The 71,132-nt window shown below is 44.8% G+C and overlaps 1 protein-coding gene across 2 annotated transcripts; it reads right to left on the reverse strand.

Annotated features, from left to right (window-relative positions):
* Positions 1–41,616: 41,616 nt before the first annotated feature.
* LOC121003756 (interleukin-17D-like) lies at positions 41,617–59,802 on the reverse strand. Of its 2 annotated transcripts, none has more exons than XM_040435644.1 (3): positions 58,836–59,802; positions 48,030–48,274; positions 41,617–43,082 (listed from the first exon to the last, which is right to left on the reverse strand). In XM_040435644.1, exons 1-3 carry the CDS (start codon positions 58,869–58,871, stop codon positions 42,866–42,868), a joined length of 498 nt encoding a protein of 165 aa, XP_040291578.1. In that variant the 5' UTR covers positions 58,872–59,802; the 3' UTR covers positions 41,617–42,865. The 2 variants fall into 2 exon arrangements, with proteins under 2 accessions (XP_040291578.1, XP_040291579.1); XM_040435645.1 differs by having other exon boundaries at positions 58,928–59,786.
* Between the last annotated feature and the right edge of the window lie 11,330 nt (positions 59,803–71,132).

Here is a 71,132-nt window from a genome sequence, read left to right on the forward strand (position 1 = left end):
CCAGAAAACATCCCAATCGGCACTGTCACTCTGGGATCGCTCCTCCTGTATACACACCCTCCCCAAACTCTCCCCCCTCCCCCCACAGTGGTTTTGGCACCAGAACACAAGCACAATAGCATACAAATACATGTGGCCCCTCTGTTATATATTTGTTTTAATGTCCTGATGAAGGGGGTTATTCACCCCTGAAATGCGTAGACAAATAAAAGCCATTTAAACTATACGCTTCATTTGAATGGTATCCTTGGCAGCGCCCGCAGAAGAGGTTCATCTGTTTTTATCTCATCCACGTCCATCTTTATATTTTCTGGTAGAGATAGAGGGTAAATTCACACACCTTTTTCCTGACACTGGACTAGGCCTCTCTTTGATTTTCTGAGCAGGGATGGAAGGATAATGACTTATTTTTTTACTACAAGCTGGAAATTCCCTTTCATCTTCCTGGGCATATGGAGGAAAGTAGGAGTCTGTTTCTTCACTTCGTACAGATTTGAACCTATGACTACTCTGATATATATCCTCTTCATGTACTCTGAGTCTGGCTTCTATAATCTTAACTTCTTTCTGCCTTTCCAGACTTTTCATCTGTTGGTGCTGTGCCTCCATTTCAGCTTCCATTTGATAGCGCTGTGCCTTGATGGCAGCTTCCATCTCAATTTCTTTTGACAGCAAGTTGTTCAGCTAATTCTTTTCTTTTGGCCGAAGTACTTGAGGACTCTGATATGTGGGTGGCACTTCTGCTAGCGAAAGAAGTCACACTTGAGATTGTGGTTCCACCTAAGGACCTAGTATAGTCTCCCCTAAAAAGATCATTTATTCTACTTCTTGCTTTAACTTCATCATAGTTTTCTGCAGATGATTGTTCTCTCATGAGCTTTACCAAATCTTTAGTGACCGCAGTACGTGTCCATGTTCCTTACAATATCCTGGGAAGGTGTCGTAGACGACCGCAGGTTGACATATGCTGCCATAAGCTCTGATTCAGATTCTTCTACCGTCTCTACCATATCACTCAAGTTCCCTTTTATACTTTCTTGTTTCAGCTTTCTACGAAGGTCTTTAATGTATAATTTCCACTTATCATACATTCTGGCGAACTTTTTTCCTTTCAGCGCTGCTTCTTGCTCCAAATTTTCCAGCATCTTTGGGGTCGGTTTTCTGACACGTGATGAAGGTCTTCGTTCATCTGCTTGAGCTGCATCAGACTCTTCTACCTCAGACAGGTTCCCTTGCTCTTCAACTTATACTCTATCTGTCACGGGGCGCCAAAGGCGCACTCGGTCTCCCATCAGCCGCAGACCTGCTGCTTAGCTTCGGGAGCGAGGATCTGTGTTTGGCCTCGTTCCCAGGGCGGCTTTGCTAGCTGGGAGGCTCCCTGCTCCTAGGTCTGCCTTGAGCGCAGAGCTGATCACTCGGTGCTCGACTTGTCTGTCTGTCGGTCATGTGACGCTGGCCACGTCACATGACCCTCAGACCCCACTATAAATACAGGCAGCCTGCTGGCCACAGGTTGCCTGTTAATTCTAGGTTCCTGGCTATTTGTTGGACTACTGAATACTACCTGATCCTGTTCCCTGACGATCCTTTGCCTGCTCCTCCTGTACTGCGCATCTCTCCTGGTATCCTGACCCCGGCTTCCACCTGACGATTCTTTGCGGACTCCTGTTGTACTTCGTTTCTCTCCTGGTATTTGACCTCGGCTTTTCCTGACTATTCTTTGCTCATTCCTTAGTACTGCGTAGCTCTCTAGGTATTGACCCGGTCCGTTCACGCTCCGTTATTTGTCTTGTCTGTCTTCCCAGCACGTATCCTAAGTTAGGGACTGCCGTCTAGTTTTCCCCTGTCATTAGGACTTGCGAGGCAAGTAGGCAGGGCCAGGGGTGAGGGTGGAGCGCAGTGGTCACTATCCTCTCCCTTGTGTGTAGTGTACGTGACCGTCACACTATCTATCTTTGCATCCTCTAACAGTGGCATGGTAATACTAGGCTCAGACATTTTACTTTCAATGTTATCACAATCAATACAAATAATAAGATGCCTTTCACTTTAAATGCAATACTGAAAAATGCAGAAATAAAGGACTTTCACTTTAAATGCAATACTGACAAAATGCAGAAACAAATGAATTTCACTTCAAATACTTTAGAGTCCATATACTACAAACTGTCCTTTGTTTTTACTTTAAAGTCTCTTATTTCTGAACACAAAAAATGTCTCTTTATGGCAAAGCCTATATGCAATGATAAGTAATAAAAGGAAAGCTCTGACCTTATTCTGAAGAGCAGGAACAAATGTCTGTTTTAAAGGAGACGTGTCTTTTCTTGATGATGCAATGCTCTGTTCTGACTTGCGATGCTCTGTTCTGACTTGCGATGCTCTGTGATGACTTGCGATGCTCTGTGATGACTTGCGATACTCTTTGATGACATACGATGCGTTGGTTTGGATACACTGCTGCAGGCTTTGGGCCTAGTGGCGGGAAACTAGCTGGCTGCAGTATGTGGCCTCTTCGTGGATAGCGGTGCGGGCACTCTAGCTCTGGACTTTTGCCTCCCACCATGCTTCTCTTTCTCTCTCTAGGGATCGCAGGGGGGTTGGCGCTCTTTCTCGGACTATTTTGCCTTTGCCGTTCTGCCACTTTAAGAGTCGGCGGCAGTTTGACTAATGCACACATTCTATGGCCTCTATGGTAGCTCCACTGAGGTGTCTTTCCTTGCTCACTCAGGGAACAGTTGTTGCGCGGCGGTATATGCCGCCGCTCCACTGCTCTAATGCGCTCTTTACTGTGCAAGTTAAGGAGCGCTATCGCTTCGCCCTCTGAGGGTAACAGTTCCACTATAGCAGGCACATCACTATGAAGTGCCTTTTGCGCTGTGGCATTATAAGAATTTTGATATCTCTGACTTTTTAGTCTAACCAGACTGTCTATTACTTTGTAATTCCTCTAGTGACGTTCTATGGAAACAGTAGTTTTAAAGAGCACACCAAATGCTTTAAATAACTTCTTTATTAACTTCAACTTTTCTTCATATAACACTGCAGCCTCTATAGCAGATAGTCCATGTACTAAACACGTGTTGCATAAAAATTCATAAAATGGCGGTATGCAAAAGATGGTGGTTCAACTGTTCAATCTTGTCATTCAACATAAATTGTGGTATATATTTCTCTCTTGAGTATCTGTACTCTCACTTTAAGTTATTTAAGCACTTTATGATCTCTCTGAGAGGTATATCTGAGGTCTAGCTAATAGTTCTACTGTCACGGATGGTGTTGCAGAAAACTGGAAGTTATAAATAAACATCCGACTGACTTGATCCCAAACTAAGGAACATATGGGTGAGCCCTATAAAACCCCTAGAGCTCTCCCTGACTGCTTTGCCCATGCAAAGATCTTTATGATAGATGATTGCATGCCCTCGTACCTAGACTGAGTGACACCTGAAAACCCTATAATAGTGAGGGGACACGACCCCTGGCTCCCTGCACTTAATACGGAGGGAGTCAGGGTCACCTAGAATCAAGCCAGCACGGAAACACAAATAAAGGAAAAGACTTATCTGAGGAACCAGCAGTTGCAGCCTCTTGCAGTGAACACAATCCAGGAAGTAGTATAAACCGCAAAGTGAGGCAGTATGGGAGGGAATATAAAGGGAGGCAATTAGTGTAAATAGATGACAGCTGGGAGAAGGAAAAGAGATGACAAAGTGAAACCAAAACAAAGAACATCATGCAAGAGGTACAGAAGAACGTCTGACACAGCTTCTCAGAGAGCTGGCGGTAACAGTACCCTTCCCTCTACGAGTGGACTCCGGACACTCAGAGCCCACCTTCTCAGGGTGGGACCTATAGAAAGCCCTGATAAGACGAGTGGCCTTAATGTCCGCCACTGGGACCCATATCCTCTCCTCAGGACCATAACCCTCCCAATGAACGAGGTAATGGAGAGAACCGCGGATAATGCGAGAATCCACAATCCTAGAGACCTGAAATTCTAGATTACCATCAACAACAATCGGAGGAGGAGGCAAAGAGGAGGGTACAGTGGGTTGGACATACGGTTTTAATAGGGACCTGTGAAAAACATTATAGATCTTCCAAGTCTGAGGAAGATCAAGACGGAAGGCAACGGGATTGATGACGGACAAGATCTTGTAAGGCCCAATAAACTTAGGACCCAACTTCCAGGAGGGAACCTTCAGTTTGATATTCTTTGTAGACAAGCACACCAGATCACCCACATTCAGATCCGGACCAGGCACACGTGTAACGGTCGCATACACACACACACAAGGGGGAGGGAAGTGACCACTGCGCTCCACCCTTACCCCGGGCCCTGCCTACTTGCCTCGCGAGTCCTAATGACAGGGGACAACTGGACGGCAATCCCTAGCTTGGAATAAGTGCAGGGAGGACAGACAGACAAACAACAGAACGTGAACGGACCGAGTCAATACCAGGAAAGCTACAAAGTACAAATGGAGCAAGCAGAGAATTGTCAGGAGAAGCCGGGGTCATAAATACCAGGAGAGTCTTGAAGTACCAAAGGAGTCAGCAGAGGATCGTCAGGAGGAGGCCGGGGTCAGAATACCAGGAGAGCAGCAAAGTACACAAGGAGCAGGCAGAGGATCGTCAGGAATTCAGCAGGAGGTAAGTACGCCAGGAAAGACAAAATCACAGGTGGAACCTAAATTAACAGGCAACCTGTGGCCAGTAGGCTGCCTGTATTTATAGTGGGGAGTGAGGGTCATGTGACGTGGCAAGCGTCACATGACCGACAGACCAACCAGTCGAGCACCGAGTGATCAGCTCGGCGCTCAAGGCAGACTTAGGAGCAGGGGGCCTCCCAGCTAGCAAAGCCGCCCTGGGAACGAGGCCAAACACAGATCCTGGCTCCAGAAGATAAGCAGCAGGTCTGCGGCTAATGGGAGACCGAGTGCACCTTCGGAACCCTGTTACAGTACCCCCCCTTTTACGAGGGTCCACCGGACCCAAGACTTCAGGCGATGGCTTTTCAGGGTGTTCTAAATGAAATTTTCAAACAAGTCTAGGAGCATGAACCTCCCTGGCAGGAACCCAAGATCTCTCTTCAGGTCCATACCCCTTCCAGTGAATCAGGTACTGCAAGGAATTACGCACCTTCCTGACATCCACTATTTTAGACACCACATACTCGACAGCATCATTAACAAGAACCGGCAGAGGCGAGGCTTTCGATGGTACTACCGGTTCAAAATATTTTTTAAGCAGAGATTTATGGAACACATTATGAATGTGGAATGACTCGGGCAGCTCCAACCTAAATGATACCGGGTTATTCACCTCCGTGATCTTATATGGTCCAATAAAACGAGGAGCAAACTTTTTAGAATCTACCTTAAGAGAGAGATTCTTGGAGGACAACCATACCTTATCCCCAATCTGAAAATTCACCCCCCTTGAACGTCTCCTATCGGCCTTGAGTTTCTGAGAACTTTGAGCCTTTTCTAAGTTCGATTGAACCCGGGCCCAAACTGTGCACAGTTCAGAGGAGAGCCTATCCGCCTCAGGGTTAGAGGAGGAGACGGATGACCCAGAATGAAAACGGGGATGGAAACCATGGTTACAAAAGAAAGGTGAAACCCCAGCAGAAGAATTGACACGGTTATTCAAAGCAAATTCAGCCAATGGAAGAAATTTCACCCATAATTGCTGGTCATCAGCAACATACAACCTCAAGAATTGTTCCACAGACTGATTAAGGCGTTCAGTCTGCCCATTATTCTCAGGGTGGTAGGCAGAGGAAAAAGACAATGAAATTTTACATTTTTGACAGAAGGCCCTCCAGAATTTGGACACAAACTGCACACCCCTGTCAGAAACAATATTTTCCGGGATACCATGAAATCGAACAATTTCTTTCACAAAAATAGACGCCAGGGTTTTGGCATTCGGGAGTTTAGACAGGGGAATGAAATGGACCATCTTGCTAAACCTATCGACCACTACCCAAACTACAGTCTTACCCTCCGCCGGCGGTAGGTCAGTTATAAAGTCCATCGAGATATGGGACCAGGGTCTACTGGGAATGGGTAGGGGTCGTAGGTTACCAGCAGGGCGAGTCCTAGGTGTCTTGGACCTGGCACAAACTTCACAGGCTGACACGTAGGACTTGACATCCCTAGTTAGAAACCAGATCCTTAGTGCCCTCAACACCCGGATGTCCACAAAAGGCAGAATCGTGACACTCACCCCAACAGCTGGAGACGAAATTGTACGGGAACAAACAACTTATCTGTTGGGGTGGATACTGGTGCCAGATGTTGTTCAGACCTAATGCGAGCCGAGATATCCTGGGTTAGAGCTGCTATGAAGATTTTTGCTGGTAGGATGGATTCAGGTGGTACCTTAGTAGGTTGAAAAGCATGAAAGCTCTGAGATAATGCGTCCGCCTTCACATTTTTACTTCCCGGCCTGAACGTAATGGAAAAATCAAAACGAGTAAAAAACAGAGCCCATCTGGCTTGATGGGGATTCAACCTCTTAGCAGACTCGATAAACATCAGGTTTTTATGGTCAGTGACAACGGTTACACAATGCCTTGCCCCTCCAGAAAATGCCTCCACTCCTCAAATGCCCATTTAATGGCCAGCAGCTCCCTATTCCCTATGTCGTAGTTTCTCTCCGTGGGAGAGAATTTCCTGGAGAAGAAGGCACATGGTCTCAGGTTAGTGAGGCTAGCAGGACCTTGTGAAAGGCCTGCTCCTGCGCCGTCCTCGGACACATCCACCTCCACAATAAAAGGTTTCTCCTGAACAGGCTGGATCAGAATGGGAGCGCTACTGAATGCCTTTTTTAATTTTTCAAATGAAGAAATGGCCTCAGTAGACCAATTCTCCAAATCCGCCCCTTTCTTAGTAAGGTCGGTCAACGGTTTAGCAATTACGTAAAAATTCATAATAAATTTACGATAGTAATTGGCGAAACCTAAGAACCGTTGTAAGGCCTTTAAGGATGAAGGTCTTACCCATTCCTTAATTGCTAGTACCTTACCAAGATCCATCTTGAAGGCGTGAGGAGTCAGAACATGCCCTAGAAACAGAATCTCCTGTACACCAAAGACACATTTCTCTTGCTTAGCGGATAGCTGATTCTCCTTCAACACCTCTAATACTTGTTTAACATGAGACACATGGGATTCGAAGTCAGGAGAGAATATCAAAATGTCGTCAAGATAGACAATAACAAATTTACCTAAGAACTCCCTTAGAATGTCATTCATGAAGTTTTGGAACACAGCTGAGTCCAAAAGGCATCACCTGATATTCAAAGTGTCCTACCGGAGTATTGAACGCCGTCTTCCATTCGTCTCCCTCCTTGATTCGGATTAGATTGTATGCCCCTTTCAGGTCAATTTTGGAAAACCAGATTGCCCCCAGAACCTGGTTAAATAAATCCGGAATCAATGGGAGGGAGCAGTGGCGTAGGGATCGCCATAGCAACCATAGCAGTGGCTATGGGGCCCTACGCCACTGGGGGCCTGTCCGGACCGCATTCAGTTTTTTTTATTTTTTATTAACACACACAGACAGCCAGGCAGTGGCGTAACTACCGGGGAAGCAGCTGCTTCGGGGCCCGACAGTTTATTTTCAAGTTAGTTAAATATCGATTCTTATCTTAATGTTCAGGGCCCCTTCACAGCAGCAGTCTTAAAGGGTTTCTATCACTTCGTATGACATATTTAGGTGTCAGACACTAGCGATCCGCTAGTGTCTGCTCTAACAAACCATCCTAATATGATAGGTTTTGGGGCAGCCGTTTTGCTAAAATAACTTATATCTATATGCTAATGAGCCTCTAGGTGCTATGGGGGCGTCATTAGCACCTAGAGGCTCCGTCTACCTTCATAAACTGTCGCCGCCCAGCGCGTCCCTTCAGCCCGCCCATGTCCTGCTGAATGCGATCCTCTCCGTGCGCGTCTCTGTTCTGCGCATGCGCAGTGAATGTCTGACCGCTTCCCTGCTCAGACATCTCCACTGCACCTGTTCCTCGGAGCACTATGATGTCATCGGCGCAGGCGCAGTGGAGATGTCTGAGCAGGGAAGCGGTCAGACATTCACTGCGCATGCGCAGAACAGAGACACGCACGGAGAGGATCGCATTCAGCAGGAGATGGGCGGGCTGGAGGGACGCGCTGGGCGGCGACAGTTTATGAAGGTAGACGGAGCCTCTAGGTGCTAATGACGCCCCCATAGCACCTAGAGGCTCATTAGCATATAGATATAAGTTGTTATTTTAGCAAAACGGCCGCCCCAAAACCTATCATATTAGGATGGTTTGTTAGAGCAGACACTAGCGGATCGGTAGTGTCTAACACCTAAATATGTGATACCAAGTGATAGAAACCCTTTAATGTTCAGGCCCCCTCGCTAATGTGATCTAATCTTACTGTATTCTAAAGTCTCCTGATGTGTCTGGGATTCGAACCCACAACCTCCAATGTATCAGTGGCAAAGCATTTACCCTCACAGCCATAAAGGAAGCATTGCAACTGATTGAAAAAATATGAGACTTCTACTGTTATAGCTGGCTAAGTGTACATCTATACACATGACAGCTGCCCCAACACACCCAGCACTGCTATATCTCTATATGACAGCTGTCCCAGCACACTCAGCTCTGCTATATCTCTATATATGAGCAGCTATAACAGTAGAAGTCTCATATTTTTTCAGTTAGCAGCAAGGCATCTCTTATGGTCTTGTGGTTAGATGCTTTGCCTCTGATACAGAAGGTTGTGGGTTCGAATCCCAGCAGAAACTTTTCTGAAATACAAGCACTGACTCCATATATGGACATACAGGGCGGGACACAGGAAGAGGCTGCATCGCATTGCTGACATGGAGGTAAGTAGAAGTGTTTATTTATTTTTTTTAATACCCGACTGTTACTGCCATGGGGGGAGCGGGGGGCACTTGATACTGGCACATGGGGGGAGGGGGGTTGGCACCTGATATTGGCACCAGGGGGGGGGGGGGGGTTTGGCACCTGATACTGGCACATGAGGGGGGGGAAGAGAGGCACCTGATACTGTGGCTGGCACTGTTTAAGGGAGGGGGATCTGTGGATGGCACTGTTTAGGGGAGGGGGATCTGTGGATGGTACTATTTAGGGGAGGGGGATCTGTGGATGGCACTATTTAGGGGAGGGGGATCTGTGGATGGCACAATTTAGGGGAGGGGAATCTGTGGATGGCACTATTTAGGGGAGTGGGATCTGTGGATGGCACTGTTTAGGGGAGAGGGATCTGTGGATGGCACTATTTAGGGGAGGGGGATCTGTGGATGGCACTATTTAGGGGAGAGGGATCTGTGGATGGCACTATTTAGGGGAGGGGGATCTGTGGATGGCACTGTTTAGGGGAGGGGGATCTGTGGATGGCACTATTTAGGGGAGGGGGATCTGTTGATGGCACTATTTAGGGGAGGGGAATCTGTGGATGGCACTATTTAGGGGAAGGGGATCTGTTGATGGCACTATTTAGGGGAGGGGATCTGTGGATGGCACTATTTAGGGGAGTGGGATCTGTTGATGCCACTATTTAGGGGAGGGGGATCTGTGGATGCCACTATTTAGGGGAGGGGGATCTGTGGATGCCACTATTTAGGGGAGGGGGATCTGTGGATGGCACTATTTAGGGGAGGGGGATCTGTGGATGGCACTATTTAGGGGAGGGGGATCTGTTGATGGCACTATTTAGGGGAGGGGGATCTGTGGATGGCACTATTTAGGGGAGGGGGATCTGTGGATGGCACTATTTAGGGGAGGGGGATCTGTGGATGGCACAGGGGGGGGGCCCATAAATTTTTTTTGCTATGGGGCCCATGCATTTCTAGCTACGCCCCTGGGAGGGAGTATCTATTCTGGACAGTGATTTTATTTAATCTCCGGTAATCGATACATGGCCTAAGACCACCATCTTTTTTCTTAACGAAGAAAAACCCCGCCCCCATAGGAGAGACAGAAGGTCTAATATGCCCTTTACCAAGGATCTCCTTAATATAATCTTCCATGGCCTTGCGTTCGGGCTTAGAAAGATTATAAATTCGCCCCTTAGGAAACTTGGCCCCCTCTACTAGCTCTATAGTACAATCATAAGGTCTATGGGGGGGTAGAACCTCCGGGGTTGGTGATGAGAATACATCCGAATATTCCCTAACAACAGTGGGTAAAGTATCAGACTTTACTGAGACCCCAGCCTGTACCACGGACAAGCACGAGTCACACTTAGGCCCCCATCTCACCAACTCCCCATTGGACCAATCTATAGTGGGGTTATGTAGTCGGAGCCAAGGCAACCCTAGTACCACCTCAGCGGGTAGGTTCTCCAGGACTAAAATGGAACATCTCTCTGAGTGGCACACACCCACAGTTAGAGTAATCTCTGAGTTACATGAGCTCACCGTACCACCAATAAGAGGAGTAGCATCAATAGCCATGACATGGATAGGAGTTGGTAAAGCAAACATTGGAATACCCAATCTTACAGCATACTCAGAGTCAATAAAGTTGGCCGCTGAGCCAGAATCAATAAAGGCCTTACCCGGCCATTTATCTACTCCCAGAGAAATCGTAATGGGTACCAAAAGCTTACATTTAGAAAAATCAGGGTGTACAAGGTCTTTAGGTTGCCTTGCCTTAGGAGATTTGGCAGAGAGGACCTTCTTAGGACACTGGTTGATCCAATGGTCAGGATCTCCACAGTAAAAGCATTCTCCATGTCTGCGGCGAAGATTCCCTCGGGTCATGCCAACCTGCATGGGTTCCTCGGTGGAGACCTCAGCATTGTCTCTGGGATAGGCTTCTGGCTGGACCACCATCTGGGAAGAGAACTGTTGTTCCTGTCGTCTCTCTCAAACCAGTCGGTCAAGTCGGACAACAAGGGTCATCATCTCCTCTAAGGTCTCTGGAAGTTGATAACTGACCAGAAGATCCTTTAAATTATCAGACAGACCTGACCTGAACTGACTCTTCAGGGCTGGTTCGTTCCCATCCTGAGGGGACACACCACCTTCTGAATTGGGTGCAATAATCCTCCGCAGGTAGATTGCCCTGAACCAGTGCCTTTAGAGCCGTCTCGGCTACTAGAGCCCTGTCTGGTTCATCATAGAGGGTACCCAGGGCCTGAAAGAACCCTTCCATAGAAGATAAACAACTGGCGCCAGCAGGTAAAGAGAACGCCCAGTCCTGGGGATCACCCTGTAGTCGGGAAATGATAATGCCCACGCGTTGACTCTCGGGGCCAGAGGACACGAGCGCAAACGGAAGTAAAGTTTGCAATTCTCCTTAAAAGAGAGAAACTTCTTCAGGTCTCCAGAAAAGTGTTCTGGGAGCTTAATCTGGGGCTCAAAATGCGGACTGGAGACCTGAGGAGTGGAAGAACCTTGCCCTAACTCAAAAGAACTGAGTTTTTCCCCTAACTCCTGCACCATCTGCGTCAGATTAGAGACATGGTCAGTCAGGGTCACCAGAGGATTCATTATACAGTGGTTATTGGGCCTGTTAATCTGTAACGGTCGTGTACACACACACACAGGGGGGAGGGAAGTGACCACTGCGCTCCACCCTTACCCCTGGCCCTGCCTACTTGCCTCGTGAGTCCTAATGACAGGGGACAACTGGACGGCAATCCCTAGCTTGGAATAAGTGCAGGGAGGACAGACAGACAAACAACAGAACGTGAACGGACCGAGTCAATACCAGGAAAGCTACAAAGTACAAATGGAGCAAGCAGAGAATTGTCAGGAGAAGCCGGGGTCATAAATACCAGGAGAGCCGTGAAGTACCAAAGGAGTCAGCAGAGGATCGTCAGGAGGAGGCCGGGGTCAGAATACCAGGAGAGCAGCAAAGTACACAAGGAGCAGGCAGAGGATCGTCAGGAATTCAGCAGGAGGTAAGTACGCCAGGAAAGACAAAATTACAGGTGGAACCTAAATTAACAGGCAACCTGTGGCCAGCAGGCTGCCTGTATTTATAGTGGGGAGTGAGGGTCATGTGACGTGGCCAGCGTCACATGACCGACAGACCAACCAGTCGAGCACCGAGTGATCAGCTCAGCGCTCAAGGCAGACTTAGGAGCAGGGGGCCTCCCAGCTAGCAAAGGTCAAACACAGATCCTTGCTCCAGAAGCTAAGCAGCAGGTCTGCGGCTAATGGGAGACCGAGTGCACCTTCGGAACCCCGTTACAACACGTCTCTTATCCGCCACACGCTTATATCTCTCACTCATCCTCTTCAGATTACCCTGAATCTTTTGCCAAATAAATGACAAAGACGAGGAAAATCTCTCCTCATCAGGTAAACCAGAAGACCTCTCTCCAGAGAATGTCCCAAACTGCGGATGAAACCCATATGCACCAAAAAATGGTGACTTATCCGAGGACTCCTAGCGACGGTTGTTTAAAGCAAACTCAGCAAGGGACAAAAATGAACACCAACCCTCCTGATTCTCTGCCACAAAACAGCACAGATATGTCTCCAGATTCTGCGTGCACCTATCAGAAACTATGTCTGAAGGAATGCCATGCAATTTGACAATGTGATCAACAAATGCTTGCGCCAGCGTTTTAGCATTGGGTAACCCAGGAAAGGGAATGAAATGCGCCATTTTGCTAAAACTACTACCAGAATCACAGTCTTCCCCAAGGAACGAGGCAGGTCCGTAATGAAGTCCATGGACAGATGCGTCCAAGGACGGGAAGGAATGGGTAACGGGAGGAGAGAACCCGATGGCCGTGAATGAGGGACCTTGGCACAAGCGCAGGTCTCGCAGGCTGCCACAAAACCCTCAACCGTCTTACGAAGAGCCGGCCACCAGAATCTCTGAGCAATGAGATCCACTGTGGCTCTACTTCCCGGATGCCCAGCAAGGACAGTATCGTGGTGCTCCTTAAAAACCTTGCGTCGTAATCCGAGAGGCACAAACAACCTCCCAGGAGGACAAAGATCAGGAGCCTCTGCCTGGGCTGCCTGAACCTCTGCCTCCAAATCAGGATAAAGAGCAGAGACGACCACCCCTTCAGCCAAAATGAGACCCGGGTCTTCAAAGTTCCCCCCTCCCGGAAAACAACGTGACAAGGCATCAGCCTTCACATTTTTAACCCCAGGGCGGAACGTGACAACAAAATTAAACCTAGAAAAGAATAAAGACCATCTGACCTGTCTCGGGTTCAGACGCTTGGCTGATTCCAAGTAGGCCAGATTCTTAAGGTCGGTAAACACGGTAATAGGGTGTCTGGCTCCCTCTAGCCAATGGCGCCATTCCTCAAAAGCTAATTTGATGGCCAACAACTCCCTATCTCCCACTTCGTAATTTCTCTCTGCAGAGGAGAGTTTCCTTGAGAAAAAAGCACACGGTCGCCATTTGGAAGGAGAGGGACCCTGAGACAAGACCGCACCCACACTCACCTTAGAAGCGTCCACCTCAACAATGAAAGGCAGAGAGACATCAGGTTGTACCAAGATGGGGGCGGAAGCAAAACTCTCTTTGATACTAGAAAAGGCCTTAAGTGCATCTACCGACCAGGAGGAAAAATCTACCCCCTTTTTAGTCATATCAGTGAGTGGCTTAACAACAGAGGAATAATTCAAAATTAACTTCCTGTAATAATTGGCAAAACCCAAAAACCACATCAGCGCCTTCTGAGTCTCAGGAAGCTCCCAATCAAACACAGCGCGGACCTTCTCAGGGTCCATGCGAAAACCAGAAGCGGAGAGAAGAAAACCTAGAAATTGAATTTCTGGAACCGCAAACACACATTTTTCCAGTTTAGCGTAAAATGTATTCTCCCGCAGAATGAGCAAGACCTGACGTAGGTGGTCCCTATGAGTTTTGAAATCAGGAGAAAAAATCAAAATGTCATCTAGATACACCAGTACAAATTTCCCCATTAAATGATAAAAAAATGCTGTTCACAAAATGTTGGAAGATGGCTGGAGCATTCATCAAACCAAAGGGCATAACCAAATTCTCGAAATGGCCCTCAGGGGTATTGAAGGCCGTCTTCCATTCGTCCCCTTCCCTGACTAGGTTGTATGCCCCTCTTAAATCCAACTTAGAAAAAACTTTAGCCCCAACAATCTGGTTAAACAGGTCCGGGATCAGAGGAAGCGGATTGTGATACAGTTCAGCTCCCTGAAATCCAGACATGGTCTTAAAGAACCATCTTTTTTCTTAACAAAAAAAAAAACAGCGGCAACAGGTGACTTCGAGGGTCGGATGTGTCCCTTTCTCAGGCTCTCAGAGATATAAGTACGCATAGCGACTCTTTCAGGTTGGGAGAGATTATATAAACGTGATTTTGGCAGCTTGGCGCCTGGGATGAGATTAATAGAGCAATCGTATTCCCGGTGAGGGGGCAGCTCCTGGACACCACTCTCTGAAAACACATCCGAAAATTCAGAGATAAAAGATGGTACAGTCTTGGTAGAAACCTCTGAAAGAGACGCCGTGAGGCAATTCTCTCTGCAAAAGTCACTCCAACCATTTATTTGCCTTGCTTGCCAATCAATGGTGGGGTTATGTTTAGTGAGCCAGGGTAGCCCCAACACTAGAGGAGTAGGTAATCCGCTTAGGACGAAACATGACATATCCTTAACATGAGCATCACCCACAGTCAAACGGATATTGTGAACTATGCCCTTTAACGATTTTTGAGAAAGTGGAGCGGAATCGATAGCAAAAACAGGTATGTCCTTTCCCAAAGTGCATACCTGGAAACCATGTGTTATAGCAAATTGATTATCAATGAGATTGACAGCTGCTCCACTATCTACAAAAATCTCACAAACAATGTTCTTGCTATCTAGCGCCACCCTGGCAGGTAGGACAAAACGGGAACTACAAGCAAACGGCAAACCTTCAATTTCCGCATCAACCTTGCCAATAGTAACAGATGGAAAGTTTTTAGAGGTTTTTTTTCTTTTTGTTTCTTTATTACCCTCAGAAAACTCCCTGAATCTCCTAGAGGGGCAAACATTTGCCAAATGATTTATACCTCCACAACAGAAACAAACCCTCCTCTGAGAGCTGAATCCTCTACTATCAGAGGCAAGCAAACCCAGCTGCATGGCCTCCTCCTCAGAGGGGATTGAGAGAGGCTGAGGCCCCTGTGCACTGAATGAGACCGCCCCACTGTCCTTGAACTGAATATGACAGGAAGGAGTGATCTCTCCTCTCTCTCTAAGACGCCTGTCAATACGAACAGCTCGAGACATGGTAGACTCCAAGGAGGCAGGTCTCTCATGAAAGGCAAATGCATCTTTTAATCCCTCCGAAAGACCATGGCAAAATTGACTTCGGAGTGCAGCATCATTCCAACCAGTATCAGCTGCCTATCTCCGAAATTCTGAACAATATATCTCTGCGGACTGTTTACCCTGGCATAAAAGACGCAGTTTAGATTCAGCCAGAGCAATACGATCCAGGTCATTATATATCTGCCCCAGGGCTACAAAAAAATTCATCCACCGATCGGAGGGGCCGTGCCCCCACCTGTAGCGAAAAGGCCCAAGACTGAGAGTTATCCCTGAGCAGCGAGATGATGATCCCCACCCTCTGCTCCTCATCACCAGAGGAATGGGGAAGTAGGCGAAAATGGAGTTTGCAAGCCTCTCTAAAACTAACTAAATTCTCACTACCCCCGGAGAACGTATCCGGAAGCGAGATCTTAGGCTCGGAACAAACTCCATGAATGCAAGCAGAATCGGTCACCTGAAACTGAGACACAGTTTTACAGAGATTTGCTGCCTCCAGTGAAAGACCCTGCATGCGGTCAATCAAGGCTGAAACCGGATCCATGCTTAAGACGGTTATGGCGGTTAATAATGTCACGGATGGTGTTGCAGAAAACTGGAAGTTATAAATAAACATCTGACTGACTTGATCCCAAACTAAGGAACATATGGGTGAGCCCTATAAAACCCCTAGAGCTCTCCCTGACTGCTTTGCCCATGCAAAGATCTCTATGATAGATGATTGCATGCCCTCGTACCTAGACTGAGTGACACCTGAAAACCCTATAATAGTGAGGGGACACGACCACCGGCTCCCTGCACTTAATACGGAGGGAGTCAGGGTCACCTAGAATCAAGCCAGCACGGAAACACAAATAAAGGAAAAGACTTATCTGAGGAACCAGCAGTTGCAGCCTCTTGCAGTGAACACAATCCAGAAAGTAGTATAAACCGCAAAGTGAGGCAGTATGGGAGGGAATATAAAGGGAGGCAATTAGTGTAAATAGATGACAGCTGGGAGAAGGAAAAGAGATGACAAAGTGAGACCAAAACAAAGAACATCATGCAAGAGGTACAGAAGAACGTCTGCCACAGCTTCTCAGAGAGCTGGCGGTGACATCTACTTGCTGAATTTAGTCACAATTTGCAGTATGCAGTTAGCAGTAACTATTTGCAGATTGGTTGAGTGTGATCTGGTATGGTTGAATGCAATTTGGATTGCAATATGGAATTTTAATTTGGATTGTGAACTTTGTAGTTTGCAATTGTAAGTAAACATACATATAACTGGTTCAGTATACAGTTCTAATCACTATATTTACAGTAGGAACAGTAAATAACTGTTTTAAATACCTATTTTGGCCTCTCTGCTACCATAAAACACAGCTCTTAGTGGAGTGGTATGCTTTCTGTTGTTTCTGCTGTGCCATTGAGCTTACCTTACATTATATAATTAATCTTAAAGGCATATTATCTTTTCTGCCTCTGTGAACACAATATATATAACAGTTATATGACATCCAAAAATGAAGTCACTGTAAATAACTCTGCTTTTGTCTTCAACACACAAACATAGGAAATGTATTAAGGTTATTGGCAGGTTTAGCTGTATAAACATATAAGCTATATTAGCAAACTAGGACAGGTCTTAGCTGGCCAGCTACAACACTTCCTCTGTGATTATGCAAAATATACAATGTTTAACTTTTATGCCCAGAGCAAAAGCCTTTCATTTACCAAAGCTATCTGAGCGTCAAGCTTAATGACCAGAAAGAGACTTTATGTGCCAAAGCCTCCTGTGACAGATTCAAAACTGCTATGAAATCTACCCATGGAAGGGACTTTCCACTGTTGCTCTTTAAAGTAATCAATTTTGCCATGGACTGTGCCTTAAGAAACATTGCCCCTATGCCAACTACTACTTTCAACAACAGTCGTTGTCCTTGTTCCTCAGCTGCCTTATATGTATATTGTGCTACTGTGTTGCTATGATTTATTCTGCCTATCCTTTGGTGGACAAAGAAGAGACAGATGAAGAATAGTAATGTGAATTATTGTTTATATACGCTTACATGCCTAAACTTTTGTCACTAGGTTATCGAATGCCTACATGTCAAGAGACAAGAGGCTCCGAAAACTGTTTACTTTAAAGAAGGGCATTATACATCGTGCCACTGAAAAGCAGAGGTACACTGCAAAGCAGGTTAAAATGTGCCTTTGCATGGTATATACTGTATATTTACTGTATTAGGCTAGTTTCACACTTCTGGTACAGCCTTCTGGTAGGCTGTTTCGGCATAGAAAGACAGGGATCCGCCAGACAAAAACCGCTGGACACAGTGGTATATGTCTGGTCGATTCTCGTCATATTTGCCGGGTTGCTGCCAGATATCTGCTGGATCCCATTATAGTTAATGGAGCCGGCAGGCATTCAAGCAGTGTCCGGCAATGCCAGATCTGGCAGGCTGTTCCCGGCTGAAACAACCTGCAAGATCTGTGAACATTACTGTGAAACTAGCCTAAGTTGCATGTGAGGTGTTAATAAACCACATCCACATCCACCACTAGATGGGACTAGTGTTACCCTCTCTATATAGAGAGGAGGAGTAGACTAGAAAGAGGTCTGTCTAGTCTAGGGTTGCATTTCAGAAAGAGAAGTATTACACTCCATGCCTGGATGCTTGTGCAATATTCAGCTAAAGAAGTACAGTGCAAGGATAATTGCTTTAAAGCAGGCATGCTCAACCTGCGGCCCTCCAGCTGTTGCAAAACTACAACTCCCAACATGCCCGAACAGCCTACAGCTATCAGCGTACAGCAGGGCATTGTGGGAGTTGTAGTTTTAGAACAGCTGGAGGGCTGCAGGTTAAGCATGCCTGCTTTAAAGAGACATCTTGGCCTACCAACTACTTTTGCAGCCATTTGACCTGTAAGATGTGAGGAAAGGGCACTTGTTTAAAATCTGCCAGTCCATGCATGCTGAGAACTATACTGAACTGATGTACTTGAACTTGTATTTTCAGTAAATTATTCTACTGCACAACTGTCTCATTATTGCCTCCTCTTCCGCTGCATGGGACCCTGCCTTGCACCTCACAATTCGTCACCATCAAGGACACCCCAAACCACCATTAGGCAGGAGAACCCTAAGACCAGGGGGTGCCCCGAAGGGACAAAACGTGAACTCTTCTCATCACTGCACAGCCCAGGGGAGCGTCAGATTGAGTACCGACCACAACCACTATTCTTGCAACTATCACTCCTATCTTCTCCTCCTTTCTCTTCTCCTGGGCTCACAGTACAACTCCCAGCATACACATTGCTCAGGTGTTCTCAGAGCATCCATAGAAGTGAAAAGAGCATGGTAGCAGTTGAGGTGCAAATGTGTAGCTATGCTGTTATTGGTTGCTATGGTCTTGTGCCACATTTAATCCATGAACACATGAACTGCGTCTTTAATTGTGATATGGTCGTGGTCATAAATCATATAAACAGATAAAATGATTACTAAGTGTTATACTGGTTTAGTCATGTTCAGCCTTGAGCTGGTGCTTCCTGATTTAACTACTTTCAACTTTGGTCCTTCCTTGTTATAATGACTTTTCACTCACTTTTTCCCCCCTATTATGGATGCAAAATACATGCAGCCAACTGGCAACATAGTCCTTTAGGAAATAAAGACACAAAACATGCAAGAATCTGCACCATAGGATGGTTGTTTGGGTTGTACAACACAGTAACTTCATAACCAATGATGCTTGTTTGCAGTTGTCTATCTGCTCAACTCATCCTGCTCTATAACAATCTGCACCAGATACATGAGGTGATATATATATATTTTTATATATATATATATATATATATATATATACAGTCATGTGAAAAAATTAGGACACCCTTTGAAAGCATGTGGTTTTTTGTAACATTTTTAATAAATGGTTATTTCATCTCCGTTTCAACAATACAGAGAGATTAAAGTAATCCAACTAAACAAAGAAAACTGAAGAAAAGTCTTTTCAAGATCTTCTGTAAATGTCATTATACAAAAATGCCTATTCTAACTGAGGAAAAAGATAGGACACCCTCACATGTATTCCCTCTTAAATTGGCTCAGATCTCACACAGGTATATCACACCAGGTGCACATAATTAGTAGATCGTTACTCTGCATGTTGAATGAGGCTTGCCCTATTTAAACCTCAGACATTTAGTTTGGTGTGCTCCTGACTGTTGAAGTGAGAGTGAGCACCATGGTGAGAGCAAAAGAGCTGTCAGAGGACTTCAGAAAAAAGATTGTAGCAGCCTATGAGTCTGGGAAGGGATTTAAAAAGATCTCAAAAGATTTTGAAATCAGCCATTCCACTGTCCGGAAGATAGTCTACAAGTGGAGGGCTTTCAAAACAACTGCCAACATGCCCAGGACTGGTCGCCCCAGCAGGTTCACCCCAAGAGCAGACAGCAAGATGCTAAAAGAGGTATCCAAAAACCCTAAAGTGTCATCTCGAGAACTACAGCAGGCTCTGGCTACTGTTGATGTAGAAGTACATGCCTCTACAATCAGAAAGAGACTGTACAAGTTTAACTTGCATGGGAGGTGTGCAAGGAGGAAACCTTTGCTTTCCAAGAGAAACATCGAGGCCAGACTGACATTTGCCAGCGATAAAGTTGACAAAGACCAGGACTTCTGGAATAATGTTCTTTGGACAGATGAGTCCAAAATTGAATTATTTGGACACAACAGCAGAGGACATGTTTGGCGTAAACCAAACACAGCATTCCAAGAAAAGAACCTCATACCAACTGTGAAGCATGGAGGTGGAAGTGTCATGGTTTGGGGCTGCTTTGCTGCAGCAGGACCTGGTCAGCTCACCATCATAGAATCCACGATGAATTCTACTGTGTATCAGAAGGTGCTTGAAGAACATGTGAGACCATCAGTTAGAAAATTAAAGCTGAAGCGGAACTGGACCATGCAACATGACAATGACCCAAAACATACTAGTAAATCAACCAAAGATTGGCTGAAAAAGAAGAAATGGAGAGTCCTGGAATGGCCAAGTCAAAGTCCAGATTTGAATCCCATTGAGATGCTGTGGGGTGACTTGAAAAGGGCTGTACGTGCAAGAAACCCCTCAAACATCTCACAGCTGAAAAAGTTCTGCATTGAGGAGTGGGGTAAAACTTCCTCAGACCGATGTCGAAGACTGGTAGATGGCTACAAGAACCGTCTCACTGCAGTTATTTCAGCCAAAGGAGGTAACACTCGCTATTAGGGGCAAGGGTGTCCTATCTTTTTCCTCAGTTAGAATAGGCATTTTTGTAGAATGACATTTACAGAAGATCTTGAAAAGACTTTTCTTCAGTTTTCTTTGTTTAGTCGGATTACTTTAATCTCTCTGTATTGTTGAAACGGAGATGAAATAACCATTTATTAAAAATGTTACAAAAAACCACATGCTTTCAAAGGGTGTCCTAATTTTTTCACAAGACTGTATATATATACACACACCATATTTTTCGCTTTATAAGACGCACTTTTTCCCCCTCAAAAGTGGGGGGGAAATGGCTGTGCGTCTTATAAAGCGGATACTTCGCTGGCCGCTATGCTGCCGGAGGCTCCCTCGGTCATGCGCTACATTCCCCGCCTGCTGCAGCTTCCTCGGTCATGCGCCGCGGGCAGGCGGCGCATGAGGAGGGAGCTGCGGCAGGCGGGGCAGGCGGCACATGACCAAGGGAGCTGCCGGTCTGCGCCATCTTAATGCTATACATAAGGTACTACAGTAAGTACAGTACAGAAATTGCGGACCCTTTCGGATTGAATGTACTTAACAGCTGCGGGGCCCGGTGTATTAGAGTAGAATCACTGCACCGGGCCCCGCCATGAGTGTCTCTGCCTCCTCCCTCCACACTGATGGATCTGATGGGGGATCAGTAGATGACATAAGTGTCATCCACAGAACCCCATAAGTGTCATCCACAGATCCCCCATAAGTGTCATCCACAGATCCCCCATCAGTGTAATCCACAGATCCCCCATAACAGTGCATTTATCCACAGATCCCCCCATAACAGTGCATCATCCACAGATCCCCCCATAACAGTGCATCATCCACAGATCCCCCCATAACAGTGCATCATCCACAGATCCCCCCATAACAGTGCGTCATCCACAGATCCTCCCATAACAGTGCGTCATCCACAGATCTTCCCATAACAGTGCGTCTTCCACAGATCCCCCCATAACAGTGCGTCATCCACAGATCCCCCCATAACAGTGCGTCATCCACAGATCCCCCCATAACAGTGCGGCATCCACAGATCCCCCATAACAGTGCGGCATCCACAGACCACCATTAGTTCAAAATCTACCAAAAGCACACCTTTTGGTTCAAAATATTTTTTTCTAATTTTCCTCCTCAAAAACCTAGGTGCGTCTTATCATCAGGTGCGTCTTATAAAGCGAAAAATACGGTAGTTTATACACTGAGAAAAAGTATAAACGCAACACTTTCGGTTTTGCTCCCATTTTGCATGAGCTGAACTCAAAGATATTAAACTTTTTCTACGTTTCTGCTGTGTCATTGAGTTTACCTTACATTATATAATGAATCTTAAAGGCATATTATCTTTTCTGCTTCTGTGAACACAATATAAAACAGTTTTATGACATCCAAACATGAAGTCACTGTAAATAACTCTGCTTTTGTCTTTAACACACAAACATAGGAACTGTATTAAGGTTATTGGCAGGTTTAGCTGTATAAACATATAAGCTATATTAGCAACCTAGGACAGGTCTTAGCTTGCCAGCTACAGACTTCTTATTTTTATTCTTCATAGTTTTATACATAATATTGGACAGGACAGGATCAAAGAGGAGATATTATGGTAAGTACTGCTGAGATGGAAAGGGTGCAGGTAGGTTATTGGTCCATTCGTTTCTCCTTTTTTGGTCATACAAATGATTGAGGAAGTAATCTCACAAAATCGTGGTGAGTTTTTAGACAATGCAAACACAATGTCCAGTGATCATATCTGGTGTCATTTCTGCATACACACTTGGTAATAATAAGGAAATAATGACACGTGCTGACTTGTGCAATGCAATGCCAGACTTGTTGGCTACATTTCTGTGTCTCATCAAAGTGGTGTGGACTGTAAAATAAAGCAGTAAAATGTCACAAAAGGTCCATTGTGCAGGACTGTATTGAATGCAGCTCTTAAAGTTGGAGTCTACATTAGATTACACTTATGAAGGCCTTTATTGTGAGAGTAGACATTTAGCCATTACAGGAACATTTTGATGGGTTACTCCATAACGGATAAAACAATAAAGGGGGTATTTCTACCTTGAACTATTATGCCATCTCTCCAGGATGCCATAAAAGATGTGGGTCCCACCTATGGAACACGCATCTATCTTAAGTATGGGGCATTGTTTGCTGGGAGTGCGGAGCGCAGATGCTCAGTTGTCCCAAAACCCAATAGAAGTGAACTGACAAAGTTGCACATGCACCTGCATCTCTACAGGTGAAACTCGAAAAATTAACTTTGCACAATATTCAAATTTTTCGAGTTTCATCTGTATACCCTGCAGCCGGCGTTGCTAGGGCTGGTGTCTGTAGGTCCCAGAGCAGTGGCGTTGCTAGGGCTGGTGTCACCCCCCCCAAACAATAATTTTCTAGCCATATATGGGGGTGCTACTGCCGTAGGGGGCACTTCCAGATTATTTTCTATCTGCCGCCACAAAACAATGGTGCTTATAGAACAGACTACACAGTGTAGAGGTATACTGTATATTGTGTGGCACAGTGTATGCTATATATGTATAACATAAACATATTTCACATGAAAACTTACAACTACTTGGCTTGGCCCTTGGGGATCTTGGACACCACTTCAACACTTTGGCTGCGGGGCTTGGTGGAGCTGATGTTGTGTTTTATCCTAATGAGAAAGATTTCATAATAAGGATTTGAAGAAGGGGCAGAGGGATAGCAGAGCAGGGAGAGGCTGGTGCTGCTACTAGGGAGCTCATACCATAGGGGAGTAATAAAGCCCAACATAATGCCCCCCCCCCCCCCACCCAGTAGAAATAATTCTCCTTATAATGTGCAAAAAATACCCCCTTGTAATGCCCCCATAGTGCCCCCATAATGTGCCAGTATAAAATACCCCTATATAGTGCCCCAGTAAATGCCCCAATAGTGCTCCTCTCCTCTCTTCCTCATAGTGCCCCCCATAATGTACCAGTATAAAATGCCCCATATATAGTGCCCCAGTAGATGCCATCAGTGTCCCCCATAATTTTCAAGTATAAAATACCCCTTCTTAGTGCCCCCCGTAGATGACCCCATAGTACTCCTCTCCCCCTTCCTCATAGTACCCACCATAATGTGTCCCAGTACAAAATGCTACTGTACAGAGCCCCCCCCCATATAAAATATAAAATATCCCTTCTTTGTGGCCTCAGTAAATGCCCCTATAGTGCCCACCAATAATGTGCCAGTAATAAGTGTCCCCAATAATGTACCAGAAATTAGTGCCCCCATAGATGCCCCCCCAATAATGTGCCAGTAAAATGTGCCCCCATATATGCCCCCCAATAATTTGCCAGTAACAAGAGCCCCCCCAAACATGTGCCAGTAACAAGAGCACCCCCATCATGTGCCAGTAATAAGAGCACCCCCCCATAATGTGCCAGTAATAAGAGCACCCCCCCATCATGTGCCAGTAACAAGAGCCCCCCAATCATGTGCCAGTAACAAGAGCCTCCCCATCATGTGCCAGTAACAAGAGCCCCCCCCCATCATGTGCCAGTAACAAGAGCACCCCATCATGTGCCAGTAACAAGAGCACCCCCATTATGTGCCAGTAATAAGAGCACCCCCCATCATGTGCCAGTAATAAGAGCCCCCCATCATGTGCTAGTAACAAGAGGCCCCCATCATGTGCTAGTAACAAGAACCCCCCAATCATTTGCCAGTAACAAGAGCCCCCATCATGTGCCAATAACAAGAGCACCCCCATCATGTGCCAGTAATAAGAGCACCCCCCATCATGTGCCAGTAATAAGAGCCCCCCCATCATGTGCCAGTAATAAGTGCTCCCATAGATGCCCCCCAATAATGTGCCAGTAAAATGTGCCCCCATATATGCCCCCCAATCATTTGCCTGTAACAAGAGCCCCCCCAAACATGTGCCAGTAACAAGAGCACCCCCCATCATGTGCCAGTAATAAGAGCACCCCCCATCATGTGCCAGTAATAAGAGCACCCCCCCATAATGTGCCAGTAATAAGAGCACCCCCCCATCATGTGCCAGTAATAAGAGCCCCCCCATCATGTGCCAGTAACAAGAGCCCCCCAATCATGTGCCAGTAACAAGAGCCTCCCCCATCATGTGCCAGTAACAAGAGCCCCCCATCATGTGCCAGTAACAAGAGCACCCCATCATGTGCCAGTAACAAGAGCACCCCCATCATGTGCCAGTAATAAGAGCACCCCCCATCATGTGCCAGTAATAAGAGCCCCCCATCATGTGCTAGTAACAAGAGGCCCCCATCATGTGCTAGTAACAAGAACCCCCCAATCATTTGCCAGTAACAAGAGCCCCCATCATGTGCCAGTAACAAGAGCCCCCCCCAAACATGTGCCAGTAACAAGAGCACCCCCATCATGTGCCAGTAATAATAGCACCCCCCATCATGTGCCAGTAATAATAGCCCCCATCATGTGCCAGTAACAAGAGCCCCCCCAATCATGTGCCAGTAACAAGAGCCTGCCCCATCATGTGCCAGTAACAAGAGCCCCCCCAATCATGTGCCAGTAACTAGAGCCCCTCCATCATGTGCCAGTAACAAGAGCCCCATCATGTGCCAGTAAAACTTTAAAGTATTGTACATATGAAAAAAAAAAACACTTATACTTACCTCCATGTCAGCGATGCGATGCAGGCCTCTTCCGGCCTGTGTCCCGCGCTGTACGGCTCAGTGCCAGCAGCCTATCAGACTAACAGGGAAGGTACACGCCTCTCCCTCCCCTGCATGGCTGCAGCACAGCCATCTGTATCGATGTCCTGGGGACGGCGATACAGATGACTATGGAGATAAGTGCTTCCACAATGGCAACTTTTGCTGCATAAGTTCGGTTTCGAGTTCGGTGTTCGGGCTTTTAATAAAGCTCTGGCATTTTTTGTGTGAGGTACACCTGCAATGCGTCTGTGACAGTGAAATTAATATAGTTAATCGGTCTGTTAGATTGGTGGGTGACATATATCCATTTATGGTGTGAGGTACAACTGCACTGCATACGTAACAAGGAAATTAATATGAATATATAGAAAATAAATCCCTCTAAAACTTAACTTTTACTAATTTACTGGTTCTTCAGGGGAACAAAGTGCGATATTTGGAGAGAAAAGATGATGGCATCCTGATGAATAGTGGCGCCACCATCTTTTTTTCTCCAAATATCGCACTTTGGTCCCCTGAGGAACCAGTACATTTGGGAAACGTGTCGGGACAAGCACATCATAGATTAATGACTTGCTCATTTTCAGCGCGATTTAGTTTACAAGATAGGGTTTAGCCACCGATATGTGGGGCCGCCCCTTTCGGGGCAGGTGCTCCGGTTTTAGGCAGGGGTAGCCATAGGGACAAATTAGGGATATATATAATTTTCCCAAACCCAACTCCACTTTGCTAAACCCTACCGTGTCTCTGAGATCATCAAATTGTAAGTAAACCCATTTATTGTTTCTGTATTATCGCCTCACCGGATATTTATTGAACAAGAGTAAGTTGTTATGCATATTTATCTTTATATGCTCCGGTGGCGATACGGCTCCTGAAAATGTGAGAAGATACAGTTCTTCAGACAATGTGCTGATGACAAGGCGCAAGTGGTTTGCACGCTGTGCAATCAAAGCCTGAAGTGAGGCATAAATGTTCTAGACCTGAGCACCACCTGCATGACTAGGCATCTAAATGCAAAGCATGAGTTGCAGTGGCGTACACACCTGAAAAACCACAAGATCTCAGGCTCCTCCTGCTTCCTCTTCTGCTGCAGTCTCAGCCTTTTCCTCCCCCTCTGGAGTGACAGTGGCACCTGCCACCCCGTGAACAGAGGATGTGGCAGCAACACCACCACCTCCAACACTGTCACCAAGCACCTCCACACTGTCCCATGGAAGCATTCAGCTGTCCATCCCCCAAACACTGGAGAGAAAGAGGAAGTACCCCCCTACCGGCCCTGAATGCCAGCATTTCAAAATTCCTGGCTTTTGAAATGCTGTCATTCTGTCTGGTGGAGACAGAGACTTTTAAAAACCTTATGTCGGTGACTGTCCCACAGTACGTGGTTCCCAGCCGCTACTACTTTTCCAGGCGAGCCATCCCTGCCCTGCACAACCAAGTGGCGGATAAAGTCAGGTGTGCACTGTGCAACGCCATCTTTGGCAAGGTCCACATAACTACCGATACGTGGACCAGTAAGCAGGGGAAGGGACGTTATATCTCCCTAACTGCACACTGAGTAAATGCAGTGGCGGCTCTGCCTGAGGAGGATAGCAGTTTGGGGCATGTCCTACCGCCACCGAGGATTGCAAGACGCTTCTCATTGCCCCAAGTTGCCTCCTCCTACTCCGCTTCCTCTTCTACCGCCTCCTTATCACTTCAGTGTACAACCTTCACCACCAACTTCAGCACAGCCAGGGGGAAACGACAGCAGGCTGTTTTGAAACTCATCTGTTTGAGGGGGGAAAAAAAACACCGCGCAGGAGCTGTGGACGGGCATGGAACAACAGACCGATGAGTGGTTGGTGCCACTGAGCCTCAAGCCCGGCCTGGTGGTGTGCGATAATAGGCAAAATCTCGTAGCAACTCTGGGCCTAGCTGGTTTGACACACACCGCTCATGTGCTGAATTTGGTGGTACCCTGATATGTCAGAGCTGCTGCAGAAAGTGCGGGCTGTCTGTGCGCGCTTTTGGCGTTCTCACCCTGCTGCTGGTCACCTAACTGAGTGGCAGCGTAACTTTGGCCTTCCCGCTCACCGCCCCATATGCGACGTACCCACAATGTGGAACTCCACCTTGCACATGCTGGAGAGACTGTGCAAACAGCAGCAGGCGATAGCAGAGTTTCAGCTGCAGCACGCACGGGTGAGTCGCTCTGCGGAAAAGCACCGCTTCACCACCAAAGAGTGGGCCTTCATGCGGGACGCGTTTCGAGTACTCCACCAACATGGGAAGTGCCAATGGAACCGTCCTCAGCATTTCCATCCCACTTCGGGCAATGATGGAAGAGGATGTGGCACAGGAGGGAGGAGGAAGAGGGATCATTTCCACGGTTATCAGGCTAGTCTTCCATACGTGGCTCAGAGAGTGGGTTCCTGCACCAACAGAGGCCAGGTACACAATTGTCCAGCCAGAGCATAGTTCTGGAGGATGAGAAGGAGGAGGATGAGAAGGAGGAGGATGATGATGAGGAGGAACCGTGTTCACAGCAGGGTGGCACCCAAAGCAGCTCATGGGCATCGCTGTATTGTGGCTTAGGGGATTGTAATTGTAATGCATTGCAGAGGGGATCAGACCCCCAAAAGTGAACATCAGAAATAAAGTAAAGAAAGTAAAAAAAGAAAAAGAAAAATGCCCATTTCCACTTATTTTATAAAAAAAAACTGAAAGAAAAAAAAACACACATATTAGGTATTGCCGCTTCCGGAATGACCGGCTCTATAAATATATCACATGATCCACCCTGTCCGATAAATACCATTAAAAAAATGCCATTTTTGTCACCTTGCATCACAAAAAGTGCAACACCAAGTGATCAAAAAGGCGTATGCACCCCAAAATAATTTTTACAAGGTCAGCTCACCAGCAGGCCCTCGCATATAATGTTTTACAGGGTCAGCTCACCAGCAGGCCCTTGCATATAATGTTTTACAGGGTCAGCTCACCAGCAGGCCCTTGCATATAATGTTATACAGGGTCAGCTCACCAGCAGGCCCTTGCATATAAATTTTTAGAGGGTCATCTCACCAGCAGGCTCTCACCTACAATGTTTTACAGGGTCAGCTCAGCTGCAGCCCCAGGTATGGGCTCCAGATCTGTGGTGTCTATGTACTATTCCCCTTCATTTCCTGTCCTTTCTCCACCTCCCCTAGAAGAGATCATACAAAAAACACATTATTTATTCAATAGAAATTAGTTCCCCTCCTTGAAAAGTACTGCCTTGATACACAGGGACGATCCTCTAGAATTTAAACACAATATAGTGCTCCAAGTTAGTGAGGAACGCCACTGTGGAACGCAAATGCGTTCCACAGAGCGTCCGAAACCGAATGTGACGTTACCGCCGCTCTACCGGAAGTTACGTGTGGAATGCAAATTGCGCTCCACAGAGTGGCCTAGATTGGAAGGAGCGCCATTACCTCTCTCCTGGAAATTCTCAGTTGAATGCTGGATGTGCTCCAACGCCTGTATTGCCTGTGAAATGCATATGCGCCCCACAGAAATCAAAAGTGCAATAAATTCACCACTGTATTAAATCATGGAAAGAACTTATAATCCCCAATATAGTGGGGGAAATTTTCTACATTGGTAAAAGGGGTATATTTAATTATATTATTAGATATTCATACAGTGCTGATGCTACTCTAGGATAGAGAGGGGTGGAAGGGGGGGGGGGGAAATTGAGATATTATTCCCCTTACTGCCCATATACAATAGGGGTTATCAAAAAATTATCGAAAGATATGCCATAAAAAAATTACTTAGGGACTTTCTACAGGCTACCAACAGTTAATTCCAACTCATTGAACCAATTACGGTTCGATAAATGGGCTGCAGGTATGTGATAGGGGTAATTAATAGTGTTGATTGAGAATATTCTAATCGCGAATTTTTATCGTGAATATCGGCACTTAGAGAATTCGCGAAGATGTAGAATATAGTGCTATATATTCGTAATCGCAAATATTCTAGATTTTTTTTTCATCAGTAACCTCCATTGTGGGCCAAGAGAAAGCCATTTTCTGCTGTTTTTTGCAGTTCTGAGAGAGAGAGAGCAGTGACATTGCTGTGCTCTGTGCTTTTATCTGGATCCTATTCCTTATCCAATTACATTAGTTAGTTAGCTCATATATATATATATAATACAGATAGTTAATGGGAGATAGTCAGGGTAGGTTAGATAGTGTGATAGGAATTACTGTTTCTCTGCTGTCCTTACTGTAGGAAGGAACAAGGGGCCCATGGGCGTCCGCAGGGGGGGGCAAGTGCCCCCCCCCCCCTGGCGCCGCAACTAACCCAGTACTATTAAGAAAGTTACTACTAATTAGTTGCGGGGCGCGGGCGGCCGCCGGCCGGCTAACAACAGCTGACAGCACACTGACTGAGCGCACGCCCGGCCTGAAAGAGTGAGCCGCTCTGAGCTCCGCTGCCTGGCCTGCCTGTCTAGACTCTAGACTCAGACAGTGGCTGCTGGAGCAGCTGCCGCACAGCACAGGCACTGAACGTGATGTTGCCAGTGGGCTCCGCCCCCAGAAGAGAGCCTGCCTATCACTGACCCTGAGCCAAGTTCAGTAACGGCTCCAACAAGTTCCAAGACAAGTGAAGAAGTTTCCTATCCTAACTGTCCAACAGTCACAGAAGTAGTAAGTGAACATTATTACAGCCTTTATATTGTACAAAGAAAAAGAAAGATAAATCAGATTCACAACATAAGTACATCATATCAACAAGTGGATGGATGATGGATCATGATGACATGGTGGATGATGGCAGTGTCAGCAGCACATCTCTCCCCCCCAGGCACATTTCTCCCACTCCATCTCATGGGCCAGACCAGTGGCAGACATGGGATCCATCATGGATCCCATGTCTGCCACTGGTCTGGCCCATGTGATGGAGTGTGGGAGAAATGTGCCTGGGGGGGGGGAGAGATGTGCTGCTGACACTGGCCCATGGAGGGGCCCGAGCCTGAGGGGGAGAAATGTGCCGGGGGGGGGGGGGGGAGAGATGTGCTGCTGACACTGGCCCATGGAGGGGCCCGAGCCTGAGGGGGAGAAATGTGCCTGGGGGGGGGGGGAGAGATGTGCTGCTGACACTGGCCCATGGAGGGGCCCGAGCCTGAGGGGGAGAAATGTGCCATGGACGGGGGTGTGGGGGGGGTTTGTGGATGGTCACGGGTGGGAAGTGTGCTGCCATGATGGAGAGGGGGAGAAATAATGTGACGTGACATGGAGGGGGAGAAATGTGACATTAAGGCCGGGGCCCGGGGGGGCATCATTGGGGGCACTTTTTACTGGCACATTATTAGGTTGCACTATGGGGTCACTTCTTACTGGCACATTATTGGGGGGCACTATGGGGGCACTTCTTGCCAACACATTATTGGTGGGCACTATAGGGGCATCTACTGAGGGCGAAGCTACAAAGAAGTGGTATGTTATATGGAGGGCTCTGTACAGTAGTATTTTATACTGGGACACATTATGATGGGTACTATGGGGAAGGGGGAGAGGAATACTATGGGGTCATCTACGGGGGGCACTAAGAAGGGGTATTTTATGCTTGCAAATTATGGGGGACACTGAGGGGCATCTACTGGGGCACTATATATGGGGCATTTTATACTGGTACATTATGGGGGCACTAGGAGGAAGGGGGAGAGGAGCACTATGCAGCATTTACTGGGGTCACTATATAGGGGTATTTTATACTGGTACATTATGGGGGCACTATGGGGACATTAGCTCAACTGGGGGCATTACAAGGGGGTATTTTTGCACTGTCTAATATAAGGAGAATTATTACTACTGGGGGGGGGGGGCATTATGGTGGGCTTTATTACTCCCCCATGGTATGACCCCCTAGTAGCAGCACCAGCCTCTCCCTGCTCTGCTATCCCTCTGCCCCTTCTCCAAATCCTTATTATGAAATCTTTCTCATTAGGATAAAACCCGTCAGCTCCGCCGAGCCCCCGGACAAGGTGTGGAAGTGGCGTCCGAGATCCCCAAGGGCCAAGCCAAGTAACTGTAAGTTTTCATGTAAAATATATTTATGTTATACACATACAGTATACACTGTGCCACACAATATGCAGTTTCTTCTGTATGAACGTCCACAAATTAAATCTCCAGACTGATTGATGAACCAGATGTGTGGGCCAGCCACGATTAAGCCTATTATTGTTTTTATTGATGACAGTACTCCCTGAGTGTTAGGTGTGGGGTGACCAGGCGGTATATGAAGGGGCAATACTGGTATTATACGGACAGCAGATATGGCATCCTCTGGGCAGTACTGTCTATGGTCAATTCATCCTTCAGAAGCTCCCTGACTGCCACCTGCTTCGCAGTCAGTGAGTGACAGTCAGTCAGTGTCACAGTGTGACTACGGAGTCACTCCCTGACCCTGAGTGTTAGGTGTGGGGTGAGTCACTGATAGCCAAGCAGCAGGCAGTGAAGTGCCATGACAGCCAGGCCAAGCAGGTGGCAGTCAGGGTGCTGGTGAAGGATGACCATAGACAGTACTGCCCAGAGGATGCCATCTCTGCTGTCCATTTACCAGGCAGTATTGCCCCTTCAATCATATACCGCCTGCCCGCCTGGTCAGGGTGACCAGGCAGGCAGGCGGTAATACTGGTGGTAGGCCTGGTATTCTGCAGACCATCTGCTTGTAAGTTACATATGACAAAAGCTTGGAAGCGTTCAGGTACAGAACCCAACATTTCATTTGTTGGCGACAAAATGCAAATTAACATATTGCTGAGACTATAACAAAGGGTGCAAAAATAATATAGAATTAATAGACATTCAAGTGAAGTAAGAAGAATTGGTCTTTCCTTTTGTGGTGGCTTCCTATTTTAAAGTTTAGTCCCTGTACACAAACGGGGTTCCGTTCCACCCTCTTATATCTGCAGTTAGGCTTCATACACGTGCCCGTTTCAATGTCAATAAAATTATGCCCCCCCCAGGAAAAATTTCTGCGGACGCCCATGAAGGGGCCATCATTGATGGTCGGTACGTGTCACCGAGGTTCCTGGCCTCGGTGAGGTAAGAGCCGGTCTTTTTTCCTGAAGTGTCAGTATTGCAGATTGCAGTTTGACACTTCATCTGTTTAGTATGGCTCTAAAGCTGATCCGGGACGCCTTTTACAGGGAGCAGCCAAAGTGCTGGGTGGGTGGCTACTCCCCACGTTCCAGGCCGGGTCTTGGCAGGTTTAAAAGCAGTCAGCACTGTCAGGTGATGTGGATTACCTCCCTCTGACAGTGGAGCTGTGGAGATCTCTGAAGACCGTGTGTCAGGCGAGCAGGCCGCCTTACAGCCTGCAAGTGGACTTTCTGAGGCTGAGCATTCAGCTGGGTGTGAACTGACACCCAGGATACCAGGTGAACGTTATTTAGTTTTTTTCTGTGTGTGTGAACAAGCACCAAGCCTGAAAGGGGGCAAATTATTTCATGGGAGTGCAGTGTGGGGGGAAATTACTTCATGGGGCAGTGTAGGGGAAATTTCTATATGGGGCAGTGTGGGGGAAATTACTATATGGGGTCAGTGTGGGGGAAATTACTATATGGGGCAGTGTGGGGGAAATTACTATATGGGGGTAGTGTGGGGCGTTTCTATTAGGGGACATTATTTTTGGGGACACTATACAGGCATTATTACCTGGAGCACAATATAGGGTGTTATTATTACTGGGGGGACTCTAGGGGACATTATAATTGCTGTAGACAGTATAGGGACCTTTGGGGAAATTTATCAAACTGGTGTAAAGTAGAACTGGCTTAGTTGCCCATAGCAATAGATTCCACCTTTAGTTTTCCACAGCTCCTTTGGAAAATTAAAGGTGGAATCTGATTGGTTGCTATGGGCACCTAAGCCAGTTGTACTTTACACCAGTTTGATAAATGATCCCAATTATGAGAAATCTAACATGTCTGTGTAACAAACTCTGTAGAGACGAGATGCGGCTGAAAGAATTTGTCATGGCGGTCTGGGTCAAACGGAGGAGAAGAGGAAAGAGAAGAGAAGAGCATATTTAAAAGAAGAAAAACTACCACAAGAGGACACAGTTTTAAATTAGAGGGGCAAAGGTTTAAAAGTAATATAAGGAAGTATTACTTTACTGAGAGAGTAGTGGATGCATGGAATAGCCTTCCTGCAGAAGTGGTAGCTGCAAATACAGTGAAGGGGTTTAAGCATGCATGGGATAGGCACAAGGCCATCCTTCATATAAGATAGGGCCGGGGGCTATCCATAGTATTCAGTATATTGGGCAGACTAGATGGCCAAATGGTTCTTATCTGCTGACACATTCTATGTTTCTATGTTTCTATGACAGGAGATGTCACTGGCTGTAACAGGTATGTGGTGCTGTATTCCCCTATATGTAGAGCTGGCTCACTGCTGTGACCTGTGTCTCATCTTCTCCTCCAAGTCTTTTTTTTTATCATAATCGTATGTATTTTAAATTTGGCAACTAAAATTTTAATTTGTCTCCTGCAGTCCTATGTAGCAGCCCAGATAACAGTGATAACTTTCTGTGTACAGATAATGTAGTAGATGTTCCATGCAGTCCTATGTAACACCCCACATAACACAATAGTTCACTGTTTTATGTGGGGTGTTACATAGGACTGCAGGTAACATCTAGGACATCTGTACACAGAGAGTTATGAGATGGTGGGGGGTCAGACTCCTGGCACCCCCACCAATCAGCTGTTTGAGGAGACCGCGATGTTAAAGTGAGCGCCGCCGCCTCTTTGCTCCTTACCAAGCACAGCTCTGTCCATTCGATAGCACTGTGATTACAGATCAGACCCAATCACTCAGATGAGACTGAGCTGCACCTAGACCATGTGAACGATGTCATATGGCCTAGGAAGAGACTTTGGCGCTTACGAAGCACCGCAGCCTCTTCATACTGAAAAAAAATAAAAATAAAATGGGGGGGGGGGGGAGTTGGGAAGACAGCCTCGGGCCTATCATGCACTTAATCCGCCCGTGGCCTTAGTAGTCCCCGACCCACAATTCTTCTAACTATCATTAAGAAAGACCATCCATAAAGCTGCAATAGAGCCCCAGTATAGAGGGACCTTACTAGGTTGGCTGCACACATAATGAGTGGTGATCCAACAGTCATAGCGAACAAGAATGTGGGGAATTTGCCCCTTTCAGGATTACTGAGCTAACAATGAATGCAGAGCACCACCTCATATAAATGCCAGTTCATGCCACTACCACAACCAGTTACATCAGCTCTGGGTTTCGTCATGACCATGAAATACAAGTGCAATGAGTCACGGCCAAGTCCTGGAGAACACTCATCATAATGATTTCATCATATAGAGTGAACACCATTCATGGCTGTAATTTATGACTTTTTAAGGTATACTTCCACACCTCCCAGTTTCTAGTTTAGTTAAGTTCCTTACTCACACAGCCTACAGTATATTAATCAGATGCTGCCATTTTCTTGAAGTCATGGTGAGAAAGCAGCAGGCATCCTCGTGATGACACAAGACTGCATTTTATGTGTCTGGGTAATAATTAAAGAGGTTTCGTGCCATTGTAGCAGATTTTAATAGAAGATATGTATATATAACAATCCAACAAACTTCAGCTATTAATATATACAGTATATATAAATGCACTAATATAACACAGGATCTACCACCATACCACCATTACATAATTGGTCTACATGTATATTATTTTTAGTGTCCAACATAGAAACAGAGATTGTCTTCAGGACCATACTGTAATTGTGTGATCTCACAGTTAGGGCTTGTTCAAACGACCGTGCAGTTTTTTGCGGTCCGCAAATTGCGGATCCGCAAAAAACGGATGCCGCCCGTGTGCCTTCCGCAATTTGCGGAACGGAACAGGAGGCCCATTGTATAAATGCCTATTCTTGTCCGTAAAACGGACAAGAATAGGACAGGACTCATAATTTTTGCCGGGCCACGGGACAGAGCAACGGATGCGGACAGCACACAGAGTGGTGTGGTGCATGAGGGGCTCCGATATGTTCCTGACTGGAAGATATTGGCAAAGTTCTCAGCTTTTAACATCGGCCTGAGGAATTAGCTAGTATTGTCAGTTGCGTATCATTTTGGTGCATTTTCTGCAGTGATTTGTGTAATGTATATATTTTTTCATCTGCACAATGTATCATTTTGTGTAAGATGTCCTTGTGGTGCATGCGGTCCGCCCCGGCATCCTCCATTGTACGCATTTTTTGCTGGGGATTGCCTTTATCTGCGGACCGCATACGGAGGAATTGCTCCCCCGGTTATAGACACGCTACAGTGTCTGGGTTTGGAGCATTTCCACCCGTTTAGGCCACTTTTTTCAGTGAGCATGTGATATTCTTGTCCGCAATCACAAACAAGAATAGGCATTTTCTATTTAGCAGAACACCCACGGCCGGTATCCGTGTTTTGCGGATCCCCAACAGTCCTAGACCCCAATGTCTCATACATGACTTTTCATGGATGCATATAAAATCAAAATCTTTTTTTTATTTTTGATTGGTACAGTGCGACAATGCGTTTCGGAGTGAATATACTCCTTTTTCAAGTCTTTGGGGTCCGAGCTGGTGCAGATAGCGTAGCTGATCACATGGGATCTGTGCTGCTGCGGGTGGCGCAATCGGGGAGCTTTCCATTCAGGTTGAATTTAATTTGACCGAATTGAATCTGGTGACCAATTCATGCAAATTGGACCCAAAACTATATTCAAGAAATGTGTTCATATCCAGTAGAGATGAGCGAATCAAAGTTGACAAAATTAGATTTGCACTGAATCCAAATTTCCTCGCTTTTTTTCCTAAAATGGCTGCTGCACATGTGAGGACATGGAGCAAGGAACTCTGGGAAGGCGGGATCACCCATAATGCCATGCATGCAGCCAATCAGCAGCCAGCCAGCCCTGTGATTTCACAGCCCTATAAATAGCCTTGTGAAAACAACAATTTGCAAGTTCAGGGAAAGATTTTTCAAGTTGTAGGGAAAGGATAGGGAGGAATCATTCCACAGCTTTTATGTTGAACAGGGTTCAGTAGGGGAGGTTACAGATTGGGTAATCGGAACAATCCTATTACACCTTGCTGCACTGACTGCAGATCCAAATTGCCATTATACAGCTCTGTAATTCCAGCAAACCGTTCTTATTAGGGTGCAAGTGCTGTTTGATACAGGCATTAACCCCTTAGGGACTTTAAACAGACATTGAGGCGCGGCGGGGGTTAATAGGAACAGGATGCCCACTGAAATCATTCAGCGGGCATCCTGTCACAACGCCGGGGGCGTGTCATGTGACCCCCCCTCCCCCCCGTATCGGCGATCGCCGCAAACCGCAGGTCAATTCAACCTTGAGGCTTTTACCTGCGGTTGCGGCGGCTGTGCGGCGGTGCCATCGGGTACCCATGCGGCTGTAGGGGGGACCCTATGCCATGGAAGGCAGCGTGATGTCTAAGGAAGGCATCGCGCTGCCTTCCGGTGAAGAGCCTGTGAGATCCAGCCCCCTGGATCTCACAGGCCGGAAGCTGTATGAGTAATACACACAGTATTACTCATACAGCCAATGCATTCCAATACAGAAGTATTGGAATGCATTGTAAAGGATTAGACCCCCAAAAGTTCAAGTCCCAAAGTGGGAAATAAAATAAAGTGAAAAAAAAGTGGAAAAAATAAAGTTTTTCCCCCCAAAAAATTAAAAGTTTCAAGTAAAAATAAACAAAAAGCGATCAAAAAGTCACACGCACCCCAAAATAGTGCCAATAAAACCGTCATCTCATCCCGCAAAAATCATACCCTACCCAAGGTAATCGCACAAAAACTGAAAAAATTATGGCTCTCAGAATATGGAAACACTAAAACATTTTTTTTTTGCTTCAAAAATGAAATCATTGTGTAAAACTTACATAAATAAAAAAAAAAGGATACATATTAGGTATCGCCGCATCCGTGACAACCTGGTCTATAACAATATCACATGATCCAACCTGTCAGATGAATGTTGTAAATAACAAAAAATAAAAACGGTGCCAAAACAGCTATTTTATGTTATCTTGCCTCACAAAAAGTGTAATATAGAGCAACCAAAAATCAGATGTACCCTAAACTAGTACCAACAATACTGCCACTCTATCCCGTAGTTTCTAAAATGGTGCCACTTTTTTTGGAGTTTCTACACTAGGGGTGCATCAGGGGGGCTTCAAATGGGACATGGTGTCAAAAAAAACAGTCCAGCAAAATCTGCCTTCCAAAAACCATATGGCATTCCTTTCCTTCTGCGCCCTGCCGTGTGCCCCTACAGCTGTTTACGACCACATATGAGGTGTTTCTGTAAACTAAAGAATCAGGGCCATAAATATTGAGTTTTGTTTGGCTGTTAAAACTTGCTTTGTTACTGGGAAAAATTGATTAAAATGGAAAATTTGCCAAAAAATTGAAATTCAGAAATTTCATCTTCATTTGCCAATAACTCTTGTGGAACACCTAAAGGGTTAACGACGTTTGTAAAATCTGTTTTGAATACCTTGAGGGGTGTAGTTTCTTAGATGGGGTCACTTTTATGGAGTTTCTACTCTAGGGTTGCATCAGGGGGGCTTCAAATGGGACATGGTGTCAAAAAAACCAGTCCAGCAAAATCCGCCTTCCAAAAACGTTATGGCATTTCTTTCCTTCTGCGCCCTGCCGTGTGCCCGTACAGCGGTTTACGACCACATATGGGGTGTTTATGTAAACTACAGAATCAGGGCCATAAATATAGAGTTTTGTTTGGCTGTTAACCCTTGCTTTGTAAAAGTAAAAAAAATATTAAAATAAAAAATCTGCCAAAAAGTGAAATTTTGAAATTGTATCTCTTTTTTCCATAAATTCTTGTGGAACACCTAAAGGGTTAACGATGTTTGTAAAATCAGTTTTGAATACCTTGAGGGGTGTAGTTTCTTAGATGGGGTCACTTTTATGGAGTTTCTACTCTAGGGGTGCATCTGGGGGGCTTCAAATGGGACATGGTGTAAAAAAAAACAATCCAGCAAAACCTGCCTTCCAAAAACCATATGGCATTCCTTTCTATCTGCGCCCTGCCGTGTGCCCGTACAGCGGTTTACGACCACATATGGGGTGTTTCTGTAAACTACAGAATCAGTGCCATAAATATTGAGTTTGGTTTGGCTGTTAACCCTTGCTTTATAACTGGAAAAAAATTATTAAAATGGAAAATCTGCCAAAAAAGTGAAATTTTGAAATTGTATCTCTATTTTCCATTAATTCTTGTGGAACAGCTAAACGGTTAACAAAGTTTGTAAAATCAGTTTTGAATACCTTGAGGGGTGTAGTTTATAGAATGGGGTCATTTTTGGGTGGTTTTTATTATGTAAGCCTCGCAAAGTGACTTCAGACCTGAACTGGTCCCTAAAAATTGGGTTTTTGAAGATTTGCTTCTAAACTTCTAAGCCTTGTAACATCCCCAAAAAATAAAATATCATAACCAAAATGATCCAAACATGAAGTAAACATATGGGGAATGTAAATTAATAACTATTTTTGGAGGTATTACTATGTATTATAGAAGTAGAGAAATTGAAACTTGGAAATTTGCAAGTTTTTACAAAATTTGGGTAAATTTGGTTTTTTTCTATAAATAAATTTTTTTTTTTTTTACTTCATTTTGGCGAGTGTCATGAAGTACAATATGTGACAAAAAAACTATCTCAGAATGGCCTGGATAAGTCAAAGCATTTTAAAGTTATCAGCACTTAAAGTGACACTGGTCAGATTTGCAAAAAATGGCCAAGTCCTTAAGGTGAAATATGGCTGAGTCCTTAAGGGGTTAAAGGGAACCTGTCAGCGGCAAAAACCACCCCGAACCACCAGCAGTACGTTCAAGTAGCCGGCAGTGTGTTTCTAATGATGATTTTCTTCCTGCAGTCAGATGCGGTAAAAGCAGGAAAAAACTATCTTTTATCCTCCGTCCGTGCTATTTTCGAGTCACTCTTGAAGTCAGGCGAGCAGCGGCCTCCTTGCTTCAAGTCAAGGTACCCGCGCCCCCCTTCCCTGCCCCTTCGCTGTAACTTACAGCGCTTATGCCCGACAGCCGGCTGGCTTTGCTGAACAGCCGGCTGTCAGTCACAGCGAAGAGGCAGGGAAGGGGGCATGGTTACCTTGACTTGAAGCAAGGAGGCTGCTGCCCGCTTGACTTCAAGAGTGACTCGAAAATAGCACGGACGGAGGATAAAAGATAGTTGGGCTGTGTTATGCGGCTATGTTGGGCTGTGTTATGCGAGTCACGTGACACTGGCCACGTCATGTGACTCACCAGTCTGCGCTATTTAAACAGGCAGCCTACTGGCCACAGGTTGCCTGTGATTGGTCTTTCTACCTTCACCAGCGTTCCTATTTACCTTTCCATTGTGTTTGGACCTCGGCTTTGTTTCTGACCTAGACCTTGTTACCTCCTTGGATTTGACGTGACCTCTTGGCTTCTGACTTTGGTTTGTTTTGACCTTGCTATTATGTTTTTCCCTTGTGTACCTGCGTGACCTCCTGGCTTTGACCTTTGCTTCCCTGACTCTGTTACGTATTACTTTAGCACCCTTTAGGCCCCTGCACGTATCTAAGCTAGGGACCGCCGCCAAGTTGTATGCCGTCAGTTAGGATGGGCCGTGCAAGAAGGTAGGGACAGAGGTGTGGGTGGAGATCCGGGCTGCACTCTTCCCTCCCTACGTGACATATATGTTCTAAAGCATTTTTGGCCTGAATTAGTGGGAAAAAGGGCTTATTACTCCTCTGAGCGTCGGGGAGGGGGATCTGTGGATGGCACTGTTATAGGGAGGGGGATCTGTGGATGGCACTGTTTAGGGGGGATCTGTGGATGGCACTGTTATGGGGAGGGGGTTCTGTGGATGGCACTGTCATAGGGGCGGGATATGTGGAGGGCACTGTTATGGGAGGGGGATCTGTGGATGGCACTGTTATGGGGAGGGGGATCTGTGGATAGCACTGTTATGGGGAGGGGGATCTGTGGATGGCACTGTTATGGGGAGGGGGATCTGTGGATGGCACTGTTATGGGGAGGGGGGATCTGTGGATAGCACTGTTATGGGGAGGGGGATCTGTGGATGGCACTGTTTAGGGGGGATCTGTGGATAGCACTATTTAGGGGAGGGAGATCTGTGGATGGCACTGTTATGGGGAGGGGGATCTGTGGATGACACTGTTATAGGGAGGGGGGGATCTGTGGATGACACATATAGCATAAGATGCTATATAGTGTCATCCATAGACCCCCCCCCCCCCCATAGCAGTGTCATCCACTGATCCCCCTCCCCATAGCAGTGTCATCCACTGATCTCCCTCCCCATAGCAGTGTCATCCACTGATCCCAATCCCCATAACAATGCCATCCACAGATCCCCCTCCCCATAACAGTGCTATTCACAGACCCCCCTCCTCATAACAGTGCCATCCACAGATCCCAGTCAGTTCCCTGGACTGGATAAGATCGTCTTGAAGACAGGGAGGGCTGGGCATTCAGGGGTAGTCTTACACGGCGAGTATAGCCCAAACCCTATATTTTAAATAGAAAAGTTGTGGGTCGTCTAATACGCCCAGTTGTCTTCTACGCCGGAAAATACGGTATACAAAAAAAATATATATAAATTGTTTGGACTAGTGTTAGGGTTAGCGGTTTGAGAATATATTTTTAAAAAAATATTCATATAGATATTAAAAAAAGTTGTAGTTTGCACCATATAAAATGACTGAGCATATTTATATGGCAGAAGAGGCATACGCATTTATCTGTTCTGATACAGAAAGCGCAAGAGAGGCAGAACAGTTTCAAATTTGATCGTCCACTAGCACTAGTGATGATGAGCCACAGCAAAGTCGCAGATTGGTGTAACCTGAACAGGTGAGCATAATTAACCCGCCTGTGTTTGGAGGACACTGTTTTTGACATACTCACCCTATGAGCACCTTTCTCTTCCTGTGGCCATTATTTGCATGATTGATGTAAAGAATGAAAATCAAACATCATATAGTACATGGCAATCTCTTTCTAACAAAGCTACAACCAGCCCTGTACCTCACATGGAACCAGAGAATTTATTTCTCCAATTGTTTTGCTAGATATATGTCAGGCAGGAAGCTCAGGGTGTGTGTCATTTATCAGGGGGCATATCCTTTCTTTTTCCCTGTAACTGCCACAACTTCTAAGAGAAGATAAGGCTGGTGACTGTTGAAGATTTAAACTGAGCGTGTGTGACCACCACAGTGAGGTGGACAAGAAATAAGGAAAAGAACAAACAGCAGGTGGCGCTATACAGATAAATTTTATTGAATAGCTCAGTGGCTATAGTAAATTTCTAATTACATGCAATTACAAAATTATTCTGATCCAGGTGCCGGTTTAAAAAATATAGAATATTTTTCCTGGCACAGCTCCTTTAAACCATTCCCAGTTCTAGAGGCTGCTATAGGGGCCTGGTACTTTTGCTCTCTTTTTCTCGAATCTAACCAGTGGAGTGAAATTTTGTATTTCTTTTTCTCGCTTTTCAAAATGTGACTCTACAATGTACAGCTGCAGGGGATAGTCCTCTAGCAGACCTGCAATCTGCCTCACCAGTATGCCTGAGTATCTGAAGCCTATAACCCAGACAAATGCACCGTGGAGCCCAAAGCCCTAATTGGGCATCACAAACTATCTATCAATCTGCTCAGCTCCTCCTGCTCTATAACATGCCTTCTACAAATTGTGCTGTATTTTCAATGTGACAGATTTGCTTTGAGACAGATCCTATTTAAAAATGAAATATGAAGAGATGTACCACTTAAATGTTTTGCAGAAATATTGATTTGGTAAAGACATTCTTCATTTTATTAATAAAAGATATAAACTCTGCAATAAAAAGCATAAAAACACAATGTGCCGAACTTTATACAGCAGTGCAGTCAACTGTGCATGTACAAAACAAGCCTAACAATTGTCCATACATTCTTTTACTCTTCTGTATTTTCTAGGCAAAAGAAGAAAAACAAGTGCAGAAAGTCCTTCTAAAATCCTGAATGTATATTATCGGTAGTCAAGTTTCATAGTCTCCTATAAAAGATACACAATTGCCATACCTAAAAAAGCCGAAAAACACCTCACTCTCCTAGTAACACAATGTACAAAAACAACACACAGATATGGAAACTAAAAAAACTTCTAAAATGCTACACGTTTACTGGATTAACCAAATATGAGGTCATCATGGATAACATTTGCCTTTTATTCTTTTTAGAACATCTAGTTATTTCTTCTAATGTAATGTTGATCTTCATTCCATGGTTGCATTACGGATTTCCCAAAATTTGTAAAGATTTGTAAAGATTTCTCAAAAACAGGGTTTGCAGATTATGGCAGTACAGATATCGATGTATGGGAGAGGTTAATCCATTAAACACTTGAACTATGTCATTCACTTAACAGATTTTTAAGATTGATATCAAGCAAAGACAAACCAAGCTATCTCCTTAACATCAGGCATCAACGTGGAAGGGTTGTCCTGTTCACAAGTCTTCAGATCTTTAGTGGAAACGACAGATGCAAAACTGAGCAATCCTTATGGATCGCAGCTTGTAGACGTAGCGAGACTTCTTACATTTTGAGGATTTGTATAAGACTGGGACTTCTCTGTAGAATGGTTCACTGACCATTGAACTTTCTTTGGAGGTAACACAGCCTTTGCACAGACAGTAGGCTTCAACAATCTCTCGCGGGTATCTGTTCATATCTTCAGTAATTCTAAAAATAACAAAGGAAATGTTGGGTTAGTGGTTATTCATATAGGAGCAACCTGAGAGTGGAGTGCCTTAACTGCCCTAGACCAACATGAAGTTTACCATTAACCTCTTTACTTCTCCCCCCATTACTGGTGGTTTTACAAGTACACTAAGTAGCAGTTTTAGGCCACTGAATAGCCTTATTGGGTGTGAAATATATGGCAGTGCAATGTGGACACTGTGTACATGGTGGTATTGTTTGGATACTGCATGGAAGTCATATTTAGGCTTTGCATAGTAGTATGCATTGGCCACTGAATGATAGTATTGGTTGTGCAATGCATTATTTGATATACTATGGCAGTATTCAAGTATAAACCCTGAGGAGAGAGAGAGAGAGAGCCTACTTTACCTGTTGCACTTTTTTCTGCAAAATTGGCTCTGATACTAAGGCCCCTTTCACACGGGCGAGTATTCCGCTCGGATGCGATGCGTGAGTTGAACGCATTGCACCCGCACTGAATCATGACCCATTAATTTCTATGGGGCTGTGCACACGAGCGGTGATTTTCACGCATCACTTGTGCGTTGCGTGAAAATCGCAGCATGCTCCTCTTTGTGCCTTTTTCACGTAACGTAGGCCCCATAGAAATGAATGGGGTTGCGTGAAAATCGCAAGCATCCGCAAGCAAGTGCGGATGCGGTGCGATTTTCACGCACGGTTGCTAGGAGACGATCGGGATGGAGACCCGATCATTATTATTTTCCCTTATAACATGGTTATAAGGGAAAATAATAGCATTCTGAATACAGAATGCATAGTAAAATAGGGCTGGAGGGGTTAAAAAAAATAATAATAATAATTAAACTCACCTTAATCCACTTGATCTCGCAGCCCGGCTTCTCTTCTGTCTCCTTCTTTGCTGATTGCAGAAAAAGGACCTGTGGTGACGTCACTCCGGTCATCACATGATCCATCACATGATCTTTTACCATGGTGATGGATCATGTAATAGACCATGTGATGACCGGAGTGACATCACCACAGGTCCTTTTCCTGCAATCAGCAAAGAAGGAGACAGAAGAGATGCCGGGCTGCGCAATCAAGTGGACTAAGGTGAGTTTAATTATTATTATTATTATTTTTTAACCCCTCCAGCCCTATTTTACTATGCATTCTGTATTCAGAATGCTATTATTTTCCCTTATAACCATGTCATAAGGGAAAATAATACAATCTACAGAACACCGATCCCAAGCCCGAACTTCTGTGAAGAAGTTCGGGTTTGGGTACCAAACATGCGCGATTTTTCTCACGCGAGTGCAAAACGCATTATAATGTTTTGAACTCGCGTGGAAAAATCGTGCATGTTCCCGCAACGCAACCACACCTTTTCCCGCAACGCCCGTGTGAAAGGCGCCTAAGGCTACTTTCACATTTGCGGCAGAGTGATCCAGAAAGCAGTTCAGTCGCCGGAACTGCCTGCTGGATCCGGCAAAATGTATGCCAACTGTTGGCATTTGTAAGACTGATCAGGATCCTGATCAGTCTTAAAAATGCCTGATCAGTCAGGAAAATGCATTGAAACGCCGGATCTGTTTTTCCGGTGTCATCTGGCAAAACGGATCCGGCATTTATTTTTTTCACCTTTTTTTGGGTCTAAAACATTCCTATGGAAAAAAAATGCCGGGTCCGGCATTCAGGCAAGTCTTCAGTTTTTTTGGCCGGAGATAAAACCGCAGCATGCTACGGTTTTATCTTTTGTCTGATCAGTCAAAATGACTGAACGGAAGACATCCTGATGCATCCTGAACGGATTACTCTCCATTTAGAATGCATAGGGATAAACCTGATCAGTTCTTTTCCGGCATTGAGCCCTTTTGACGGAACTCAGTGCCGGAAAAGAAAAATGCTAGTGGGAAAAGTACCCTAAGGCTGCATTTACAAGCTTATCCATGGACTCATCGAATAATTCTAACTAAAACCATAAAATTGTATAAAATGCAGTTAGATGGTGGACATACAGTTTTATAGAAATACATGGGCAGAATTATCCAACTCTTAATTCCTGGCATAGTCTCTTTATAATATCGCCATGATAAACCATACTATAAGGTACCATAGAAACATATTGCCAACAATAAAAATGAGGTCCCTTTCAGGAACTGATTGACATCATCCAGGGGCGGATTGGGAACTCAAAGTGGCCCTGGAAAAAAAAAAGTAAAAGTGTCCCCATGTTGTAGACGGAGTCAAACTGGTAAAAGGTGTGGCTAAGCCAAGTAGGTGGATTTTTTGCGGGGCAATCTGTAGTTTTTATTGATACCATTTTAGAATGTATATGTCTTTTTGATCACATTTTTTTCAGCTTTTTTGGGAGATGAACTGACAAAAAACTGTGAATCCACCATTCCGATTTTGTTTTCCATTACGGCATTCACCGTACCGAATAAATACGCTTATATTTTAATAGTACAGGCATTTTGTGTGCAACAATAAAAATGATCTTTATTTTTATTGTTTACTTTTTTTTTTATATGGGGAAGGGCACTGATTTGAATTTTTTTTTTTTTTTATACTTTAAAAACTTTTCAATTATCTTAAGCCTTTAACATGTGATCGTCTGATTTCACCCTATAGGACATTTATTGCAGCTCACAGACAATGCCGCTGGGCATCTGCCCCAGCAGAACCAAATACCACAGTGCAGCAAAATATACTGCCCCAGCAGAACCAGATACCACAGTGCAGCAGGAGAATTTGGGTGCCTACATATGTAATGTACTAGTAATGGAATGTACTCGTCTACACTATGCATACTAGTGCATTACATTACTATGTATATACTAGTACATTACATATATAAGGTATGTCATACAACACGTTATGAATATATAATGTACTAGTAATGTAATGTATTAGTATAAACTGTGTATACTAGTGTATTACATTCCTATGTATATACACAGTGTATACTAGTACATTACATATGTATATGTAATCTATTATTAATGTAATGTACTAGAATATACTGTGTATAATAATGCATTATATTACTAGTACATTAGATATGCATCACACTAAATATTTTTACTTAGGTAACACATGCCACCACCAGTCCACCACACCAGGCACCAGGGCAGCTGAAGGTCCACACTGGAAGCTGAGGCAGTCGGGAGCTGTGAGCAGCACATAGCAGGCCTGGGGCATTGTCTGAAGAAGCTAGGCAGGCTGATGAGGTGAGGGCCCACTCGGCAGCTTGTTCTCAGCAGGAGAGTTGATGGACATAGAAGGGAGGTGGAGCATCAACCTAGCTCCGCACTGGCAGTGGAGTAAGCTATAGTCATGGTCTGTGTGCTAGGTGACGTCCCTGGACACCATTGGCTACGTCCTGAGGTCATGTGATGTTCCTGACGCTGGGAGTGTCAGGTCCTTCTAGGTCTGTACAGTATTAATAAATGAATACTGTAATAGACCTATCTACCAGGGCCACGGTCCTTGTACATCAGGCCTGATGTCAAGTTCTGATGTATGCGGACAGCTGCCTGGAAGATAGTACTACTTTACGTATTGAAATCATAAAGACAGTGGTGAGAGCAATGGAGTATCGGCCCACCGGGAACTTTCCTGGTGGGGTCTATGGCCAATCCGCCCCTGACCTCATCACACTCCTACTAATGCCATTTTAACAACTTGATTGCATTGAATGACCATTTCCTACTTTGCTAACATTACAGCCCATGTGGAGATCACGTCACTTATATGTGGACAAGGACAACCTAGAATTTGCCACCTGTCTCCGGGTGCCCCATAGCAGTTGCAGCCCCTTGGTTTCTCTAAGGTACACGTCATTGAAACTTACTTTGCACTTTCCACTTTCTCAAAATATTTCCACCACCTACATAAAGCTGATTCTATCCAGGATACCCACCCATATCTCTCACCCTTAAAGCGGTTGGCCATTTTCTGGCTACTCGTGACCAGTGTGTAGGTAAGATGAGTATGTGGCATTTTCTAATATAGCCTTTGTTGCTATTCTGTCCTGTTTTCCATATTTCATAAGTCATGTCCCCTTGATAGGCAAATCCTCAGTGCTGTCCACATAGAGGTCCTGTCCATAAGATGGGCGCTGATGTCATACAGCCTCCCCCATTCAAATCCACTGCACCTGCACTAAACTTCCAGCAGTGCTAGTGCAGATGGCAGGTGCAGTATATTTGAATAGAGTAGATATTACATGGAGGTTATTTACCTGGTCACATGATCCTTCAACAGTAGCCATTTTATGGACAGGACCTCTGTTTAGACAGCAGAAAAGACTTGGCAAACAAGGGGGCACACCTCTTGACATACATAAAATGGCACAGAATTTCAACAAAGGGTATATTAGTAAGTGCCATATTGTCATCTTACAAACACATTGCTCAACAGTAACCAGAAAGTGGCCAACCTCTTTAAATATTTCAGCATTACATTACAGGAAGTGTAAGTTTTGCACATACATGATCACATCTTATAGGGTCACTAACTTCAAAAAAATGTTGATATGTCATAGAGAAATACCAAAAGTTGAGATCCCCACCAATCCCTAGAACGAGATGAGAGAAGCACATACATATCACTCTAGCTGCTGAATATGAATTGAGATGGGCCCATAAACTTATATGGAGCCCTTCTTATGTGGCCTCATTCTAGGGATCTTGGGGGTCTTAGCGTTCAGACCCCTATCGATCTAAGCTTTTGATGTTTCTATGACATATCAAAAGTATTTTTTGAAAAGTTAGTGACTCTTTAATCCTAGCACAGCATTTGTGATGTTTTTATCCCATTCTTAACCCCTTTAGTTTCTACTATACTGACTAGCTTATAGCAACCTAAATATAGACATGCAATGGGTTGGGTGAGAAAATAATTATTCCGAATGTATCTATAAGAAGACACTCCAAGTACAATAAACATACGTCTTACCTGTAGGACCATGGGGAAATACTTCTGTCTTGCATCAGCTCTGAGGAGACGTTGACACTTGTGGGGCATCTTTTCATCTTTACATCAGGGACGTAGTCTGTCTTGCTTAGAAGGAGAGATTCTGGTGACAGTCGTTGATATTTCTGCTTTAAAGATTCCTCAGAGGGATCTTTGCATCTTATGCGATGCCCTTGACACAGCGTACATGACAAGATCAGAATGACAGAGAAAATCAGCTTCTTCATCTGCATGAGCAAAAAAAAAGACAAGTGCTCAAGAACTTGACAACTGTAAAGAAATACATTGTACAATTCTTCATTATTATTATTATTATTATTTCAGTGCCATTCATTCCATAGCGCTGTACATATGAAAAGGGGTGTACATACATAATACAGACAATTGCACTAAGCATGAACAAGACGGGGGAGAAGGGGAGAAGGACACAGTAGGAGAGGGTAAAGTTGGTCATGGTGGTATAGAGACGGCAGGGTCACTGGTTGTAGGCTTGTCTGAAGTGGTGGGTTTTTAGGTTTCTTTTGAAGGATTCCACTATAGGTGAGAGTCTGATATGTTGGGGAACGAGTTCCAGAGTGTAAGGGAAGCACGGGAGAAATCTTGGAGGCGATTGTGGGAAGAGGTGATAAGAGGAGAGGAGAGAAGAAGGTCTTGTGAGGATCAAAGATTGCGTGTGGGGATGTATCGGGAAAGTAGCTCAAAGATGTAGGGGGGGGATAGGTTGTGGACAGCCTTGTATGTATTTGTTAGTAGTTTGAACTGAATTTGCTGGGCAATGGGGAGCCAGTGAAGGGATTGGCAGCGGGGAGAGGCAGAGGAGTAACAGGGTGAGAGGTGGATTAGTCGGGCAGCAGTCGAGTTGAGGATAGATTGGTGGGGTGTGAGAGTTCTAGATGGAAGGCCACGTAGGAGGATAATGCAGTAGTCTAGGCGGGAGATGATGAGGGCATGTACAAGCATTTTCGCAGACTCAAAGCTGAGGAAAGCACGGATGCGGGAGATATTTTTGAGTTGGAGGCGGCAGGTGGTGGAAAGGGCATGGTTGTGCGGTCAGAAGGAGAGGGCAGAATCCAAGGTCACTCCAAGGCAGCGGACTTGGTTGACCGGGGAGAGTGTGCAGCTATTGATTGTGATAGATAGGTCTGTTGGGGAGGTTGAGCAAAATGGGGGAAAGATGATGAATTCTGTTTTATCCATGTTAAGTTTTAGAAAGCAAGAGGAGAAGAAGATAGGCATTGTGGGATTCTGAATAGTAAGGTGGTGATATCTGGACCAGAGAGGTATATTTGTGTCATCAGCATAAAAGGGATACTGAAAGCCATGGGACTCTATGAGCTGTCTCAGGCCGAAAGTGTAGATAGAGAAGAGCAGGGGTCCTAGGACAGAGCCTTACGGTACACACACAGAGAGGGAATGAGACGAGGAGGTGGTATAAGAGTGGGAGACGCTAAATGTCCACTATGTGAGGTATGATGGGATCCAGGAGAGGGCCAGGTCAGTGATGCCAAGAGAGTTTGTAACAGAAGGGAGTGGTCGACAGTGTCAAAGGCAGAGGACAGGTCAAGGAGAAGGAGGACAGAGTAATGTGTTTTGGTTTTGGCTGTTAGTAGGTCATTGGTGACTTTGGTGAGGGCAGTCTCAGTTGAGTGGTGGGGTCAGATGAGAGGACAGTTCAGAATGGACATGTTGCTCAAATAGCTTTGAGGCATATGGAAGAAGTGATATGGGGCGATAACTGGACAAATAAGATGGGTCAAGTGAAGGCGTTTTGAGGATGGGTGTAATGGTAGCATGTTTAAAACCAGAGGAGAAGACACCAGAGGTTAGTGATAGGTTGAAGAGATGAGTTAGGGCTGGGATAGGATCTTGTAACGTTCTCCAACAACACTTTTCTATATTATGTGCAAACTCCAACATGTTCCACCTTGATCCTTGAGCATTTCTAACTTTTTGTTTCCTTATATCAGTAATACAAAACTACATGCTTTTATTAGGGGAAAGTCGCACCTTGCTCACCTTCCATCAACCTGTAGTTCCCTACCTTCAGGTGTTTCTAAATCTCTCAGTCCCCAAAAAGCTGGCTGAAGGGGTTGTTCCAAGATCAACACTTATGACCTATGCAAATGTTCTCTGTGCCCATTTACATGGAGCACCAATTGAGCATGTGTTCTGCCACTCTTTTCAATGTCTATAAGACTGATGGAGATAGTTGTACAACATTTGGTTATTTTCATCAGTCCTATAGGCTTTGAATGTTCCGGCAGGGACACACGGAGCTTTATTTTTATGATTGTTGGGGTTCACTATCATCTTATCCTGTGGTAAAGTGATAAGTGTTGATCTTTGGACAATACTGTGAAAAGGGTATGAATGAATATGCATCTGAGGCATCTCCCCCTTAATTTCTGTGCTGTGAGAGGGGAGGAAGAGCAGCATCATTCCATACATTGCATTCAATCAGAAAAATAATAAAAGTAATAATAAGTCACAAGATGACAAATATTAGACAGCAAAAATTCCATTACATCTCAACTTCAAATATTCACAGCTTATAGGTTTCGTGCCATAGTCTTCCCTCTGCCCCATCGAACAAAGCCAAGCCACAAGCACTGAGAGTGTGCATTACTAGCTGAAGAAGTGATATCAAGTGGCGTTATTGGGTGGGGTCCACTAGGAGTAGCAATTGATCATATTTTAGCTGCCATTTTGAATGTGAAAAATGTTAAAAGGGTCTCATAAAAAAAAAACACCATATCCATATACATTATTAGACCACATCTTTGGCAAATTCGATTAATGTGGGCAATTCGTCTAAAAGGCATCCATGTAATGCTTCATTTCCATGCCAGCAGCTGTTTCCCAGTGGTGCAAGACTCCAATCTGAGAGGGGATTGGATAACCCCTATATTATAATAAGGCAATCATTTACGTTATTACATGTTTATGGACAACGAATGATGTCCTAAGGTTTCTAGTTACACAATAAAACAATGAGGGACAGCCAAATTATTTCATGTGTCTGGACCTCTGTTCACGAGTCCACGTTAGGGGTAAATAAACATAGTTGTCTGAGGATTTATCATCACAGCAGTTTAAAAGGGTTCTCTGAGATTTATATATTGATGACCTATCCTCAGTATAGGTCATCAATATGAGATTGGCAGGGGTCCAACTCCCGAAACCACCACCGATCAGCTTTTGAGGAAGCTGCGGCACTCATCAGAGCTCTGGTTAGCTTCGTAGAACCCTTACAGCTTACCAAGCACAACGCTATCTATTTATTAGCGGCTATGCTTGGTATGGAAGCCCAGCCCCATTCATTTAAATGGGAAATAAGCTGCGTTTAGGGCGCCATGTGACCGATGAACGTGACAACACATGGCCTAGGACAGGGATGCTCAACCTGCGGCCCTCCAGCTGTTGTAAAACTACAACTCCCACAATTGCCCTGCTGTATGCTGATAGCTGTAGGCTGTTCGGGCATGCTGGGAGTTGTAGTTTTGCAACAGCTGGAGGGCCGCAGGTTGAGCATGCCTGGCCTAGGAAGAGGCCTAAGCGGTCACAGATCAGCGGGGGTCTCGGTAGTTGGACCACCACCAAACTGATATTGATGACCTATTCTGAGGATAGGCAATCAATATGTAAATCCCCAAAAAACCCTTTAAAAGGACACTATAAAGAAAAAAAAGAAAAATACGTTTCCTGTTATTTACTACTGAGGTCTGGAGTATGCAAATCAGCTTATCAAAGGGGAGGTCCACCTTTATTTAGATTCCTGATGTATCTGCTTCATGCCGATACATACTGTATGCGCATTAAGATATATGCAGTATGTATATATAATATATATATTATATTTTATATTATATATTTTTTATATTTGATATATTTTTTATTTTTTATTATATATATTTTTATATATATATTTGATTTATCTCAATAGTTCTGAGACTGATCTCATGCACAAGGCCTTTTTATTGCTCTGTCATCTATGTACACAGTATATGGCACTGCTATTTATGCACTGTACTGTATATTGTTTTTGCAGTTGTGGTGATATTGCCACTGTATAGCAGTATATGGAAGTATTATCTGTGCAACATACTGTATAGCACTTATAATTTAGGCACTGTATGCTATAGGTATTTGTAAAGTCTGTGACAATTTTGATAGTACCAGGCAGGTCACTATCCACAGTAAAGCTGGCATTGCATGTGGCCATTGGTCACTTATATAAGACTGTTCATTTCCTCCCTTTCGACCTTCAAGCTGTGTGCCGCTGGTAGAGATCTAGAGATCTATCCACATTTGCTCATTGCCTCTGACAGCACTATAAATATACATACTGTTCAGCTTTATTTAATGAGAAGTGGTAATACCCAAATCACCCTAATTTATACTAGAAAGAGAATGGCCTCGTAAAAACCAAACTGTTTGCCATAAACGCACTTATGGGGGGTTTCAACATCACAAGTATTTAAAATACAATTTATTAAGCCATCCAGAGTAAAAAAAAAAAAAAGACATTTATTACAGGATGACACACGACGCTGTAGAGAAGTCTAATAGACCTTCAGTACAATACGCCATAAAACGGTGCAAAGTTCCTCCTGGAGCGAATACAAGCTTACGTCGATAGTTAAAGGGCCATGGTTGGCTTGTTGACATGCATGAGACTGATTTACTGAATTTATGTTACTTTTTGTTTCCATTTCCTTCTTTTCATATCATAATACTGTTTATGGAACTGTAGATTCGTATATGGACTTAATAATCTTGATTATCACATGACCCAAGGCAGAAGATAAAATCTAGTCATACATGTTCGATAGTTGTGGGCTGACAGCTATCTCTCCCGACCCCGTATATATGCATGCCAGGCTCAGCGAACAGATATTTCTTTCAACCCCCTATACGCATGTCCATTTGGCTCAGCCAAGCATGCATGTGTTCTGGATACAGAGAGGGGAGTAAACTACTTCCAGACACCTCTAGAGATGGCATATTTCTCTAAGTACATAAATGAGTGGGCATGTTGAAATCCAGCTGCCTGAGACTTCTTTCCACCAATGGCAGATATTGCAAGCTTAAAGGGGTAATCCTATCTCAAGCATGAATGGGTGAGGTTGGAATACCCATCTTATGCAGCGGCCAGGATGGATGGAGTTATGGAAACAGCCGAATGGGCTGTGCTATACTGTTTTGTAACTCACCTTCACTTCTATGCACAGCCCACTCAACTGCTTGCTTAAAGAGGTTCTTCACCTCTGGGGACCTTTACTGCAGACCCCCCAGCAGTGGTGGAAATCACACTTTCATAGACCCCAATGCTAGGTTCCAGCTCCTTCGCTTCCCTGGCTCTGCTGCAGTGGTCACTGACTGGCTGCAGTGATGGCAAGTTATGTCAAATGACCCGCTTCAAACCACACCCCAGTAGCAGCAGTGGAGCCAGAGGAGCAAAGCGGCTGGAAGCCAGCCCTGGGGTACGGGTAAGGATGATTCACACTGTGGGTCTGGCCATGCTGGAGGTATGCAGAAAAGGTCCCAAGGGCCGAACAACCCATTTAAATCTGCCACATAGGACTTTAAATGGTTCCATGTCACTCTTTAGGTTAGCATTTAGAATCTGTGCAAATAACAGCATGATATTTACTATAAGAAAAAACCTAAAGTCTATAGCAACTGTTTACCCTAAAACAGTCATTTCCCGCATGATTTGCTCTCAGTCGATTGCAGCTTTTTATGGTCATGTTTTTAGAGCTCATCCTAAACTTACTTATCACTTTTGTCAGTGTTAAATTTAAAGCTCGCAAAAAATTCACATTCAGTATAACCGGACCTTCCAGATTCCCCAAATTTTCTGACATTTCATCTAAAGATGAGTGAACAAAACATTTCTGTTCAAAGTGTAGCTGTCATTTCACATGACTTATTATGTGTGTGTACAAGAAGAATAACTCTATACTTGATCATTTTATCACTTGTATCGCCAGTGTACCCCTCTGCAGGCTCCATTTCTGATTGTAAGTTTTCCGTGAGCTGATAATTGAAGACTGCCTCCTATACACAGCACACACAGGGAAGAGGAGATCCTGCTCTGCTATCTCACTGAAGCACAACCTCAGAAGCAGCAGCAGCATGGAGTGCATTGTACAAAAGTAATGAAAAATGTAGCTATGAATCCAGCACTGAAGTGAGACAGAAAACTTACTACAGCATCTCTGTGTGTCTCTGTCTCTGTTTTCCTCTTGCTTTCCCTGCCACTCCTGCCACACCCTAATATTTATTTAGTTAGTTTATGCACTTACAGTATATAATGCTTCTATATTTCTATGGGCTGGCACTGTAACCTGATCTATCAGTTAAGCTGACTTCCTATCTTCACTGAGGATTTTAACAGTAAATTGAGAGTGATCACTGCAGGATACAGCAGGGGGGGATGGGTGGGTAGTCTGCTAAGTGGAGAACGAGGCATTTTCTGTAATTAGATATATAACAAAGTTTCTTATCTTCATTTGTACTAGTTTACTAGCAATGTAAACATTACAGTGCAGATTACAGTGCATATAATAAACATACAGTGTAAATAAATCTATACATGGTGAGTAAAATGAAGTATTAAAGAGATTTTCCAGTAACTAAATGGATATTTATTGACATTTGGTGGCCAAAAGTGACATAAGGTTCTAAAAAGAATTTATCAGCTTGGATGTTCCCTCTCTTCCTCCTGAACTCCAATGAGCTGGCTATGCCTTCATGGAACCGTGATGGGGGCCAAGGAACCCCATCATGGTTGTAGGCAGAAGGTTGTAGGCAGTCTAGTGGGTTTTATTTAAAGGTACCCATACATCATCAAAAGCTGTCAACTGATCTCTCCTGAATCCCCCATACACATACCTACTTGGTTTGGCTGAGAGTGTGTGTGTTTTCAATGGGGAGATAGGACAAAGTTGCTTTCAGACACCTCTCCCTTGAGACAAAAAGGCTCATTAGCTGAAAATCATTGGGTCCAGTTCTTCTCTCCCATGACAACATGTGTTGGCAGAGAGTTGGGAGCCCCCCCCCCCCCCCATACACATTGTCAGCCAATCCTACCCAAAATGAAATAAAATAAGTGTTAGTGTTGGTGGAGGGAGCAAAGCAAAGCTGGTCCAAGTGATGGGTAATAGTATGGATGTATCTTGCACCGGCTCTAGGGGCTACACTGCATACGTATTGTCTGTAGTTCAATGTGACCCAGCATCACCCTCCACTCAGGTTACCACTCACAGACAGAACTATCCAGATGGCAAATTTAGCTGGGCAGCACAGTGCTAACTCTTTTTTACCCATGTATAACATGCATCGGTTCCCTGTGAAGGTAACTGGAGAAAAATCCAAGCTCAGGAGAACTATATTCACCTATACAACACAGCTGTGGGGACAGGGTAGAGATACAAAACAAAAGGGCACTTGTATGTGGGCAAACTGTGGCACTCATCACAGTGCCCCTTCATTATGGCTTCTTAGCAGAGTTGAAAACTGGAAGTCCTGTGGGGTAATGTGGAGGACTAAGGTAAGGTCAAGCGGTCCAACCATGGTCTAGCCTGCAGAAGTTCGTGCCCACCCATGCCAGCTAATGCATGTGAGGTGGGTGAACTTTGCCTTTGGCATGTGACTGTTTGGCTTTACCCTGAAGAGAAGGGCTTCTGACTTTCAGGAGATGCAGCAGTGCCCTTCTGCCTTATCTTGTGGCCACACTGCATGGATGTCATGTGTTTGTTTGCATTCCCAGAACATTTTTAGAGCATTCGCTGGGCTGTAAAATTCCATGCACACATTTTGTTTCCTGATTGACATCTTCCTGTATTTACGAGCCAGCATATTGAGCAAGCGCGACGCATGCTGAGATAGTCTCCAAACAACCTACATATTATGCAAAACACACAGTTACAACGTGTCGGGCGATGTGGACTGTGGCTTTAAGGATCATTAGCAGGGCTATTGACAAAGACATGAGGTCAGGTCTGTCTACTGGCACTGGCTGCTAGACGTGCAAACGGAGGTGATAAACCTTGCCAGGCATACCGGGTAGCCAACATCTAAGATAGTCAATACCCCCATTCACATGTATGTTTGTCTTGGCTGAACTTTCACGGGGAAGGATAAGTGGAAACCAGGCACCTCCAGAATTTTTTATCTTGGGGGAAGCAATAAGATCAGGCAGGAAAAGCCAACCTGCCCAATAGTAAATGTTGGGTGGGATGCTATCCGCCATCACAAGTAGACTTCTCATTTCTTACAAAGCCTCAATATATTCCGTAGAGATGACATTAAGCACACAGCAGCTCTCATCTTCCCCTTCACCAGTCGAGCACCTGGATGCGTAATGGTAAATTCGAAAATATAGGAAAATCCAGCTCAAGAAATGGTGAAAAAAATTTGTAGCTTTATTGCGGCATAAAATCTTCGACAGAAACAGGAATGTTCAATTACACGTTTCAGACCACTAACAAATATCGGTCCTTCCTCATGACTCATAGTCATAGTCATGAGTAAGGACCGATATTTGTTAGTGGTCTGAAACGCGTAACCGAACATTCCTGTTTCTGTCGAAGATTTTATGCCGCAATAAAGCTACAAATTTTTTTCACCATTTCTTGAGCTGGATTTTCCTATATTTTCGAATTCCGTAGAGATGGGATAGATTGTTATCACTCAAACGAGTTCCTAACCTGGATCACCCACGTCACGCCACTGGATTATATAAAGCATTTCTGCATTGTCATAGAGGTCATATTGTAATTATGGCGCACACTCACCGTTCCTATGTACTCTATATCAACACTAGTCAATAAATGGATTTTATGGCTTAATAAATAGTGCTTTACCCACATCATTCATGTAGCGCATCTCCACAACGTATGCAAGAAATGAAAGACAGTGGGGATCCATCCACCCCCCCGTGATTGCTCCTATCAAGATAATGCAGACTGAGTAGGTCCATGCATGTGTGCAGGTCTCCATTGCCTGGAGAAATGAGGGGCACGGATTTTTAATGGTTAGTCACTATATAAACATAGCCTTTCTTAAAGAGGACCTGTCTCTTGTGTCCCATGAAAAAACAGTTCTGCGGCATCTTTTGTTATAACTCTGTGTTGTAAAGTTCCTCTATTTTTCGTCCTAGAAATGTATCAATACATTGGCAATTGGGTGTCATCTTTCCCCCTTTCTAAGTGGTGTGTCCTTACAGAGTTATCACTGATTGGACAATGTCAGACTTTCTAGGGACTAGTAGCATTCAAGTGTCAATTTATTCATATATTTCTAGCATGAATAACAGAGGAACAGCACAATACAAGGTTATAAGAAGAGACGCTTCAGAATTTTTATATTATGGGGAATACAATTACCGTATTTACTAAAACAGCCATGTCAGGTCTGCTGCCAAAGGTCTAGACTAGAGGTCTGAATCTCCAGATCTGTGACCCCAGAAATCAGAGAGGGGACATCCCTCATAAATGTATAAATGCACGCCCCTGATTTCAGTAACTGACCGGGGAGGGAGGACACTATTCTGTACATATGTCCTGCTTGTATGGATAGAATCTGTATATACAGTACGTCCCACATGCACAATGGCAATTCCCCCCTTTAACAACTGCTCCTATAATGTTACTGTGCACATTGATGTAGTTATACACCACCAAAAGATACAACCTCAGAGACATCACAATAAGATATACCAGGAGGAGGCATAGAATATGCAGAAAACTGATCTTTGCACTATATTTGGTTTTCTGTGTGGACTATAGATCTGACCCCTAACTCCAAAATAAATATATATACAAATTACATAAAAGCACATGTACTCTAACACAGATAGATATTAGATAGATAGATATGAGATATATATCTCTATATAGAACGATAGATATTAGAATACTACATAGATACAGATACAGATTTAGCCGAGCTAAAATTGACTCTGATAACACGTCACAGTGTTATCTCGTGTCATCTTGTGACAAAAGCCATTGCAATACATTTAAAGAGTTAGTTTACCTTCTTGTGCCATTTTTTACTTAATGCGTAAACCATCAAGTTTAGCTCAGCTGCGTATGTAGATATTAGAATTCTAGATGGTTGGATGGATAGATAAATATATACTAGAATACTAGATAGATAGATAGATAGATAGATAGATAGATAGATAGATAGATAGGAGATAGATAGATAGATAGATAGATAGATAGATAATAGATAGATAGATAGATAGATAGATAGATAGATAGATAGATAGATAGATAGATAGATAGATAGATATGAGATAGATAGATAGATAGATAGATAGATAGATATGAGATAGATAGATAGATAGATAGATAGATAGATAGATAGATAGATAGATAGATAGACAGATATAAGATCGATATTAGTTTTGTAGATGGATTGATGAATAGGTATACATATATTAGAATGATAGATAGACAGATAGATAGATAGATAGATAGATAGATAGATAGATAGATAGATAGATAGATAGACAGATATTAGATTTGATAGATAGAATATTGGAATGATAGATAGATAGATAGATAGATAGATAGATAGATAGATAGATAGATAGATAGATAGAAATTAGATAGAATATTGGATGGATAGACAGATAGATTCTGCATTGTAAAAGACTATGTACATTTTATTTCTACAGATGTAGCAGAGCACATCTTGTCCTCAAATTCTTGGGAGCAGCCTTGTTTGTGCATTGTGATAATACCCGCCGCCCTATATAAAAACCAGAATTACCAAAGAATAATTTGACAATGTGACGCTCTGTGCCATCTATTCAGAATATATCACACATCCATCCCCGTTGCCCCTCTGTTATTGGATCTCACCTCGGCTGTAATTTCTTAGACCCAGGCTTTAAAGGGGAAGAGCCAGGAGAGGTGTTTGTGCAGCTGAATCCCTGGCAGGCTTTATAACCTCCCGTCATTGCCGCCTACAAATAATGATAGAACTTCCCCATAGTTTTTTTTTTTTTACCTCACTTTGCAGTAACCTGAAACTGAAGGTGGAACAGGTTTCTGGACGGAGGCCAGCAGTGGATTGCTTGTAAAAAAACACACCCAGATTTGTCACACCTGTCATGCACTTTGCACTCCCCTCAGGTGTTACGAGAAGAAGGCCTGTTGCAAGGAAAGGAGTGTTTTTCTGGAAAGATATACTCTGGACAGCACTGTTATTTGAGTGGATGGATTATGTGGGCACTATGGCTGCATCAGTATGTAATGGGTGTCTGTTGCTGGCTGTATCACAGGAGATACCGTCTGGCTGTATTGTGGGACACTGACAGATTTAATGTCAGAGAGTCTATAGATGCACCAAATTTATCAAAATTTCAGAGAGTCTATAGATGTAGCAAATTTATCAAAATGGCTCATGCTGGACCATTAATTAGGTGCATAGTTAAACGTTTTTGTATAAGACTCTGTTAGCACCATAGAATATAGTTGCTCTGATGGATGCCGTACATGTTATGTTAGATTCCTGACCGGAACCACAGCCAGCAAGCTCAGAAACTGCTACCTGTCATCATACGGTAGAGTCTAAGGCAACCCCTAGGTATTCACCAGACACCACCACAAGGCATGTCAGTCTTGGCTGCTAGGGGCCCAGGTTATGGTTGCAGAGTAAGGTGGCAGAAAACAGGTCTGAGTTTGCTGGTGCAGACCAAACCAGGTGCCAAAGGAAAGCAGATACAAACTAATCAAAGTCAAAATCAGGAGCGTACAGATGTAACCAAATCAGCAGACAAGTGTCTGAACACAGGAGGGAAGGGGAACAGTAACTGGGCCTGGAAACTAGGGAAGAAACAGGTCACCTCCTAGACAACCCTAATCCAGGTCCTGACTACCTATCAATATGGATAGACCTTGAAGGTAGGAATATTCATAAGCAGTATACCTAGGCCCTGATTTCCCTATAAGGACCAGAGACAACCCATTCCTTCCCAGATGGACGAATGGAAGTCTCTGTCCCAGGCCCAGATACAACAACAGGGAATATAACAAATACAAACAAACACGACACTTAACTTCTGTAGAGATGGAAGAATAGGAACACCAGAGAGGATTTCACACCTGCTTAGCCAAACCCAATTGAAGCTATCAACCGCATAGTCAGAAGGGTGGGGTGAGACTATAAAGGGTAGAAGTGATGACCACTGAGCAACAGCTGAGAAAAGGGAAGTGGTCATTAACCCTATCAACACTGAATCAAGAGAAATCAAGGAGGCTGTTAGATTCCTCCATGCTCAGCCAATCTCCTAAGATTTGCTGACATCAGTCACCTGAGTAACCGTGACAGTACCCCCCCCCCCTTCTATGGGTGACCTCCGGGAACCCAGGAGCGACCTTAGCAGGATGGGCTCTGTAAAAGAGGCCTGCACCAGACGATTCGCATTAACATCGGCCGCTGGAGCCCACATCCTCTCCTCTGGTCCGTAACTCCTCCAGTGGACGAGATACTGGAGGGATCTACGGAGAACTCGGGAGTCCATAATCCTGCTGATTTGAAATTCTAAATTACCGTCCACCATGACAGGAGCGGGAGGCAAGGAGAACGGCTCAACAGTTTCGAGAGGCGGCACAGAGGATTAGGAGGCGGTGCAGAAGTCTGGAAAGGCGGCTCTGGGCACGAACGGCGGTGGGTGCGGCCGGCACCTTGCATCCCTTGACATCCCCTTGGGCACCTTATTTCTTTGAGTGACAGGTTAGTAAAACCTGTTTTTTAGCAAAATAAGGCTACGGATCACATTTAGAAGCCCACATTAGGAATCCTGATGAGGCCCTGAACATCAGCATATGTTTAGCTGACAGGGGTGAAACCTGGTGACAGAATCCCTTTAAATCTGGTGAAAAACAGCGACTATCTGGCCTGCCTTGGATTCAGTCATTTAGCCAACCTATGGCTCCATTCTTCAAAAGTCAACTTAATGGCCAGCAATTCCCTATTTCCCACGTCATCATTTCTTTCAGCAGTCGAATGTTTTTGGGAGAAAAAAGCACATGGGCGCCATTTACTAGGTGAAGGACCTTGCGACAAAACTGCTCCCATCCCTACCACAAATGCGTCAACCTCTACAATGAATGGCTGAGACACGTCCGGTTGCACCAGAATAGGGGCTGAAGGAAAACAATCCTTCACAGCAGAAAAGGCTTGTAATGATGCCTGAGGACCCTTAGATCTCCCCCTCAGGCGTCTATCCAGACGTACAGCAAGGGACATGGCTGCTTCCAATGACTCAGGTTTTTCATGAAAGGCAAACGCGTCCTGCAGCCTCTCAGATAGACCCTGACAGAACTGGCTACGGAGAGCAGGATCTTTCCACTCCGTATCCGTAGCCCATCTCCTAAATTCAGAGCAATAGATCTCTGCGGAGCGTTCTCCCTGCCGTAAACCACGTAACTTGTTCTCAGCCTGAGAGATCCAGTGATCCGGTCGGCAGAGAAAAAGCCCAAGATTGTGCATCATCCTTAAGCAAAGAAATGATCATACCCACACGTTGACACTCATCCCCAGAAGAATATGGACGCAGCTTAAAGTACAATTTACACGATTCCCTGAACCGAATTAAATTGTCACTACCCCCAGAAAATCTGTCCAGGAGGGCAACCTTAGATTTAGGGCAGGCCTGGTATCCACCATTGGAACCAGCCGCCTGTGGTCTCTGAATCCGTAAGACTGTCGCGCGGAGGTCAGCTACCTCCAAAGACAGTCCCTGTAGCTGTTCGACCAGCACGAAATGACGTTTTTTGTGGTGTTTGATAATGTCACGATCAGTGTGGGGGGAAAACTCCACACTGAACACAGGAGGGAAGGGGAACAGTAACTGGGCTTTGAAACTAGGGAAGAAATAGGTCACCTCCTAGACAACCTTAATCCAGGCCCTGACTACCTATCAATATGAATAGACCTTGAAGGTAGGAATATTCATAAGCAGTATATCTAGGCCCTGATTTCCCTATAAGGCCCTGGAATAAGTATAGTACCAGAGACAACCCATTTTTCCCCAGATGTACGAATGGAAGTCTCTGTCTCAGGCCCAGATACAACAACAGGGAATATAACAAATACAAACAAACACAACACTTAAATGGGTTGCCCGGATTCAGAGCTGAACCCGAACACACCCTTATTTTCACCCCGGCAGCATCCCTGAGGCTAGCATCGGAGCATCTCATGCTCCAATGCGCTCTCTTGCCCTGCGCTATATCGCACAGGGCATGGGCTCTAGTGTGTTCGGTGATGTCACCGGCTCTGATGGGTGGGCTTTAGCGCTACCCTAGCCGTTTTACTAGCTAGGGCAGCGCTAAAGCCCGCCCATCAGTGCTGGTGACGTCACTGGGCTTACTGGCAGCGCCATGGAAAGCCCTGGTACGTCACCGGAACTCCTAAAAATGCCTTTGCCCTGTGCGATTTAGCGCAGGGCAAAGGAGAGCATCGGAGCATGAACTTCTCTGATGCTCAAGTCAGGGGGGCTGCCTGGGTAAAAATGGAGGTATATCCGGGTTCAGAGCTGAAGCAACCCCTTTAACTTCTGTAGAGACAGAAGAACAGGAACACCAGAGAGGATCTCACACCAGCTCAGCCAAACCCAATTGAAGCTATCAACCGCATAGTCAGAAGGGTGGGGTGAGACTATAAAGGGTAGAAGTGATGACCACTGAGCAACAGCTGAGAAAAGGGAAGCGGTCGTTAACCCTATCAACACTGAATCAAGAGAAATCAAAGAGGCTGTTAGATTCCACCACGCTCAGCCAATCTCCTTGATTTCCTGACATAAGTCACCTGAGTGACCGTGACAACAAGAGGTTAATCAATAAACAAGCTAGGGTCCAAACCTGGAGAATACAGATGTAGCCAAATCAGCAGATGAGAGGTTAATCAGTGGAACTAGCTTAGTAAACAGAGGGTTAAGGAGCGTCTTGAGTTCAGAGTACAGAAGCACAAACAAGAGCCAGGACACTGTACACAATCACAGGCACTGACCTACTGTCAATGGCTGTTTTAAATCTCCCACCTATACCTCGGAAAGGACACTATGCCAGAGCCCTGATTTATCTTGCATCCTAAATCTCTGACTAGCTGTGCGGCTGCCACATGTACCACTCATCATCTTCTCTAGCATTTTCGCACAGACCGGAGTGGAGGCTGCTTGGAGGAGAGACAGACTCCACAGGATCATGAGCGTAGCTATAGTGGGTGCAGAGGTAGCAGTCGCTACCAGGCCCAGGAGCCTGATGGGCTCAAAGACCCTTGTGCCACATAAGAAGACACACAAAGCACTGAGAGAAAGGGGGCCCAAGCTGAACTCTTGCACCAGGGCCAATGAGCCTTTAGCTACGCCCTTGCACAGGATCATGTTTTAGTAAATTAACAATAGATAGGTAAGTTTACAGTGGCATCGGTCAACTATAGAGTTCCAATGCAGAAACACGTATGTGTGTAACATAGCCCTCATAGGCATGAGACTGTCAATGGAAAAGGCAGGGATGTAACTAAAGGTTGATGGGCTTTGCTGCAAAAGTTCATTTTTGCCACCAGACCCCTGCCTTCTTTGAGGTTTAGGGTACTAAAGGGGTCAATTCCATAATCTCTGGTGTTCTAGGTTTTTGAAGATGCTGAAATCCTTATTCACCTAGGATATTGATGGGATCAGTGTTGACATCATGGTCTAAAACATTGAAGAGGTCAATACTAAATTCCCTGATGGTCTAAGGTATTAAAGGAGTTATTATGAGAATTTCTGGTGTTCTAGAGCATTGAAAGGGTTGACAATTTTCAACGTATGATCTGCAGACTTACAGGTAGCTACAAAGTTTACCTAAAAAGTGAGACAAGCTTTCAGGGGCAGTTATGTTGATATCATTTATCTCATGCTCCAGGTTTCTTTATAGGAGTGTCCCATCGGCACATTTATTTTGTCTGGGGTGACGGCACAACTCTATGTGCTTAGTGTGGTGGTGCACATCCTCATGGTCCCACTGAGTTGGCCAGAATATAGTCCGGAAAGTGCAATGAGGGCAGCACACACTTGAAGCAATGCAGAAAACCTAGGCTTTATGCCTTTTATCAAGCCATGCAGCAACGCCAAGTCACCCCTACATAAAGACAAAGCATTTACTAGTTTGCAGTAAAAATAAAAGGTTTGTTTGCATTGCTTTGCTTTAAGTGTGTGCTGTGCTCATTGCACTTTCTGGACTATCTGGACATTTATGGCATATTGATAGGATATGCCATAAATGTCCGATAGGTGTGTGTTCCACCTCTGAACCTGCTCTTAGCTCAAAAACAGGTCCCTGCAGCAATAGAGAGGAGGCTGCCCATTGCTAATTTGAGGAGACCCTGCAGTTATGGCCCTCACTGTTCTTATTTCACTAGAAAACACCCACTTTAATAAGGATGCTGGTAGACTGCACGGATTACAAATGAAAGATGTGCATATTCTTTGCAAGGAGTTGCTACTTCTTTCATTAGTAGTCTGATATTGATCAGGTCATCAATATTAAACATCTGTAAAACCCCTTTTAATACCCTATTCGGAAATTAATAAGAGTGTATGTGTGGTGGTGGGGTCTCGCCTACATAGTCCATTCATCACTGTGTAATGTAGTAGGTTGCAGGGAAACTGAAATTTGCTGTTGAATACCCCCACAAGTAACAGCTGATCTCTAGGTCCCTGCAATAGGACATCCTTTGAGCGGCCTATCATTGGACCAAATTCTAGCAAAAATGGACTGTCTAAAGTGGAGAACCCCTTTAAAGGGGTTTCTGGACTACAATACATGTAAGTAATTCATTTCAATGTGTCTCTGTTGTGTGGTCTGCATGTCGAGATCAGAAAGCCAGTCACCCCCATACACTGAACAAGATGATCCTTACATCAACGTTACATCAACGTTACATCAACGTTACATCAACGTTGCATCAATTTCTTCATTTCTTCTGTCTTCCAGTCCAGAGTGCATCATGGGTGGTCAGAAGGCGGGCCAGAATCCTTCCCTCAGTAATGGCAAGTGTGGTCTTTACGGAAGGACCATAGCCATTATTGTGGGAACGATTCTGACAACACCCTACTGACCACCCATGGTGACATGCTCTGGACAGGAAGGCAGAAGTAGACAGGACGTGTACATTCTGTACAAATTCAAATGAATGACCTAAACTTATTGTAGCCCAGAAAACTTCCTAAAGTTTTACACACCGAGCACTGACTTCAATGGGTGCTGATGATGTACACAAATAATGCAGGGTCCACCAGGAGAAGAGATGCTTTGCATCAACACTATCTTGGTATCACCATTTCTTTGTGTCGCCATCACACTACACAGCTAATAGAGATTAATGCTAAATTAATACACAAAGATACATACCTATAGTCTGCATAATACAAGCAAAGCAAACACATGAGTACTGATGTTTTCTCTAGAAATAAAATGTTGACTATGAGCTTGGTCTAAATCCAGATTCCAATTCCTAACATAAACAATAAAACCAATAGATTAAGCTCTTGTCTGCCCGACTACGTTCATCATTGCATGTTCTGTCTTGCTCGCCTCATAGGCTGCCAAACGTACGAGAGCAGAAGAACGTGTTTTTCAGAGCTGCCTTGATTTTACATAATAGGATTGATTAAAATAATTAAAGGTTACCCAGAATTATAGAGTTCAATGACCTTGGTCAACACAGTTGCTGTTTTGCAAGTTACCACTAGATGGCACTGTTTCTTAAAGGGACGGCATATCAATCATTATTCTTGCGTTTGGAGCTATTTCACACGCTTGTTTTCTGCGCTGCAAAAGTTTAGCATAAAGATTTGAAACTGAAGTCCAGCAGAGGTGAAAAGATTGTGTAGCAGTAGTATTAAAAAAATTAGATTTCATAATGAATAGGATGTGACGCGAAGGTATGCAAGGTTTGAAAACCAATGTATTACTTTCAAAGCAGCAAATATGCAGCCTCATAATAACAGGCCTTCAGTAGCAAGCTTCAGGTTCCACCAATTGCTTCTTATAACAAACCCTATTGACCGCATTTGTGGCATTTTTGCCTTCTAGGGTTTGTCCAATATGCTCTAGATATGTTCATTACTTTGCCATGCATATACCTATTCTCTAGTACTCCCTGAATCCATATTCTGCACCTCATACCCTTAGTTAATGAGGTCCTCCATGAATATCACGTAATGAAGTTTCTTTTCCATAAGACTTGTATGTGCAGTGAGCCACGATGGGAGGCGGTGTAGAGGACGGGAGGGTTATTGGTCCTGATGTAGTGTTGTAGCTGTGTGACTGTGTCCTACCTCAGGCCGTCGCTCCCTGGGGTTCAATGCAGTGAAGAGATGAAGAAGAATAAGGCCAGACTTGAAACGTAACAAAGTCCTTTTACTGAGTGCAACTTGAACTTGAGAATACAAACGGTCTTAAGTGCAAATTCCTTCTGGCACCAGCGGAGGAGGTATGGTGGCAGGGTGACTTGGTGATGATTTCTTGTCACGGTCTCTCCTGTGACAGGTGTCAGAAGATCTAAGAGACTGGCTGGACACATGGGCGTCTGCAGAAATTTCTCCAGGGGGGGGCATAATTTTATTGACCTTGAAACAGGCACGTGTATGAAGCCTAACTGCAGATATAAGAGGGTGGAACGGAACCCCGTTTGTGTACAGGGACTAAACTTTAAAATAGGAAGCCACCACAAAAGGAAAGACCAATTCTTCTTATTTCACTTGAATGTCTATTAATTCGATATTATTTTTGCACCCCTTTGTTATAGTCTCAGCCTTCAGCAATATGTTAATTAGCATTTTGTCGCCAACAAATGAAATGTTGGGTTCTGTACCTGAACGCTTCCAGGCTTTTGTCATATGTAACTTACAAGCAGATGGTCTGCAGAATACCAGGCCTACCACCAGTATTACCCCTTCATATACCGCCTACCTGGTCACCCTCACCAGGCGGGCAGGCGGTATATGATTGAAGGGGCAATACTGCCTGGTATATGGACAGCAGAGATGGCATCCTCTGGGCAGTACTGTCTATGGTCATCCTTCACCAGCACCCTGACTGCCACCTGCTTGGCCTGGCTCTCATGCCACTGCACTGCCTGCTGCTTGGCAATCAGTGACTCACCCCACACCTAACACTCAGGGTCAGGGAGTGACTCCGTAGTCACACTGTGACACTGACTGACTGTCACTCACTGATAGCCAAGCAGGTGGCAGTCAGGGCGCTTGTGAAGGATGAATTGACCATAGACAATATTGCCTAGAGGATGCCATATCTGCTGTCCATATAATACCAGGCAGTATTGCCCCTTCATATGCCGCCTGGTCACCCCACACCTAACACTCATGGAGTACTGTTACACTGACTGGTCTGTGACACTGACTGTCAGTCACTCACTGTGTTAGTGTCGCTCTCGCTCATTCATTCAGGCTGCCTGTGGTTGTGGAGTCCTGAAGCGGCCGTCACACTGCGGGCGGCTCTTCTTCTTGCTCCGGCTCCGCAATGTCTTTCCCGCCCGGAAGGTGGGCGGAGCTTCGTACTGCCGTGCGCGCCCGGCCTTGGTGATTCATCAGGACGCGTGCATGCTCCTGATAGATACCGCTCCTCACTCTGCGGCGCTGCGCAGTGCAGCAGCTGCAGAGCAAAGGCAGAACTCAGTTCACAGATTTCCAGGGTCCCATGGGGGGCACTTTGTCCCCCTTGCCCCCCTTCCTGCGGACGCCCATGGCTGCACATGATGTGGTCTGACAGCCTGTCTGGTTTCACTTGTTGCTGGGTATGACCACACCTCTTATCTCAGGTATAGCTTAAGTGGTAATTCCAACTCCTCTATTTAGTCTGGCCTCACCCATCATGCTATGCGGTTGATAGCTCCTTTTGGATGTTGGAAGTGCTGGTGTTGGTTCTCCTCTGAGTTCCTGCTCGTTCGCATACTTCGGAGTTAAGTGTGGGGACCTTTATTTCTTGTTTGCTGTTTTCCCATAACCTTTGGTATTAGGCCTGAGCAAGTCTCCTGATCCTTCGGCTGGGAAGGAACAGGTCATCTCTTGTCCTGACACTATTTCCAGGGCCCTTTAGGGTCAGATATAGCCCTAGGTTCCAGTGTATGAACCTTCCTACCATCAAAGTCTGTTCATACTGATAGTAGTCAGTGCTCGGTTTAGGGATTCACTAGGTGGTGACCTTTTCCCCTTTCCTTAGTTTCCAGGCCTAGTACCTTTTCCCTTCCCTCTTGTGGTCGGTGTGGAGTTATCTACCCACATCGCGCCGTGACATTTCTGCACTAATAGTAGCTTGACGATGGGGTGTCCTTGCTCCGTTTTCCCTCTTTGCATATGCAGGGAGTTGGTGCTCTAAGAGCTGCTTCCACACCCCTTCTGGCTGGAGAGGGGCCAGAGACATTCCCTCTCCGCCTCACTCTCCTCTCAACTCACTGGACTAGCTCAACCCCCACACAGGAAGTCAGCTTAGCCCACTTCTACCAAAGGTGGGAGGAATGGAATCATAAATTTCCATTCTTATCACAAAATACTGCCAGCCATACTCTACCTGCTGATAAACCAGGTGCATAATATGTTATTACAATGAGATTATGTAAGAGATGTAAAAAACACCGTAAAATTTAATAATACATATGCATTTTACAGTGCCTTTACTCATACTGTAATTTTATGCTGTGGACTAATCTGCACATGCGGGGTTTGATATGGATTTAGTTTTGAATTTGCTGCAGGATTGCTGCAGATTGTTCCATTTATATTGCATTGCAAATAAAATCTGCATCTAAATCCACATCAAAATCCCCATGTAAGACATGCAGATTTTGCAGCAGATTTGTCTGTAGCCTAAGCCGGTACATGTGAAGGCACCCTTACTAATTTTTCGAATTTTCTGTCTTATCCATATAAACTCCTTATTTTGCTCCTGAAGCTTTCTGATAAGGGTAAAATAGCCTCTGTGAAAGCCAGGGGTGTAACTACAGGTTTGGTCACACTCAGGCCCTAGAGTTAAGCCGGGTTTATACCGCACAATGTTACAGCCGACTGTCTGGAAGGAAGTGCTCCTTCCTGACATTTGGCTGCTCGTTCAGTGAAGGATGCAGCGATCTCCTTCACAGTATGAGAATGAGGGATCACTATTGCCATCCCCCGTCTCCATACAGAATCAGTGTTTCTGGCCGGCAGATCGCTGTTTAGACAGCAGGATCTGCTGCCCAGAAACGAGGATTGATGTGCCTGCACTAACGACAGGATCACCCAATGAACGAGCGTTTCGTTCACTCATCCGGTGATAGGCGGCATATTTAGATTGGCAGATTGTCTGGAACGAGCGTTCGTAGGAACGGTTAGTTCCCGATAATCTGACAGAAGATCGTGCAGTCTAAATCCACCTTTAGGGTATGACCACACAGAGCAGTCGTGCTGCACTTGGGATGCAGCTGAGTACCGCAAGGTCATATGAGCTTATTAACTAATTTCAACCACATTGTTTCTTCTTTGTTCATTGTTAATGTCCATGCGGTAACCTGTAAAATCGTAGGTGGCCGCATCCCAGGCTCAGAGTGGCTGCTTCGTGTGGTTGTACTCTTTAGGAGGACTAATGGTTCCTCTGCCCCATATAAAAAGGCCATACATTCTTTTTGTTCACCTAGAGGAAGACTGATTTGTATACAAGTACAAACACACAATTCAATCCACCAAAGTTCCAGATATCTGTAACAGGGGTTGTTCAGCCATTTATTTATTTATTTTTATTATTTTTTAGAAAAGGCTGCATGGTGTAAAATAAAAGAAATCATACTCACCAATTCCACTGCCGCTCACATTCCAAACCTTCTCATCCCCAGCCGGTCTCTCTCAGCAGTCAGGAAGTGACTGCTCAGCCAATCACATGCCACAGCAGTGACCCACCTCAGCCAGTGATTGGCTGAGCAGGTATTTCCTGTGTGTCAAGAGGGTCCTGCAGGGGACTAGGAGGCTTTGAGAATGGGAGCAGGGGGATCTGTCAGGTGAGGATCATTTTATCATCAATTATTTATTTTAAAAAAAATTGCATCAGTGTGACACCCCCTTTAACTCGTAAGTAATAATTACATTAAAATGACATTGTCTTTAAAGTGTCTCTCCAGTGTTACTGACATCAGACATGGCATGATGCAACTGCATGCTGGAGGTACAGCTACTGAGGCATATGACGCCCAGTAAGTTCTATTATATTTAGTGCTGGACGTCCTCAGAAGCTGTAACACCCAGTGTACTGTTGCGTCACTCCACATATGATGTCAGATTCATCAAACTATTGAAGTAATTATGGAGTGCGTGGGAGATTAATGTTTCTTCATACAATATAGCATCCAGAGTTTGTCCAAGTGAAAACTTTTTCACTTTCCAACACCCTGCAGCCCACATTTCCTGCCGGCAGGATCTGAATAAGTGGTCAGAAATCTCTTCAGTAAGTGAAAAAACTAAAAGTTGAAGACAGAGGAGAGAAAGAGGAAGGAGGGGGATGATGCTGCAGATTTATGGTGTGAGAGGGAGGAGGGGGGAGCTGCGTAGGGGCAGCTGATTGGTCAGAACATACACCACAGTCCATCAGCTACAGACCATATTCCAGCTTTGGATTCACTACATCTAATACAGATTACATTAAAATACAAGAGGTAAATGAAGTAGATGAACTCTCAAACATTAAAGGGGTTCTGCAGTTGGTTTTAACTGATGATCTATCCTCTGGATAGATCATCAGCATCTGATCGGCGGGGGTCCGACACCCGGGAACCCGCCGATCAGCTGTTTGAGAAGGCAGCGGTGCTCCAGCAGTGCCGCGGCCTTCTCACTGTTTACCGCTGCCAACATCACAAACGAAGCTGTAAATAACTTTTTGTATGTTTTGTTTGAGATACCCAGCCGTGAAAATGATTGACATATTCTCAAAGCCAATAGGAGAAGATAAGGTTATTGAAATTTTGGTGCCACTTAATCAGAAATGTCCATTCAGCTGCAGTACATGATCATGGCTGGACTATCCCTGTTTC

This window comes from Bufo bufo, chromosome 6 (assembly GCF_905171765.1).
Source record: "Bufo bufo chromosome 6, aBufBuf1.1, whole genome shotgun sequence".
NCBI lineage: Eukaryota > Metazoa > Chordata > Amphibia > Anura > Bufonidae > Bufo > Bufo bufo.

Coding starts and splice junctions, on each gene's coding strand:
- LOC121003756 (XM_040435644.1), bottom strand. CDS start 58,871: ATGGCACAGAGCGTCACATTGTCAAATTATTCTTTG. Junction 48,275..58,835: donor CATTGTCAAATTATTCTTTG/GTAATTCTGGTT, acceptor TTGCTCATGCAG/ATGAAGAAGCTGATTTTCTC. Junction 43,083..48,029: donor ATTTCCCCATGGTCCTACAG/GTAAGACGTATG, acceptor TGTTATTTTTAG/AATTACTGAAGATATGAACA.